The 70,805-nt window shown below is 49.5% G+C and overlaps 2 protein-coding genes and 3 pseudogenes across 2 annotated transcripts in view; all 5 read right to left on the bottom strand.

Moving 5' to 3' along the window:
- LOC147414427 (tektin-3-like) overlaps window positions 1-4,329 on the bottom strand; it is a 7,051-nt pseudogene extending 2,722 nt beyond the window's left edge.
- A 10,253-nt stretch (window positions 4,330-14,582) lies between these two features.
- On the bottom strand, window positions 14,583-21,615 carry LOC147414426 (tektin-3-like). The gene is made up of 7 exons (XM_086473527.1): window positions 21,037-21,615; window positions 20,406-20,489; window positions 18,782-18,852; window positions 18,425-18,568; window positions 16,958-17,180; window positions 15,890-16,044; window positions 14,583-14,799 (listed from the first exon to the last, which is right to left on the bottom strand). Exons 1-7 carry the CDS (start codon window positions 21,613-21,615, stop codon window positions 14,583-14,585), a joined length of 1,473 nt encoding a protein of 490 aa, XP_086329653.1.
- A 10,246-nt stretch (window positions 21,616-31,861) lies between these two features.
- On the bottom strand, window positions 31,862-38,896 carry LOC147414425 (tektin-3-like; annotated as a pseudogene).
- Window positions 38,897-52,269: 13,373 nt separating this feature from the next.
- Window positions 52,270-59,316, bottom strand: LOC147414424 (tektin-3-like; annotated as a pseudogene).
- Window positions 59,317-69,579: 10,263 nt separating this feature from the next.
- Window positions 69,580-70,805, bottom strand: part of LOC147414423 (tektin-3-like) — a 6,937-nt gene continuing 5,711 nt past the window's right edge. Inside the window, exon 7 of the mRNA XM_086473525.1 lies at window positions 69,580-69,796. Within this exon, the coding sequence (XP_086329651.1) occupies window positions 69,580-69,796 (217 nt within the window). The remainder of the gene's footprint in view (window positions 69,797-70,805) is intronic.

Here is a 70,805-nt window from a genome sequence, read left to right as displayed (position 1 = left end):
CTCTTAATTTGACCACATGAAGGTAAAACACCTGGACACCATTTGTTCGATATGCTTATGAAATGATGACATGTTCATGAAGACAACTGTGGTACTTATGAAAGCCCAGACAAAGCAAAGATTCCCCCAGAAAAATGAAGATTTTAGTCAGACCTCATATTTACACGTTCGAGCCATCTAAGTGCCAAGTGATTCCCAGCTTCACGTCGACGCGCAGATTGCAGTCAATTAATTTTGCTCATAACTTATCTCAGTTTCATACTAAACTGAACAAGCATTAGATAATATTCATTTCCCTGTCTGTGCATTCACGATGAAGTTCACGCCTGTGCAGTAGGCCAGAACAAGGTCAACAAAAGACTTAAATACCACATAAGCCCCATTTAAAACATGCTGGTTCTCGGCACATTTTGCCCCCCTCTGAATTTTAGCATCAATCCTTTGCAATTCATTTGCAATATGTCTGAGCTGTGAATAATTATTCAAATATTAGAAAGATTGAATCAATCTATGCCCCTCCATAAACTGCACGCGTCCTTGTGAGCAGCAGATATATTCCCTCAGCCCTTTGCCACTTAGCGCGTATCTCTGCGAGTGCTGGTTTAGGTCACCATTCATCTACTGCAGAGCCGAAGCTGAATTCCTGGCACCCAAAAGCAGCTGAACCGTATCCCAGGACCATGCTCTCTATTTCTTTATCTTCTGTGTCATTTCGGCTCCCTGCCAGGCCCTCTCCATGCAGGGGTGAACCCCCCAGACGTCACGTCAACCAAGAGCGCTCATGCAAGCACTGACACATCTTTGAAAATACGCATAAACTTAATGAGCTGTGCAGAGGTGTTGGGCTGAGTTCATTTTCAGGCTGATCTCTGAACCCTGATATAATGTGTAATTAGGTGGGACTCGCTTTCACCCACTGCGTGTTCAGCATCCAGCTGAAAGCAGAGGGTTGTTCTCCCTTTATGGTTAGCAGGGAGAAACGGCCCCTCCAAGATGGGTGTTTCCAGGCAGGATGGATGTGCCATGCAGAGACACATGCCTTTACAGTGGGCTGGGGACAACCCGTTCCCTGCCAGGGCGAGGCACCGCGCATCCCAGGGACAGCTCGGTGCTCTCGTGCTGCCCAGCGTGCACTCACGTGGCGTCAACCCGCTCCACCCCTCGGAAGTAGCTGATGCCATCGGAGGTGTTCCTCAGGTGGTGGCACTTGTCGTCGATGCGGTAGGCTGTCTGCTTGTTGGCCAGGTCCCTCTCCAGCTCATGCTGGGCTGCCCTGTTGGACCTTCAACACACAAACAAGAGCCATGGGTGGGGATGTATGGGTGGAATGGTTTCCTCCCACCTGGGCAGCTACGTGCTCCTGTGGGCGCCACTGCCCGCTTCCCATGGAGCCTGCCCAGGTTTTACGGCTGTAGGGTGTGGGCAGAGGTGGGGGTCTGCCGGGGTTTCACATCGCAGCTGCAAATGCAGCATGAGAGAAGGAGCTCCTCCTTACGCGAGCTGGGCTTTCGCCTTATCCAGGTACTGCTGCATCCTCTCCTGGCAGGATCTGATGACGTCGGCTTCCTGGGCAAAGGCAAAACATGACCCCATCAGTATCCATGCTCAGTTGTCCTGGTCACACTCATCCCCTCAGGCCTCTCCAACCGTGCACACAGCAAGGACAAAGCAAACTGGCAGGGAGTGGAGAAAGTGCCCCCCAACCCCAGAGCGCTCACTTGTGCAGCTGAGCCTGGGCGCAGCGACCAGGAGGGGATGGGAGGGTGCTGTGGCCACAGCCATGGCCTCCCACTTCACTTTCAGGGTGGGTTGCCAAGTGTTTTCTCATCTTGACATCAATGTCAAGTGATGATTAGTTCCACTATAGGAGACAGGGACAGATCCTGACCTGATATGAACAGGCATAGAGGTTCTCTGGACCAGCAGCGCTACACATCCCCATCCCCAATCAGCATCTGCCCTTTTTGCTCCCCAAATGTTTTCTTCCCCAGGAGAAATCCCATCCATCTGGGACAAGAGGAGACGGACTTGAGTTTGGTGTAACTTTCTAAGCCATTTCTAAGAAACATCCAGCTCCACCGGAGGAAGGCATGTGCTGCTCTCAGCTCACTTGACTTCAGCACAAATCTATCGCGTTTGTGAAGCCCCAGCTACTGGAGGCAGGTGATTAGTGCTCCAAAACCATAATTTTTAAGCCCTCCTGTCTGCAGGAGCCAGCTGAAAAGCATGGCCTAAATATGTCCGAAACACTTAAAATCCAAAATGCCATTATGGAGATAACCAGCTCCAATTATTTTCTTAAAATCTCATGACCCTTAAACTAATCTTTCAATTTTTTTAGGGCCTGACTCATAAGAAAAAATCTTCTAACAGAGCAGTGGCTTCACAGTCCCAGGGGCTGCAGTTTCCTTCCCAGTTTCGCGATGCCTTTGCAGTGATTGTATTTTGTTGTACCCTGCGATAGGATCCCATCTTCTGTGCCAGCTCTCATCGTGTTTGCTTTTTATTCATAATTTAAAGCAGCCTATATAAAGGCAGGCAGGAGTGCGCGGTTTTAGGACTGCTATAAAATGCATTGCCTAAGCACACACAGTCTTACTGCGGCCACGCTGCTCTGAGCAAAGCAAAGCTGGGGGTAGATGTAATATCTTTTATTAGACCAAGTAACATAGTTGGGAAAACCAGACAAGCTGTCGGGCAGACACTGCCTTCTCCATATCTGTGTGTGTGCATGTGTGCGTAATATATATGTATGTGACACAGATATATAGAGATATATCACATGTATGTGACAGATACTTATAGATCCTGTGCCGGCAGGGCTCTGAAAGGCAGGAGAGTCCCACAAGCTCCTTGAAGAGGGACAGAGGACCCTGATAGGCTACACAAACACACAGCTGGTTTTCAGCTATTCCTGCCTCTGGCAGGGCAAGTCTTACCCACACCGTGTGGGCACGCTGCTGCGTGGGGGAACGTCGTCCCCTGGCCCTGCAGGTTTTGGGGGTTTGAAGAGTTTAGCACCTCACAGGCACTAAGGAGCCAGAGAGGGAACAGGGCTGCAAAACCTGTTCAGAGTAGTTTAGGTAAAAATAACACATGATCTGTGTTGACAAACTTACCACAAAGAGCTGTTTCTCCACATCATCATGGACCAGGTCAATGCCCATCCTCTTCTCCCGGTGAAGCAAGCACTCCTGAGTGACCTGTTGGGGACATGCCATCACTGCTGGTTGCAAATCCCTACAGGGATGGTCCCCATGTCAAGTAATGTAAGAAATGAAATTGTAGGTGGGCACAGAGACGACAGCACGGGAAAAAAAGTGCCCAGGGCAGCTGGTTTAGCTGACAACGAGCAGCCGAGCTGCAACATCAGCATTAAATCAACGTGGGGGAGCACACGTGTCCCTGGCGCAGCCACAGCTGAAGGCAGGGACCTGTGTCAGGCTTGAGGCTGACCTCGCCAGAGCCTCGTAGGAGGGCATGGGCTTTTGTCTCCCAAACCAGGATTTTGGATGTACCACTTATAAAAATATTTGGTTAAGCAAATACTGTTCTGGTGTGCTCAGTACGTACTGATAGGGGAGGCAGCAGATGGCAAGGCATTTGTTTATTACTAACTTAACTAATGGTCTCTTAATAAAAACTTTCTAGACGTTACGGAGCTGCAATGAAACTTAATTGGGCGTCTGAATGGCTGCAGATGTTTCAGCAGTAGGCTACAGCTTGCAGCCCACCGGACAGGGTGCTTACCTGGAGAGGGGCCTCTGTCTCAGCCAAGGCTCTCTCCAGTCTTTTCTTCAAGTCTGTGAGTGCGTTCGTTTCCCCGATCATCTCATCCAGCTCATGGCAGAGCTCTGACTTCCAAAATTCTATCTCTTGGACACGATCTCCCAGGTTTTTGGTGCTTTCTACTTGGGTCTTCTTTGTCTGCTGATATTTATCGTGAATCAGACGGGAGGTATCGACTCTCAGACACTCGGCATTGCGCCGGGTAGTCTCCGACTCTTTGTAGTTGGTCAGATTGGACATGTACCAGTCGTCAGAGGTGTACCGGCTGAAGAGGGTTGTTCTGTTGGAAACAAAAGGAAGCATCTTGCTTGGGGGTAACCCCTGGGAGCTTTTGGAAAAGGGAGCCAAAGTTGGGTTGATGGCAGCTGCTTTGTAGTAGGCTCTGGGCATCCGGGGGAGGCTGAAGCTCTGAGGCAAGGGGTAGTAAGGAAAACGGTTCTTATAGCTTGAAGCCATGGTGCTGATGGCAGGCAGAAACTTGGTAGGTGTTGATCTTGGATGGGCATATGTTGCAGTTAAGGGAGATCCAACCAGCTCCATTCTTGAACGCCGCTATTCAGGTATGTGTCCTGCACAAAGGAGACAGAAGAAGACAACCTCACTCAGTAAGCTCCTGCACTTGCGCTACTTCTTACAGCGACACACGCAACTTAAAATACGAAGAGCGATGCACACAGCACCCACACATCGCCTGGACAGGCCTAAAACTCTTGAAAGCAAATCCCTTCTGACAGCATCCCAAGCATTTTTATATATAAGGATTTTACTTTGTTGTCAGTATCTCTCATCAGGTCTTGGAATGTAGAGAGAAACAAATCATGGCTACTAAGGAGAATGACAGATACTGTGCCTTCATTTTGTCTGTCCGTCCAATGAAACTGTAGTTGCTGATTCTCTGATGTTCATTTGTTTCTTTTGGCCAGCGTTTTTGCTGATCTTATAGTATTCCTGCTGTAATTTCCTCTTTAAAAGTTCCATTACCAGCCGTGATAGCTTTGGATGCACAGCTGCTACCAACCCAGCGCGGTTTGTGGGTGAGGGAATCCATCCTCATCATCTCTATTTTCACTTGCAGTAAAAGCTTGAGTGAGGTGTCCGCAGGTGAGCTGAGCTTTGCTTAAATTTGGACTATATCCAAATTTCACCCCCCACCTGCACCCACCCCACCCCACCCCCCCCCATTTCAACCTAAAAAGAACAGCCATCTCTGGACTTGCAAAGGAAGAAAAACATCTCTGGCTCACCTGCTGTAAAACAAATGCACTTGGAAAGGAGATATCCCACAAAGTCTTTTCAGAGCAGCTCGTAAACACCAGCCTTGCAGTAACCCTAAGGGGAAGAGTCACACAGGAAGATTTTGCTACCAATAACTGTGTAAGGCATGTGGGTGCCATTGCTCTTTTCAGATTAAGGTTATCAGTCAATTTTATCAGAAATATAATGCAGAGGGGCCACCGAATGTACCTGACACACCTCATCTAAGGACAAACACTCAGGAGGGTATGCTGTGCTCGGTGTGAAGTTTCTGTATGGTTACAGGTGTCACCCACGGGCAGAATAAGTCCCTATAGCTGTTGTAGCCAGGTGCTGTGTTGCAGGGATGTGTCCTTCCCCTAACACCATCCCATCCCCACTGCTCCCAGCCTGGCTCGGAGCCGCAGTGAAAGATTGGGACGCTGGTGTGCTACAACAAGATCCCTGGGTGGGAGGGGAGTTTGACCTGAAGCATGTGCTAAATCCTATTTGTCACAGCATGAAATCAACTTTATTCCTTTAAAAATGGGATGTTTGCATGAAATAAACTCACTTTTATTCTAGAACAAAGCATCGACAGAAGCGATCACGTGGCTAGAGGTTTAATTGCTCCTCCTGGGCTACCCTAATCACTTTGCATGTGTAGGCGAGCTGAGAGAGACTGCCTTATTTTTAAAATCATTAAACCCTTGGGAAAGAGAGTTTCTTTCATTTTAGTCACCTCTGCAACAAAGAATGCCTCTCTCTACACAAGGGCAGGACGAAGGAGTCACAGTTTCCTACTTTCCTTCCTAAAGGCTTAAAAGGCGATGGATGGGAGGCACACGGAGACAGGCAGGCTCTGCCTGGGAGCTGCTGTTGCTGTACACCGAGGGTAACCCTCCTTCATGCCGGACGCTCGCAGCCCATTGACTCATTAAACTGCACGTTTTCCAACATCTAGCTATGGGGACAGGTGACCTAAGAGACTTCTTGCGTCACCTGTGCCTGTAGCAGTTTGGTGCATTCAGATGAACAATGTCTCAGAATGCAGCTATTAAATTAGAGAACGGCGAATACAGGAGAATAACAGGACCTTCAGTTCGGGCAAATCGGAGAAAAATAGGGATGAGTCAGAGGGCAAAAGTGTACAGCCCGCAGCTGGGAAATCACTGAACTTTGAGGACAGTATTTGCAAGCCTTGAGCAATTTTGGCCATGCTGGCATGGGCTGCCCCAGTACCTGACTTGAGAGCAGCATAGCTGTGGGCACCGAGTCTCGCCCCAGGATCCAGCCTGGCTGAAGAGGCTGTGGGATAGGCAGCGGGAAACTCACACCCTCAAATTTAGCAGAAAAACTTTCACAAACACAACCCTCCGAGCCAGTTTGGCAGAGCTGAGGATGAAACGTCTGTGCTCAGGTCCAACAAAAACCACTGTGTGTGTCGGTTCCCACAAACCAGTCACTTCAGCCCTTTTGTCCCTGCTAGGGACAGGCGACTGCACTTTCCTTAGCTCCGTGCCACTTATTTATACGTGAGAAACAGCATTCCGAGAGTGGGAGACTGCTTCCCTGGCTCCTACCCCTGCAAATAAATTATTCCCTTTCAGCCACTGACAGACACATATTTAAGAACTTGGGAATGGACCAGGGTTACTTTCCCCTGCATTTCCAGCTGAAATAAATGTCCCTGCACCCTCTTGGGATAAGTCATCCCAGGGTGCTACTTTCTGCCACCCCTGAACACAGACACACCACGGGAGCCCCCAACCACCTAGCTGGGGTACACTTAGGCGACATAAGAGATAATGCAGAAGATCAGGAGAAATATCTCTGCTTTTTTAGTCCTCCCCTTGCTCACCCTTAGCTGCTTGGATGCGGGGTGCACTGCGGAGGCTTGAGGGTGCCCCGGGGGCTGCTGCTCACTGCTGTGCTGCCAGGCTCGGTGGCAGCTCTGCCAGGCACTGCAGCGTCCCGGGTGCCGTCAGTGACATAAGAAGCGGGTGACCGGGTGTTGCCCGGGCCGACTCCCTGCAGCTGCCATGGCAACCTGATGCAGCCCTCGGGCAACACAGCGCTCTCGATGGGCAACCCAGGGCCAGCCCTGGGCAAGAAAATACCCTCGTATGGCACCCTAGTTCCTGCCCTGGGCAACCTACCGCTCTCGCTGGGCAGCTTTGTGCAGCCCCTGGGCAAGCAGGTGCAGCTGTTGGGCAAGTGTTGAGCAGCTGGACAATGCTCTCAGTCATGGGGTTTAGTTTTAGGTAGTCCTGCAAGGAGCAGGGAGTTGGACTCGCTGATCCTTATGGGTCCCTTCTAACTTGAGATATTCTATGATCCTCCATCCCTGGCAGTGCTCAAGGCCAGGCTGGATGGAGCCTTGAGCAACCTGGTCTGGTGGGAGGTGTCCCTGCCCATGGCAGGGGGGTTGGAACAAGATGATCTTTGAGGTCCCTTCCAACCCAAACCATTCTGTGATTCTATGATCCTATGAACTCACTGCCCTCAGTGGGCAACCCAGTGCCACTCCTGGGCAACTTAGTGCAGACTCTGTGCAACCTACTGCCTTTGCTGGACAACCTGATCCTGTCCCTGGACAACCCCCGGTGCCATCAACGGGCAACCCAGTACAGCCGTTGGGCATCCTAGTGCCACCCATGGGCAACCGTGTGCCACCCAGTGCTCCTGATGGGCAAAGTAGTGCCCTCATGGGCAACCCAGTGCCTGCACTGGTGTTCCTGGGCCAGCCCGTGGCCCAGCAGAGGCTCCACTGGGGCGGGTGGGTGCACCAGGCGCTGGCACCCCAGGTGAGAAGATGCACAGTGTCCCCAGGAGCTCCACCATGACACAGCCTCATGCAGCATCAGGGCATCACACACCAGTCACGCAGCGACATCAGGGATGTTTCCTGGAGAGGGTCCTTCCCCAGTTATTTCAGGCTTTAGCCTGAGAACAGGCACTGAAACGGGAGGACCCTGGTAGTGCTGATGGCGTCACGCTCTGGGCTGTGCAAACACAGAGCGAGAAGGGTCTTGTCCCCAAGGGCTGCGATCTAGCCTGCCGTTAGAGGCGATCTTCTGATTCGGGTTTGTAGGTCTGTGATCTGGGCTGCTGTGTCTCTGGACAAATTATCTGACCCGTTCCCCAAAAGCAGAGCGGGGAGATGCACAGTGGTGAAAGGCAGGCGGGAGGCGTGGGGGTCACATAACTGCACCCGAGCTCCTCCGTGAAGGTGGGAGAGCAAAACCACCTCGGCTCCAGTTCTGAAAAGGGTGCCAAAAGCAGCTTTTTAAGCACCAGAGAAATATCTGAAACTCAAATCAGGGAAAAGAGTAGCCTGCGGGTAACAAAGCCTATTTTGGCTGAGAGTTGTGGATTAGAAACTGTGGAGGAAACCCAGGGAGAAGAGCACATCACTCCCGTGCTCCTCAGACACTTCTTTTCTTGGAAAGGTGCATCAACTTAACAGAGCAGGGCCTTGGAAAAACATCTGCTGAGCACGTGCTCTCATGGCAGCTCTCGGGACAGGGGGCCGTGCTGCTCCAGGGAGCTCACGTGAGAGCACTGCAGGGAAAGCAGGAGGTGCCGGATGGCGACTGTCCGGGCCAGGAGAGGAGAAAGTGAGGATGGCCACAGCAGAGCCCTTGGGGTTTTGCTGGAGAGACGTCACTGCCGCCCGACCCGGCACAGGCCAGGGAATTGCACAGTGCTCCCCATCAAGGGGCTCGAAAGCTGCCCAGCTGCCCCAGCTCAGCCTCCATACGAGTGTGGCTGGCAGTGGTCATCACCGCCTAAATAAAAGCAGGCGCCACGATAAATTTGAAAAATATTTTGTGTACAAACAAGATTTGCCACAGGCTGTGCTGAGAATACTGTAAGATTGACAGGTTGTGTAAACACTGGGTAAAAAAATGTGGATTTCTCACTTTGAATCTATTCCGTGGGATAACTTAAAACTCTTACAATGCTTCAGCTTGAATTTCTAGAATAAAATAATGATAATTCAGGAGGGAAAGTGGGGTTTATATCACTTTAGCTCAGATGCTAGTCTGACAAGGCAGTGGTGGACTTTGATGACTTTGCTGAGAAGGGTCTAAGCCTCATTTACCTGTGTCTGCGGCATCACCTGAACCAGCCCATCACGGGCTCTGCCACCATCGGTCCAGCATACACTACACCATCCCCTTCCCCGGGCCGGGTGAATGAAACCACTCTTCAAAAAAGCATTTTCAAACTACACAAAAAGACAAGATTTTCTTGGGGATGAACTTGTTTAACCCCAAGACTTTGCTCTGTCATCACAATTTTAGGGATTTCCGTCCTCTTCCCTACCCTGTTGATTCAGACCACTAGCAACGGAGGATTTGAAATGCAAAGGGGAAGGGGCAGAAACCTGCATTGCCATCAGCGAGCCCGCAGCTCACGTGGGGCTGGGGACAGAACAACGGGGAAAAAAATCCTCGTTTCAGACAACTGTGCGACTAGGGAAGTAAGGAGAGCAATATATGGTTTGACTCACATTTTATGGAGAACCTATAATGCTCCTCCAAACAAACAAACAAACAAATAAAAATATATAAAAATACACACACCCAGAGAGAAAATAACTACTAAATAAGTATTTCCAGCTGAAGGGCTGGGGGAATGCTCTCCACTTTGAGAGCTGGCCCCCAGCTGGCAGCGAGAGCAGGGCTCAGAGGGCTGCCAGGCTCTTGCCCTTTCCCCAGCACACGGAGGGATGTGCACCGAGCGCGGCTGGGTCTCAGCCAGGCGGCCGGGGAGGAGGCAGACGCATGCCCCAGGAAGGGGTGCCGCTGCAGGTTACTGAGCCTCACGGCTACCACGCAGCAGGGCTGTGAGAGGAATGGGCCTTTTCTCCAGCGTAAAACGCCGTTTGGATCAAAATGCACTGAAAGAGTGGTCTTGGACCTTTTCTGATAAAACTGGTGGAATGGCTATCTGAAAAGCCATTTCAAGCAGAAGAAAAACAGAAGGGGAGACATTTAACTTCAGCAAACTTCTAAAACAAGAGGTCTAATACATCTTGGAGACATTGACTTACTTTTCCTGCCATTTCTTTTCCACCAAACCAAGAAAAATTTCTAAAATATTTTAGTCCTGTCTGCGTTCATGCCCAAAACCCGACTTCATCCAACTTTTTACTTTCGACTCTAAGCCAGTTGTCGTCACTGATAGAGTCAGACTGAAAGCACTGGAGAAAAGCCCACTGGCTTCAACGAAACCAACATTCACCCACTGACTCCAAAACCAAAAAAATCCCAACCAAGCTTCCTGGCGGGGACATGACTGTGTCAGAACATATTCAGATACTTTCAGAAATTGTGATTCGCGCTCATCTCCTGCATGCTGACAGCATATAAGAGGAGCCAACCCGCTGTGATCTCCTGTGTTGAACCTACAGAGGACACAGATCTAAAACAGCTTTGAGCTACATTTTTGTCCGAGCTATTGAGTTTTACACTTTTGGCTTCAGCGGTCCAAGGCCTGAGCCCTTTTTTAATCTCCTCCAGGGTGCCAAAAGCGGCTGCCGATGCCCCGAGGGTGATGATACTCCATCCCCTGCAGCTCCCCACTGAGGGACACAGTGGATGCTGCAAGTCTGCACGGGCTCGAAGAACAACTGGAACAAGACCCTGTGAAACAAATCCATCGGGGGATATTAAATTCAAAGACAGCCCTGTCAGCTCAGGAAGTCCTTGAGATACTAATTGCTGGAAGCTGGGAAAGTAGACTGGGAAAGTATCACAGGGTGCTTGCCTTGCTCTGGTGCTTTTATCTAAGCGTCTCCTGTTGGCTCTGTCAGAGGCTGAATCTGGAGCTTTCTGGACTTTGATCTGAGCCAGCACAGCCATTTCTATGGTCCTATACTGCCAAAATTTTCCTCAGAATTTTGCCAGTTTTCTCTCTCTCCTTTTTTTTTTTTTTTTTTTAATAATCGCAATGAGTTTGTTTTGGTTTTTTTTCTGACTGCTGATGCCATTTTGGGAAGTCTGTTTCCCTCGAGCATAATAATCTGCATTAGTTATGCAATACACTGTTAACATGGTTTTTGGCAAGCATTCATTTCACCCAAATTCCTATCAGAATTCTGCAGGACATTCAATGATTTTTCCCTTCTTGGACAACAGAGCACCCAAGCCTCTTTTCTAAATAGCCTCTTGATGGACTGGCCTCAACTGTTCAACTGGGTCCTGCACCAACATGAAGCTTCCCTTGCATGAAGCAACGCTGTCCTGATTTTATTAATTTATTTTCTTTCCTCCAGTCAGTAAACAATTAGTTTACAAGCCCAGCTTTGCAGGGTCTGTTGGAATGATGCAGAAGGGTGGGAATATAGCTGTGGGAGGCAAAGGAATTTCCACAAACTAACTTTCCTAGCAACTTGGCTGATAAAGCCAGCAATAAAGCAGCAATAAAGAGCGATAAAAGCGGGCACGTCGTTCTTCGGACTGAAGGCATTTAAAGAAAGGAAACATCACATCAGTGCAGAAAGGCAGCTGAGGCAGCCGGGGATGCTATATAGAAGTGATCTATGAAAGCAAATCATTTAATGATACGAAAGCAAAAGCATCTCATGCATCAGAAGAAGGAAGGCAGGACAGTGGTTTAATGCACCTGGTGTACGTCAAAGATAAAGGCTGCTCGGCTACAACCCCAAAACCAACCCTGCAGTGACTGAACCGAGCAGCTTTACTCACCAGCAGCTCAGTCATGGGAGGAAAATCCATCCCTGTGCAGGAGACCCTGCCACAAGCCATGTGTCTGTTAGAATTTCACCCCAAACCCTCTCCCTAGAGACCCATTTTACAGGAGTTTTGTGGCAGGGCTGGCTCCTGCCATGGGATGGGCATAGGACACACTGTGAGAGGGGGAAAAAACAGACTCAAACTGAAGCACACATAGGGTTAGATGACTAAATTGCTTGAGGGAGATTTTAGAGTGTCAGCTACCAGAAGTAACATCAATATTGTCAACTTACGGAAAACTGGCATGGAGAGAATCAAAGCCCAAAGGGACCTGGGAATTCTCTAATGTCTGGGAAATCTGCTGCAGGAAAGGGGAAAGTATTTGTGAAAGAAATTAGAGAAGCTGCAACTGAAATTCCTCTGGTCATGGCTCAAATGGAGGAAAGAAATGCGTTGCCAATTGCGGAGACGGGAGTTGGAGAATCCACAAAAGACTCAATATGAGTTATATCAGAAAACTCCTTTTATTGTGCAGATGCACTTTCTTAAATAGGATAATTTTCCAAAGTCATCATGACTTGCAGTTTTTCATAAACTCCAATTGTGCTATACATACATCAGTCATCTGCTTCTACCTATCACTTTACTATTAATACTAATGCGTTTCGCCTCATACGGATGTTAGCTTCTAATTCTTCTATTCTGACCCTCAAGGTCGAAGCGTCCTTGAGGCCTACTATGTTAGCTTAGACAAACTGTTCAACAGAGTTTTCCTTGTGCAGGCCCTCTAGCATTCCATGCCTGTTTTCAGCGAGCTACGCTCCCACAGCCTATCTTGTGTAAAGAAGCATCAAGAGGGTAGGACGGGAAGATAAAATTTAGAGCTGGATAATTGCAACACCACATAAACACTGTCAATTAGGAGAAAGCCTTAAAGGAGTTGGGCTAGGGGGAAAGATGGGGGACTCTGAAAGCAAAATTGGAGAAAATAGGAGAGTTTGGGTGCTGATATTGGTGTGCCCTCATAGTACAACAGAGCTCAGGTATCTTTTTATGTGACTCAAAAATGAAGGTGGAAATGAAATGAATGTGAAGCTGTCGCTGATGCCAGGATTTCGCTCAAGTCACTTAAAAGCATGAGTCTTTCAGAAAGGGACTGGGGTGCCTCCGTTTCCCAGCGCTCAGCTCGAGACAATTCACGGGACCCAATTCTCAAAACAGAAAACAGGCAGCTCTGCCTGAAAACCAGCCATCTGGAGCGGGGCTTCAAAACAGCCGAGCAGCCAAAATCACCAGGGTTTATGAAAGCTTTCAGTAAAGGAACACAGGGAGAGTAACAGCTCAAAGCAGCACAAAGGCTAGCGAGGGTGCCAACAAAAACTGGAAGTCCCTATGAGTTCAGCATGCCATCGGCTTATTTTGGGGAGGGAGATAAGTGCAGAAAGGGAAGGTGCGATGAGCTGGACAGTTTTTCTTGCTTGCGGTTATATCGTCTCTTTAGAAAGGGTGGCTGCTGTCTCCGACAGGCTCTGGCTCCAAGATACACACAAAGTAGAGGAAACCTATCTTTAGTCTCTGTGAGACAAAAGTGCTAGTAAAAAAGAAAGAAAAAAAAAAAAATAGACAATTGCTTCCTGTTTAGGGCTGCAGCTCTGAAGAGAGATCCTGCCAAGATGCTGGGGCCAGGGCAGGACCTTGGCACAGGTTACAGCTCTCGGGGGCTGCCCCTGGGAGAGCAGGGAGGGCAGGCAGGTCTGTCTGGACCTGTGCTGTGAGCTGGAGTCATCTGGGGGTACGAGACGAGAGAAGATGCTCTCAGCTCCTGAGAGTCCCCACGCTGGGCCAGGAGGTCCATGCCCTGGATTCCTGAGGGAAGAGAAGGGACTTGAACTTCTGCTCCTTTAGGATTCTTGGTGCCTACAGGCTTTAGGCTGAGCTCAGCTCTGCTTAGGTTAAAAGAGTCGAGAGTGTCTGACACGTGAGTCTGACGGGACAATTTGCAAAGTGACTGTCACACTGAACTTCAGATTGATTAAAGACTTATCCTCTGAAAATTCAAACACTTGGTAAAATTTACAGCCAGAGAGCAGGTACTATGGCAGTCGAGGTGGCTGACTTAAGGACTGATTTGTTCCTTTATCTTCAAAGTGCTTTGGTGCTTCCACCAACAGACTACTTGCAAGAGGTTAAATTAGGAACCAATCCATACTCACCAAGATTAAAACCGCAGCATTTTCTTCAATTAGCTAGCCAAAAGCACTTCTTTGTTTTAAGACCCCAGCACTGACATTTTAGATGACATTTAAAATTTTTCAAAAGCAAGAAAATGATCACTAGACATCAGCTTAAAATGCAAGTTTTTCTGTTTAGGAACAGAACATACTGTAATGCTTTACTGGATAGTTTGTGTTTCTTCTCCTGAACCATTAAAAATACATTAAAGATGTCAACAGCTAATTACTCTGACAACTAGCTTTACTTCCCCTTGTGCTTTTTCCGCATCAGACAGGCTCAAAGCGAGGAGGACATGACAGTTTTTCTCCTAAAATCACAGACTGAAAGGGTAGGAATGAATCGCTGTGGGTGGATTTACTCTCAGTCACATACAGGATATTTTCAGCTACTTTCTGGCACACTGTGGAAAAGCAACGGAAAGTGAAAAACCAAAGGAATAAAAAATCCTGGTAGACCATGTAACACACAAAGTGATCGTTTAATTTCTACTCAGGGCTTTCATGAGGAAGTGAAAGTCTAATCATGTATTTTCAAAGCATCTTAGCAAAACTGGGAATGCGTCCTAGCAAAACTGGGAATACTCCTGCAACAGATAGCGTGGGTTCAGCTGAGCCCAGCCTAAAAGTAACCCAGCAGCCGTGCAGTGTTGGGAAAGGTCTTGCGCATCCCCATGCACTTCTCCTGGTCAATGAACAGCGAGTTGGCTTTGGTGGCCAGGTCATGCTCCAAGATCGACTTGGCATGCACCAGCATTTGCAGTATGTTCTCGGCGTCTCTCAGCCGCTGCTGAAGGCTCTGGATCGTCTCATTGATTTCATGGACCTCATTGACGAGGCTGGAAAACAGCAAGAAATGCCCATTAACAGTCCCGTCACGGGGGTGGTTTCTAGCACGGCGTTGGTGATGGGCCCCTTGGGGACAGGATTTCCCCCTTCAGTGTGCTCGGAGTAACTCAACCCCTCATTTCTGGCAGATGCACGGGAAAGGCGAGGGCAGAGCTCCTCCAGACCTCCGTGGGCAGGCATGGTTAAGTTTGCTCTAAGGCTTCGGCGATGTGCAGCCTCATCTCCTGGAGCAGCTTGTGCCACCGAGAAGAGGGATGAGCAGCTGTGGTTTCCTGTTCCTGTTTGGTTTTGCGGGTTTGTTGGTTCACCCACCCGGATCTCCCTGTGCAGCGTTCCTCCCCACACCCACGGATGCACACACAGCAAAATGGGGGAGCTGGGAGAGGCTAAAAGTGAATGTGAAACAAGTGGAGGATGGAAAAACCCAATGGCATGCAAGGGCTGGGTTTATATGGCTTCTAAAAAGCTTCACGTGGAGTCATTCCCAGAGGGCTCCTAGGAGGAGGGGTGAGGTTTGGGGTGCCTCACCCCTCACATGGGGTGCTGTTGGGCACTCAGGGCAGCCTGCTCCTCCACGGCCCCTTGGGGTGCAGTCCCAAAGGGCTCACTATGTCCTTGAAAGGATTTCCAGTGTCCTCAGGGGAGGTGAGGACAGCCCTTACTGCTTCTCCACATGGTGCATCCTTTCTTGCAGTGACCCAAAAGGAAGCAGCTAAGTGCTCTCAACACAAGCCTGTCAGAGATTAAAGGGCTTATACTGCAAAACTAAGCCATCCAACAGCTGGGAAGCAGGCAGGAGAGTAGGTGAGGTTTACCCAAGTGGGAAAAATCCATCCCTTCACGGGGTGGTATCAGGCTGTACCCGGCCATGGCGTACAGCCTCCTTCGTGGGTGCAGAGCTCTTCTACCACCCCGAGGCCGGGATACCTAATCATTGCTCTTGATTATACCAGTGCACTTATGGAATGACTCTTTGGGGAAAAAAAAAAAAAAAAGATTAATTTTGTCATCCAGTGATGCTCCTGAGCGCTACGACCAGTCACTCCTCAAGGACCCTCCCAGCCCTGGGTCCTGCCTTACCGGAGCTGGGCAGTGTCCCGGCACAGCTCCACATTGGGTCTCCGCGTGCGCTCATCCAGCCGGGTCTGAGCCACTTTTAACACTAGCCCATTGTCCCTAATGGCTTTTCGGATGGCTTCTATGTTCATCTCGATCTGGAAGATTTCCTGCAGTGTCTGGCATGAAAAAACCGCATTCATAAATTAAATGATATATTCTCAAGTGACCACATCATTTCCCTTTTCTCCTGTCCATCTGCAGAAAAAAACAAGTTGAATAAGCAGACCCTGGGCTCAGACCCCTGTCGCTCTGACACATGCCAAGGCACAGATCCAGCAGATTTCTTTTCAAGGAAAAGCCTCTCTTTGCTGTTACTGTCACATCGGAGGAGATTTTGGAGCAGTGATGGATCTATTGAATTACCAGCTACCCAAAATTACTGCTTGCAGGAATTGATCATCCATCAATAGCAACTCATAGAGGGAAAGTTTCTAATGGATCCTCAATTAAAGACGTGACATCAGCCTGCAGAGCTGCAAGCCCAGTCTCTGCTCAGTTAATCGATACCGTGTCAAGCTCTTTTCAGGAAGCTTTCCATGAGACCCAGCAGTCCGAGCCAGGTGCCCATCACTGATCTCCACTTCCCCTGCTTGGCAGAGCCATGCGGGAAACACACGGCTGACCATGCAGCAAACCTGGAGCACTGAGCCTGAAAGCATGTCCTTGGAGGAGAAGGGAGCCTGCAAACCCCCCGGCAGGCACCCCAGTAGAGGCCCAGCAAAGACTTTCTGCAGGGCAGCCAGCACTTCTGAAGTAACTACCAGGAGATGCAAACAGCATTTCCACCTTCTGCTTGAAATCCCTTTGCTGCTGGGCACTAGGGAAATAAAGGGTCCCTTGAGAGGAAGTTACAGTGCCAACTTGTCCTGCTCCAAGGAGAATGTCCCCAGTACTTGGAATTTCAAACAGATAATGATACTATAACCAGCTCCTTGTAGCAACCGTTCCTCTTCTTGGGCCAGGTCTGTGTGGAGAGTGGTGTCACTGGGAAGTGACGGTGTCACACCGAAAGGGAGGGGTTCAGGCTACCTTGGCCAGGTGGGTCTGAATCTTGCTCTTGGTGTCAGCTGTCTCAGCGATGCGGTTGGCAAAGGCGACGTTCACCCTGTTGAACTGGCGCCACATCTCGTTGGCCGTCACCACCAGCAGGTTCTCGAGGTTGTCCCGCAGCTTGGCGGAGGCCGCCCGTTCGCTCTGGGAGAGGAGAATGTTGTCGTCCGAGAACTTGGCCCACGACTCTGGCACCGAGATCCTGGGGAGGAGGAAGGAGAGGCCTCCAGTAAGCCCATGCTGCTGAAGCTGGCCATGGCCAGGCATGCCATGGGAGCAGTGTGGATTAAATGCAGGTTAAAGCTACGCTCTTAATTTGACCACATGAAGGTAAAACACCTGGACACCATTTGTTCGATATGCTTATGAAATGATGACATGTTCATGAAGACAACTGTGGTACTTATGAAAGCCCAGACAAAGCAAAGATTCCCCCAGAAAAATGAAGATTTTAGTCAGACCTCATATTTACACGTTCGAGCCATCTAAGTGCCAAGTGATTCCCAGCTTCACGTCGACGCGCAGATTGCAGTCAATTAATTTTGCTCATAACTTATCTCAGTTTCATACTAAACTGAACAAGCATTAGATAATATTCATTTCCCTGTCTGTGCATTCACGATGAAGTTCACGCCTGTGCAGTAGGCCAGAACAAGGTCAACAAAAGACTTAAATACCACATAAGCCCCATTTAAAACATGCTGGTTCTCGGCACATTTTGCCCCCCTCTGAATTTTAGCATCAATCCTTTGCAATTCATTTGCAATATGTCTGAGCTGTGAATAATTATTCAAATATTAGAAAGATTGAATCAATCTATGCCCCTCCATAAACTGCACGCGTCCTTGTGAGCAGCAGATATATTCCCTCAGCCCTTTGCCACTTAGCGCATATCTCTGCGAGTGCTGGTTTAGGTCACCATTCATCTACTGCAGAGCCGAAGCTGAATTCCTGGCACCCAAAAGCAGCTGAACCGTATCCCAGGACCATGCTCTCTATTTCTTTATCTTCTGTGTCATTTCGGCTCCCTGCCAGGCCCTCTCCATGCAGGGGTGAACCCCCCAGACGTCACGTCAACCAAGAGCGCTCATGCAAGCACTGACACATCTTTGAAAATACGCATAAACTTAATGAGCTGTGCAGAGGTGTTGGGCTGAGTTCATTTTCAGGCTGATCTCTGAACCCTGATATAATGTGTAATTAGGTGGGACTCACTTTCACCCACTGCGTGTTCAGCATCCAGCTGAAAGCAGAGGGTTGTTCTCCCTTTATGGTGAGCAGGGAGAAACGGCCCCTCCAAGATGGGTGTTTCCAGGCAGGATGGATGTGCCATGCAGAGACACATGCCTTTACAGTGGGCTGGGGACAACCCGTTCCCTGCCAGGGCGAGGCACCGCGCATCCCAGGGACAGCTCGGTGCTCTCGTGCTGCCCAGCGTGCACTCACGTGGCGTCAACCCGCTCCACCCCTCGGAAGTAGCTGATGCCATCGGAGGTGTTCCTCAGGTGGTGGCACTTGTCGTCGATGCGGTAGGCTGTCTGCTTGTTGGCCAGGTCCCTCTCCAGCTCATGCTGGGCTGCCCTGTTGGACCTTCAACACACAAACAAGAGCCATGGGTGGGGATGTATGGGTGGAATGGTTTCCTCCCACCTGGGCAGCTACGTGCTCCTGTGGGCGCCACTGCCCGCTTCCCATGGAGCCTGCCCAGGTTTTACGGCTGTAGGGTGTGGGCAGAGGTGGGGGTCTGCCGGGGTTTCACATCGCAGCTGCAAATGCAGCATGAGAGAAGGAGCTCCTCCTTACGCGAGCTGGGCTTTCGCCTTATCCAGGTACTGCTGCATCCTCTCCTGGCAGGATCTGATGACGTCGGCTTCCTGGGCAAAGGCAAAACATGACCCCATCAGTATCCATGCTCAGTTGTCCTGGTCACACTCATCCCCTCAGGCCTCTCCAACCGTGCACACAGCAAGGACAAAGCAAACTGGCAGGGAGTGGAGAAAGTGCCCCCCAACCCCAGAGCGCTCACTTGTGCAGCTGAGCCTGGGCGCAGCGACCAGGAGGGGATGGGAGGGTGCTGTGGCCACAGCCATGGCCTCCCACTTCACTTTCAGGGTGGGTTGCCAAGTGTTTTCTCATCTTGACATCAATGTCAAGTGATGATTAGTTCCACTATAGGAGACAGGGACAGATCCTGACCTGATATGAACAGGCATAGAGGTTCTCTGGACCAGCAGCGCTACACATCCCCATCCCCAATCAGCATCTGCCCTTTTTGCTCCCCAAATGTTTTCTTCCCCAGGAGAAATCCCATCCATCTGGGACAAGAGGAGACGGACTTGAGTTTGGTGTAACTTTCTAAGCCATTTCTAAGAAACATCCAGCTCCACCGGAGGAAGGCATGTGCTGCTCTCAGCTCACTTGACTTCAGCACAAATCTATCGCGTTTGTGAAGCCCCAGCTACTGGAGGCAGGTGATTAGTGCTCCAAAACCATAATTTTTAAGCCCTCCTGTCTGCAGGAGCCAGCTGAAAAGCATGGCCTAAATATGTCCGAAACACTTAAAATCCAAAATGCCATTATGGAGATAACCAGCTCCAATTATTTTCTTAAAATCTCATGACCCTTAAACTAATCTTTCAATTTTTTTAGGGCCTGACTCATAAGAAAAAATCTTCTAACAGAGCAGTGGCTTCACAGTCCCAGGGGCTGCAGTTTCCTTCCCAGTTTCGCGATGCCTTTGCAGTGATTGTATTTTGTTGTACCCTGCGATAGGATCCCATCTTCTGTGCCAGCTCTCATCGTGTTTGCTTTTTATTCATAATTTAAAGCAGCCTATATAAAGGCAGGCAGGAGTGCGCGGTTTTAGGACTGCTATAAAATGCATTGCCTAAGCACACACAGTCTTACTGCGGCCACGCTGCTCTGAGCAAAGCAAAGCTGGGGGTAGATGTAATATCTTTTATTAGACCAAGTAACATAGTTGGGAAAACCAGACAAGCTGTCGGGCAGACACTGCCTTCTCCATATCTGTGTGTGTGCATGTGTGCGTAATATATATGTATGTGACACAGATATATAGAGATATATCACATGTATGTGACAGATACTTATAGATCCTGTGCCGGCAGGGCTCTGAAAGGCAGGAGAGTCCCACAAGCTCCTTGAAGAGGGACAGAGGACCCTGATAGGCTACACAAACACACAGCTGGTTTTCAGCTATTCCTGCCTCTGGCAGGGCAAGTCTTACCCACACCGTGTGGGCACGCTGCTGCGTGGGGGAACGTCGTCCCCTGGCCCTGCAGGTTTTGGGGGTTTGAAGAGTTTAGCACCTCACAGGCACTAAGGAGCCAGAGAGGGAACAGGGCTGCAAAACCTGTTCAGAGTAGTTTAGGTAAAAATAACACATGATCTGTGTTGACAAACTTACCACAAAGAGCTGTTTCTCCACATCATCATGGACCAGGTCAATGCCCATCCTCTTCTCCCGGTGAAGCAAGCACTCCTGAGTGACCTGTTGGGGACATGCCATCACTGCTGGTTGCAAATCCCTACAGGGATGGTCCCCATGTCAAGTAATGTAAGAAATGAAATTGTAGGTGGGCACAGAGACGACAGCACGGGAAAAAAAGTGCCCAGGGCAGCTGGTTTAGCTGACAACGAGCAGCCGAGCTGCAACATCAGCATTAAATCAACGTGGGGGAGCACACGTGTCCCTGGCGCAGCCACAGCTGAAGGCAGGGACCTGTGTCAGGCTTGAGGCTGACCTCGCCAGAGCCTCGTAGGAGGGCATGGGCTTTTGTCTCCCAAACCAGGATTTTGGATGTACCACTTATAAAAATATTTGGTTAAGCAAATACTGTTCTGGTGTGCTCAGTACGTACTGATAGGGGAGGCAGCAGATGGCAAGGCATTTGTTTATTACTAACTTAACTAATGGTCTCTTAATAAAAACTTTCTAGACGTTACGGAGCTGCAATGAAACTTAATTGGGCGTCTGAATGGCTGCAGATGTTTCAGCAGTAGGCTACAGCTTGCAGCCCACCGGACAGGGTGCTTACCTGGAGAGGGGCCTCTGTCTCAGCCAAGGCTCTCTCCAGTCTTTTCTTCAAGTCTGTGAGTGCGTTCGTTTCCCCGATCATCTCATCCAGCTCATGGCAGAGCTCTGACTTCCAAAATTCTATCTCTTGGACACGATCTCCCAGGTTTTTGGTGCTTTCTACTTGGGTCTTCTTTGTCTGCTGATATTTATCGTGAATCAGACGGGAGGTATCGACTCTCAGACACTCGGCATTGCGCCGGGTAGTCTCCGACTCTTTGTAGTTGGTCAGATTGGACATGTACCAGTCGTCAGAGGTGTACCGGCTGAAGAGGGTTGTTCTGTTGGAAACAAAAGGAAGCATCTTGCTTGGGGGTAACCCCTGGGAGCTTTTGGAAAAGGGAGCCAAAGTTGGGTTGATGGCAGCTGCTTTGTAGTAGGCTCTGGGCATCCGGGGGAGGCTGAAGCTCTGAGGCAAGGGGTAGTAAGGAAAACGGTTCTTATAGCTTGAAGCCATGGTGCTGATGGCAGGCAGAAACTTGGTAGGTGTTGATCTTGGATGGGCATATGTTGCAGTTAAGGGAGATCCAACCAGCTCCATTCTTGAACGCCGCTATTCAGGTATGTGTCCTGCACAAAGGAGACAGAAGAAGACAACCTCACTCAGTAAGCTCCTGCACTTGCGCTACTTCTTACAGCGACACACGCAACTTAAAATACGAAGAGCGATGCACACAGCACCCACACATCGCCTGGACAGGCCTAAAACTCTTGAAAGCAAATCCCTTCTGACAGCATCCCAAGCATTTTTATATATAAGGATTTTACTTTGTTGTCAGTATCTCTCATCAGGTCTTGGAATGTAGAGAGAAACAAATCATGGCTACTAAGGAGAATGACAGATACTGTGCCTTCATTTTGTCTGTCCGTCCAATGAAACTGTAGTTGCTGATTCTCTGATGTTCATTTGTTTCTTTTGGCCAGCGTTTTTGCTGATCTTATAGTATTCCTGCTGTAATTTCCTCTTTAAAAGTTCCATTACCAGCCGTGATAGCTTTGGATGCACAGCTGCTACCAACCCAGCGCGGTTTGTGGGTGAGGGAATCCATCCTCATCATCTCTATTTTCACTTGCAGTAAAAGCTTGAGTGAGGTGTCCGCAGGTGAGCTGAGCTTTGCTTAAATTTGGACTATATCCAAATTTCACCCCACCCCTGCACCCACCCCCCCCCACCCCCCCCCATTTCAACCTAAAAAGAACAGCCATCTCTGGACTTGCAAAGGAAGAAAAACATCTCTGGCTCACCTGCTGTAAAACAAATGCACTTGGAAAGGAGATATCCCACAAAGTCTTTTCAGAGCAGCTCGTAAACACCAGCCTTGCAGTAACCCTAAGGGGAAGAGTCACACAGGAAGATTTTGCTACCAATAACTGTGTAAGGCATGTGGGTGCCATTGCTCTTTTCAGATTAAGGTTATCAGTCAATTTTATCAGAAATATAATGCAGAGGGGCCACCGAATGTACCTGACACACCTCATCTAAGGACAAACACTCAGGAGGGTATGCTGTGCTCGGTGTGAAGTTTCTGTATGGTTACAGGTGTCACCCACGGGCAGAATAAGTCCCTATAGCTGTTGTAGCCAGGTGCTGTGTTGCAGGGATGTGTCCTTCCCCTAACACCATCCCATCCCCACTGCTCCCAGCCTGGCTCGGAGCCGCAGTGAAAGATTGGGACGCTGGTGTGCTACAACAAGATCCCTGGGTGGGAGGGGAGTTTGACCTGAAGCATGTGCTAAATCCTATTTGTCACAGCATGAAATCAACTTTATTCCTTTAAAAATGGGATGTTTGCATGAAATAAACTCACTTTTATTCTAGAACAAAGCATCGACAGAAGCGATCACGTGGCTAGAGGTTTAATTGCTCCTCCTGGGCTACCCTAATCACTTTGCATGTGTAGGCGAGCTGAGAGAGACTGCCTTATTTTTAAAATCATTAAACCCTTGGGAAAGAGAGTTTCTTTCATTTTAGTCACCTCTGCAACAAAGAATGCCTCTCTCTACACAAGGGCAGGACGAAGGAGTCACAGTTTCCTACTTTCCTTCCTAAAGGCTTAAAAGGCGATGGATGGGAGGCACACGGAGACAGGCAGGCTCTGCCTGGGAGCTGCTGTTGCTGTACACCGAGGGTAACCCTCCTTCATGCCGGACGCTCGCAGCCCATTGACCCATTGACTCATTAAACTGCACGTTTTCCAACATCTAGCTATGGGGACAGGTGACCTAAGAGACTTCTTGCGTCACCTGTGCCTGTAGCAGTTTGGTGCATTCAGATGAACAATGTCTCAGAATGCAGCTATTAAATTAGAGAACGGCGAATACAGGAGAATAACAGGACCTTCAGTTCGGGCAAATCGGAGAAAAATAGGGATGAGTCAGAGGGCAAAAGTGTACAGCCCGCAGCTGGGAAATCACTGAACTTTGAGGACAGTATTTGCAAGCCTTGAGCAATTTTGGCCATGCTGGCATGGGCTGCCCCAGTACCTGACTTGAGAGCAGCATAGCTGTGGGCACCGAGTCTCGCCCCAGGATCCAGCCTGGCTGAAGAGGCTGTGGGATAGGCAGCGGGAAACTCACACCCTCAAATTTAGCAGAAAAACTTTCACAAACACAACCCTCCGAGCCAGTTTGGCAGAGCTGAGGATGAAACGTCTGTGCTCAGGTCCAACAAAAACCACTGTGTGTGTCGGTTCCCACAAACCAGTCACTTCAGCCCTTTTGTCCCTGCTAGGGACAGGCGACTGCACTTTCCTTAGCTCCGTGCCACTTATTTATACGTGAGAAACAGCATTCCGAGAGTGGGAGACTGCTTCCCTGGCTCCTACCCCTGCAAATAAATTATTCCCTTTCAGCCACTGACAGACACATATTTAAGAACTTGGGAATGGACCAGGGTTACTTTCCCCTGCATTTCCAGCTGAAATAAATGTCCCTGCACCCTCTTGGGATAAGTCATCCCAGGGTGCTACTTTCTGCCACCCCTGAACACAGACACACCACGGGAGCCCCCAACCACCTAGCTGGGGTACACTTAGGCGACATAAGAGATAATGCAGAAGATCAGGAGAAATATCTCTGCTTTTTTAGTCCTCCCCTTGCTCACCCTTAGCTGCTTGGATGCGGGGTGCACTGCGGAGGCTTGAGGGTGCCCCGGGGGCTGCTGCTCACTGCTGTGCTGCCAGGCTCGGTGGCAGCTCTGCCAGGCACTGCAGCGTCCCCGGTGCCGTCAGTGACATAAGAAGCGGGTGACCGGGTGTTGCCCGGGCCGACTCCCTGCAGCTGCCATGGCAACCTGATGCAGCCCTCGGGCAACACAGCGCTCTCGATGGGCAACCCAGGGCCAGCCCTGGGCAAGAAAATACCCTCGTATGGCACCCTAGTTCCTGCCCTGGGCAACCTACCGCTCTCGCTGGGCAGCTTTGTGCAGCCCCTGGGCAAGCAGGTGCAGCTGTTGGGCAAGTGTTGAGCAGCTGGACAATGCTCTCAGTCATGGGGTTTAGTTTTAGGTAGTCCTGCAAGGAGCAGGGAGTTGGACTCGCTGATCCTTATGGGTCCCTTCTAACTTGAGATATTCTATGATCCTCCATCCCTGGCAGTGCTCAAGGCCAGGCTGGATGGAGCCTTGAGCAACCTGGTCTGGTGGGAGGTGTCCCTGCCCATGGCAGGGGGGTTGGAACAAGATGATCTTTGAGGTCCCTTCCAACCCAAACCATTCTGTGATTCTATGATCCTATGAACTCACTGCCCTCAGTGGGCAACCCAGTGCCACTCCTGGGCAACTTAGTGCAGACTCTGTGCAACCTACTGCCTTTGCTGGACAACCTGATCCTGTCCCTGGACAACCCCCGGTGCCATCAACGGGCAACCCAGTACAGCCGTTGGGCATCCTAGTGCCACCCATGGGCAACCGTGTGCCACCCAGTGCTCCTGATGGGCAAAGTAGTGCCCTCATGGGCAACCCAGTGCCTGCACTGGTGTTCCTGGGCCAGCCCGTGGCCCAGCAGAGGCTCCACTGGGGCGGGTGGGTGCACCAGGCGCTGGCACCCCAGGTGAGAAGATGCACAGTGTCCCCAGGAGCTCCACCATGACACAGCCTCATGCAGCATCAGGGCATCACACACCAGTCACGCAGCGACATCAGGGATGTTTCCTGGAGAGGGTCCTTCCCCAGTTATTTCAGGCTTTAGCCTGAGAACAGGCACTGAAACGGGAGGACCCTGGTAGTGCTGATGGCGCCACGCTCTGGGCTGTGCAAACACAGAGCGAGAAGGGTCTTGTCCCCAAGGGCTGCGATCTAGCCTGCCGTTAGAGGCGATCTTCTGATTCGGGTTTGTAGGTCTGTGATCTGGGCTGCTGTGTCTCTGGACAAATTACCTGACCCGTTCCCCAAAAGCAGAGCGGGGAGATGCACAGTGGTGAAAGGCAGGCGGGAGGCGTGGGGGTCACATAACTGCACCCGAGCTCCTCCGTGAAGGTGGGAGAGCAAAACCACCTCGGCTCCAGTTCTGAAAAGGGTGCCAAAAGCAGCTTTTTAAGCACCAGAGAAATATCTGAAACTCAAATCAGGGAAAAGAGTAGCCTGCGGGTAACAAAGCCTATTTTGGCTGAGAGTTGTGGATTAGAAACTGTGGAGGAAACCCAGGGAGAAGAGCACATCACTCCCGTGCTCCTCAGACACTTCTTTTCTTGGAAAGGTGCATCAACTTAACAGAGCAGGGCCTTGGAAAAACATCTGCTGAGCACGTGCTCTCATGGCAGCTCTCGGGACAGGGGGCCGTGCTGCTCCAGGGAGCTCACGTGAGAGCACTGCAGGGAAAGCAGGAGGTGCCGGATGGCGACTGTCCGGGCCAGGAGAGGAGAAAGTGAGGATGGCCACAGCAGAGCCCTTGGGGTTTTGCTGGAGAGACGTCACTGCCGCCCGACCCGGCACAGGCCAGGGAATTGCACAGTGCTCCCCATCAAGGGGCTCGAAAGCTGCCCAGCTGCCCCAGCTCAGCCTCCATACGAGTGTGGCTGGCAGTGGTCATCACCGCCTAAATAAAAGCAGGCGCCACGATAAATTTGAAAAATATTTTGTGTACAAACAAGATTTGCCACAGGCTGTGCTGAGAATACTGTAAGATTGACAGGTTGTGTAAACACTGGGTAAAAAAATGTGGATTTCTCACTTTGAATCTATTCCGTGGGATAACTTAAAACTCTTACAATGCTTCAGCTTGAATTTCTAGAATAAAATAATGATAATTCAGGAGGGAAAGTGGGGTTTATATCACTTTAGCTCAGATGCTAGTCTGACAAGGCAGTGGTGGACTTTGATGACTTTGCTGAGAAGGGTCTAAGCCTCATTTACCTGTGTCTGCGGCATCACCTGAACCAGCCCATCACGGGCTCTGCCACCATCGGTCCAGCATACACTACACCATCCCCTTCCCCGGGCCGGGTGAATGAAACCACTCTTCAAAAAAGCATTTTCAAACTACACAAAAAGACAAGATTTTCTTGGGGATGAACTTGTTTAACCCCAAGACTTTGCTCTGTCATCACAATTTTAGGGATTTCCGTCCTCTTCCCTACCCTGTTGATTCAGACCACTAGCAACGGAGGATTTGAAATGCAAAGGGGAAGGGGCAGAAACCTGCATTGCCATCAGCGAGCCCGCAGCTCACGTGGGGCTGGGGACAGAACAACGGGGAAAAAAATCCTCGTTTCAGACAACTGTGCGACTAGGGAAGTAAGGAGAGCAATATATGGTTTGACTCACATTTTATGGAGAACCTATAATGCTCCTCCAAACAAACAAACAAACAAATAAAAATATATAAAAATACACACACCCAGAGAGAAAATAACTACTAAATAAGTATTTCCAGCTGAAGGGCTGGGGGAATGCTCTCCACTTTGAGAGCTGGCCCCCAGCTGGCAGCGAGAGCAGGGCTCAGAGGGCTGCCAGGCTCTTGCCCTTTCCCCAGCACACGGAGGGATGTGCACCGAGCGCGGCTGGGTCTCAGCCAGGCGGCCGGGGAGGAGGCAGACGCATGCCCCAGGAAGGGGTGCCGCTGCAGGTTACTGAGCCTCACGGCTACCACGCAGCAGGGCTGTGAGAGGAATGGGCCTTTTCTCCAGCGTAAAACGCCGTTTGGATCAAAATGCACTGAAAGAGTGGTCTTGGACCTTTTCTGATAAAACTGGTGGAATGGCTATCTGAAAAGCCATTTCAAGCAGAAGAAAAACAGAAGGGGAGACATTTAACTTCAGCAAACTTCTAAAACAAGAGGTCTAATACATCTTGGAGACATTGACTTACTTTTCCTGCCATTTCTTTTCCACCAAACCAAGAAAAATTTCTAAAATATTTTAGTCCTGTCTGCGTTCATGCCCAAAACCCGACTTCATCCAACTTTTTACTTTCGACTCTAAGCCAGTTGTCGTCACTGATAGAGTCAGACTGAAAGCACTGGAGAAAAGCCCACTGGCTTCAACGAAACCAACATTCACCCACTGACTCCAAAACCAAAAAAATCCCAACCAAGCTTCCTGGCGGGGACATGACTGTGTCAGAACATATTCAGATACTTTCAGAAATTGTGATTCGCGCTCATCTCCTGCATGCTGACAGCATATAAGAGGAGCCAACCCGCTGTGATCTCCTGTGTTGAACCTACAGAGGACACAGATCTAAAACAGCTTTGAGCTACATTTTTGTCCGAGCTATTGAGTTTTACACTTTTGGCTTCAGCGGTCCAAGGCCTGAGCCCTTTTTTAATCTCCTCCAGGGTGCCAAAAGCGGCTGCCGATGCCCCGAGGGTGATGATACTCCATCCCCTGCAGCTCCCCACTGAGGGACACAGTGGATGCTGCAAGTCTGCACGGGCTCGAAGAACAACTGGAACAAGACCCTGTGAAACAAATCCATCGGGGGATATTAAATTCAAAGACAGCCCTGTCAGCTCAGGAAGTCCTTGAGATACTAATTGCTGGAAGCTGGGAAAGTAGACTGGGAAAGTATCACAGGGTGCTTGCCTTGCTCTGGTGCTTTTATCTAAGCGTCTCCTGTTGGCTCTGTCAGAGGCTGAATCTGGAGCTTTCTGGACTTTGATCTGAGCCAGCACAGCCATTTCTATGGTCCTATACTGCCAAAATTTTCCTCAGAATTTTGCCAGTTTTCTCTCTCTCCTTTTTTTTTTTTTTTTTTTAATAATCGCAATGAGTTTGTTTTGGTTTTTTTTCTGACTGCTGATGCCATTTTGGGAAGTCTGTTTCCCTCGAGCATAATAATCTGCATTAGTTATGCAATACACTGTTAACATGGTTTTTGGCAAGCATTCATTTCACCCAAATTCCTATCAGAATTCTGCAGGACATTCAATGATTTTTCCCTTCTTGGACAACAGAGCACCCAAGCCTCTTTTCTAAATAGCCTCTTGATGGACTGGCCTCAACTGTTCAACTGGGTCCTGCACCAACATGAAGCTTCCCTTGCATGAAGCAACGCTGTCCTGATTTTATTAATTTATTTTCTTTCCTCCAGTCAGTAAACAATTAGTTTACAAGCCCAGCTTTGCAGGGTCTGTTGGAATGATGCAGAAGGGTGGGAATATAGCTGTGGGAGGCAAAGGAATTTCCACAAACTAACTTTCCTAGCAACTTGGCTGATAAAGCCAGCAATAAAGCAGCAATAAAGAGCGATAAAAGCGGGCACGTCGTTCTTCGGACTGAAGGCATTTAAAGAAAGGAAACATCACATCAGTGCAGAAAGGCAGCTGAGGCAGCCGGGGATGCTATATAGAAGTGATCTATGAAAGCAAATCATTTAATGATACGAAAGCAAAAGCATCTCATGCATCAGAAGAAGGAAGGCAGGACAGTGGTTTAATGCACCTGGTGTACGTCAAAGATAAAGGCTGCTCGGCTACAACCCCAAAACCAACCCTGCAGTGACTGAACCGAGCAGCTTTACTCACCAGCAGCTCAGTCATGGGAGGAAAATCCATCCCTGTGCAGGAGACCCTGCCACAAGCCATGTGTCTGTTAGAATTTCACCCCAAACCCTCTCCCTAGAGACCCATTTTACAGGAGTTTTGTGGCAGGGCTGGCTCCTGCCATGGGATGGGCATAGGACACACTGTGAGAGGGGGAAAAAACAGACTCAAACTGAAGCACACATAGGGTTAGATGACTAAATTGCTTGAGGGAGATTTTAGAGTGTCAGCTACCAGAAGTAACATCAATATTGTCAACTTACGGAAAACTGGCATGGAGAGAATCAAAGCCCAAAGGGACCTGGGAATTCTCTAATGTCTGGGAAATCTGCTGCAGGAAAGGGGAAAGTATTTGTGAAAGAAATTAGAGAAGCTGCAACTGAAATTCCTCTGGTCATGGCTCAAATGGAGGAAAGAAATGCGTTGCCAATTGCGGAGACGGGAGTTGGAGAATCCACAAAAGACTCAATATGAGTTATATCAGAAAACTCCTTTTATTGTGCAGATGCACTTTCTTAAATAGGATAATTTTCCAAAGTCATCATGACTTGCAGTTTTTCATAAACTCCAATTGTGCTATACATACATCAGTCATCTGCTTCTACCTATCACTTTACTATTAATACTAATGCGTTTCGCCTCATACGGATGTTAGCTTCTAATTCTTCTATTCTGACCCTCAAGGTCGAAGCGTCCTTGAGGCCTACTATGTTAGCTTAGACAAACTGTTCAACAGAGTTTTCCTTGTGCAGGCCCTCTAGCATTCCATGCCTGTTTTCAGCGAGCTACGCTCCCACAGCCTATCTTGTGTAAAGAAGCATCAAGAGGGTAGGACGGGAAGATAAAATTTAGAGCTGGATAATTGCAACACCACATAAACACTGTCAATTAGGAGAAAGCCTTAAAGGAGTTGGGCTAGGGGGAAAGATGGGGGACTCTGAAAGCAAAATTGGAGAAAATAGGAGAGTTTGGGTGCTGATATTGGTGTGCCCTCATAGTACAACAGAGCTCAGGTATCTTTTTATGTGACTCAAAAATGAAGGTGGAAATGAAATGAATGTGAAGCTGTCGCTGATGCCAGGATTTCGCTCAAGTCACTTAAAAGCATGAGTCTTTCAGAAAGGGACTGGGGTGCCTCCGTTTCCCAGCGCTCAGCTCGAGACAATTCACGGGACCCAATTCTCAAAACAGAAAACAGGCAGCTCTGCCTGAAAACCAGCCATCTGGAGCGGGGCTTCAAAACAGCCGAGCAGCCAAAATCACCAGGGTTTATGAAAGCTTTCAGTAAAGGAACACAGGGAGAGTAACAGCTCAAAGCAGCACAAAGGCTAGCGAGGGTGCCAACAAAAACTGGAAGTCCCTATGAGTTCAGCATGCCATCGGCTTATTTTGGGGAGGGAGATAAGTGCAGAAAGGGAAGGTGCGATGAGCTGGACAGTTTTTCTTGCTTGCGGTTATATCGTCTCTTTAGAAAGGGTGGCTGCTGTCTCCGACAGGCTCTGGCTCCAAGATACACACAAAGTAGAGGAAACCTATCTTTAGTCTCTGTGAGACAAAAGTGCTAGTAAAAAAGAAAGAAAAAAAAAAAAATAGACAATTGCTTCCTGTTTAGGGCTGCAGCTCTGAAGAGAGATCCTGCCAAGATGCTGGGGCCAGGGCAGGACCTTGGCACAGGTTACAGCTCTCGGGGGCTGCCCCTGGGAGAGCAGGGAGGGCAGGCAGGTCTGTCTGGACCTGTGCTGTGACCTGGAGTCATCAGGGGGTACGAGACGAGAGAAGATGCTCTCAGCTCCTGAGAGTCCCCACGCTGGGCCAGGAGGTCCATGCCCTGGATTCCCGAGGGAAGAGAAGGGACTTGAACTTCTGCTCCTTTAGGATTCTTGGTGCCTACAGGCTTTAGGCTGAGCTCAGCTCTGCTTAGGTTAAAAGAGTCGAGAGTGTCTGACACGTGAGTCTGACGGGACAATTTGCAAAGTGACTGTCACACTGAACTTCAGATTGATTAAAGACTTATCCTCTGAAAATTCAAACACTTGGTAAAATTTACAGCCAGAGAGCAGGTACTATGGCAGTCGAGGTGGCTGACTTAAGGACTGATTTGTTCCTTTATCTTCAAAGTGCTTTGGTGCTTCCACCAACAAACTACTTGCAAGAGGTTAAATTAGGAACCAATCCATACTCACCAAGATTAAAACCGCAGCATTTTCTTCAATTAGCTAGCCAAAAGCACTTCTTTGTTTTAAGACCCCAGCACTGACATTTTAGATGACATTTAAAATTTTTCAAAAGCAAGAAAATGATCACTAGACATCAGCTTAAAATGCAAGTTTTTCTGTTTAGGAACAGAACATACTGTAATGCTTTACTAGATAGTTTGTGTTTCTTCTCCTGAACCATTAAAAATACATTAAAGATGTCAACAGCTAATTACTCTGACAACTAGCTTTACTTCCCCTTGTGCTTTTTCCGCATCAGACAGGCTCAAAGCGAGGAGGACATGAGAGTTTTTCTCCTAAAATCACAGACTGAAAGGGTAGGAATGAATCGCTGTGGGTGGATTTACTCTCAGTCACATACAGGATATTTTCAGCTACTTTCTGGCACACCGTGGAAAAGCAACGGAAAGTGAAAAACCAAAGGAATAAAAAATCCTGGTAGACCATGTAACACACAAAGTGATCGTTTAATTTCTACTCAGGGCTTTCATGAGGAAGTGAAAGTCTAATCATGTATTTTCAAAGCATCTTAGCAAAACTGGGAATGCGTCCTAGCAAAACTGGGAATACTCCTGCAACAGATAGCGTGGGTTCAGCTGAGCCCAGCCTAAAAGTAACCCAGCAGCCGTGCAGTGTTGGGAAAGGTCTTGCGCATCCCCATGCACTTCTCCTGGTCAATGAACAGCGAGTTGGCTTTGGTGGCCAGGTCATGCTCCAAGATCGACTTGGCATGCACCAGCATTTGCAGTATGTTCTCGGCGTCTCTCAGCCGCTGCTGAAGGCTCTGGATCGTCTCATTGATTTCATGGACCTCATTGACGAGGCTGGAAAACAGCAAGAAATGCCCATTAACAGTCCCGTCACGGGGGTGGTTTCTAGCACGGCGTTGGTGATGGGCCCCTTGGGGACAGGATTTCCCCCTTCAGTGTGCTCGGAGTAACTCAACCCCTCATTTCTGGCAGATGCACGGGAAAGGCGAGGGCAGAGCTCCTCCAGACCTCCGTGGGCAGGCATGGTTAAGTTTGCTCTAAGGCTTCGGCGATGTGCAGCCTCATCTCCTGGAGCAGCTTGTGCCACCGAGAAGAGGGATGAGCAGCTGTGGTTTCCTGTTCCTGTTTGGTTTTGCGGGTTTGTTGGTTCACCCACCCGGATCTCCCTGTGCAGCGTTCCTCCCCACACCCACGGATGCACACACAGCAAAATGGGGGAGCTGGGAGAGGCTAAAAGTGAATGTGAAACAATTGGAGGATGGAAAAACCCAATGGCATGCAAGGGCTGGGTTTATATGGCTTCTAAAAAGCTTCACGTGGAGTCATTCCCAGAGGGCTCCTAGGAGGAGGGGTGAGGTTTGGGGTGCCTCACCCCTCACATGGGGTGCTGTTGGGCACTCAGGGCAGCCTGCTCCTCCACGGCCCCTTGGGGTGCAGTCCCAAAGGGCTCACTATGTCCTTGAAAGGATTTCCAGTGTCCTCAGGGGAGGTGAGGACAGCCCTTACTGCTTCTCCACATGGTGCATCCTTTCTTGCAGTGACCCAAAAGGAAGCAGCTAAGTGCTCTCAACACAAGCCTGTCAGAGATTAAAGGGCTTATACTGCAAAACTAAGCCATCCAACAGCTGGGAAGCAGGCAGGAGAGTAGGTGAGGTTTACCCAAGTGGGAAAAATCCATCCCTTCACGGGGTGGTATCAGGCTGTACCCGGCCATGGCGTACAGCCTCCTTCGTGGGTGCAGAGCTCTTCTACCACCCCGAGGCCGGGATACCTAATCATTGCTCTTGATTATACCAGTGCACTTATGGAATGACTCTTTGGGGAAAAAAAAAAAAAAAAGATTAATTTTGTCATCCAGTGATGCTCCTGAGCGCTACGACCAGTCACTCCTCAAGGACCCTCCCAGCCCTGGGTCCTGCCTTACCGGAGCTGGGCAGTGTCCCGGCACAGCTCCACATTGGGTCTCCGCGTGCGCTCATCCAGCCGGGTCTGAGCCACTTTTAACACTAGCCCATTGTCCCTAATGGCTTTTCGGATGGCTTCTATGTTCATCTCGATCTGGAAGATTTCCTGCAGTGTCTGGCATGAAAAAACCGCATTCATAAATTAAATGATATATTCTCAAGTGACCACATCATTTCCCTTTTCTCCTGTCCATCTGCAGAAAAAAACAAGTTGAATAAGCAGACCCTGGGCTCAGACCCCTGTCGCTCTGACACATGCCAAGGCACAGATCCAGCAGATTTCTTTTCAAGGAAAAGCCTCTCTTTGCTGTTGCTGTCACATCGGAGGAGATTTTGGAGCAGTGATGGATCTATTGAATTACCAGCTACCCAAAATTACTGCTTGCAGGAATTGATCATCCATCAATAGCAACTCATAGAGGGAAAGTTTTTAATGGATCCTCATTTAAAGACGTGACATCAGCCTGCAGAGCTGCAAGCCCAGTCTCTGCTCAGTTAATCGATACCGTGTCAAGCTCTTTTCAGGAAGCTTTCCATGAGACCCAGCAGTCCGAGCCAGGTGCCCATCACTGATCTCCACTTCCCCTGCTTGGCAGAGCCATGCGGGAAACACACGGCTGACCATGCAGCAAACCTGGAGCACTGAGCCTGAAAGCATGTCCTTGGAGGAGAAGGGAGCCTGCAAACCCCCCGGCAGGCACCCCAGTAGAGGCCCAGCAAAGACTTTCTGCAGGGCAGCCAGCACTTCTGAAGTAACTACCAGGAGATGCAAACAGCATTTCCACCTTCTGCTTGAAATCCCTTTGCTGCTGGGCACTAGGGAAATAAAGGGTCCCTTGAGAGGAAGTTACAGTGCCAACTTGTCCTGCTCCAAGGAGAATGTCCCCAGTACTTGGAATTTCAAACAGATAATGATACTATAACCAGCTCCTTGTAGCAACCGTTCCTCTTCTTGGGCCAGGTCTGTGTGGAGAGTGGTGTCACTGGGAAGTGACGGTGTCACACCGAAAGGGAGGGGTTCAGGCTACCTTGGCCAGGTGGGTCTGAATCTTGCTCTTGGCGTCAGCTGTCTCAGCGATGCGGTTGGCAAAGGCGACGTTCACCCTGTTGAACTGGCGCCACATCTCGTTGGCCGTCACCACCAGCAGGTTCTCGAGGTTGTCCCGCAGCTTGGCGGAGGCCGCCCGTTCGCTCTGGGAGAGGAGAATGTTGTCGTCCGAGAACTTGGCCCACGACTCTGGCACCGAGATCCTGGGGAGGAGGAAGGAGAGGCCTCCAGTAAGCCCATGCTGCTGAAGCTGGCCATGGCCAGGCATGCCATGGGAGCAGTGTGGATTAAATGCAGGTTAAAGCTACGCTCTTAATTTGACCACATGAAGGTAAAACACCTGGACTATGCTTATGAAATGATGACATGTTCATGAAGACAACTGTGGTACTTATGAAAGCCCAGACAAAGCAAAGATTCCCCCAGAAAAATGAAGATTTTAGTCAGACCTCATATTTACACGTTCGAGCCATCTAAGTGCCAAGTGATTCCCAGCTTCACGTCGACGCGCAGATTGCAGTCAATTAATTTTGCTCATAACTTATCTCAGTTTCATACTAAACTGAACAAGCATTAGATAATATTCATTTCCCTGTCTGTGCATTCACGATGAAGTTCACGCCTGTGCAGTAGGCCAGAACAAGGTCAACAAAAGACTTAAATACCACATAAGCCCCATTTAAAACATGCTGGTTCTCGGCACATTTTGCCCCCTTCTGAATTTTAGCATCAATCCTTTGCAATTCATTTGCAATATGTCTGAGCTGTGAATAATTATTCAAATATTAGAAAGATTGAATCAATCTATGCCCCTCCATAAACTGCACGCGTCCTTGTGAGCAGCAGATATATTCCCTCAGCCCTTTGCCACTTAGCGCATATCTCTGCGAGTGCTGGTTTAGGTCACCATTCATCTACTGCAGAGCCGAAGCTGAATTCCTGGCACCCAAAAGCAGCTGAACCGTATCCCAGGACCATGCTCTCTATTTCTTTATCTTCTGTGTCATTTCGGCTCCCTGCCAGGCCCTCTCCATGCAGGGGTGAACCCCCCAGACGTCACGTCAACCAAGAGCGCTCATGCAAGCACTGACACATCTTTGAAAATACGCATAAACTTAATGAGCTGTGCAGAGGTGTTGGGCTGAGTTCATTTTCAGGCTGATCTCTGAACCCTGATATAATGTGTAATTAGGTGGGACTCACTTTCACCCACTGCGTGTTCAGCATCCAGCTGAAAGCAGAGGGTTGTTCTCCCTTTATGGTGAGCAGGGAGAAACGGCCCCTCCAAGATGGGTGTTTCCAGGCAGGATGGATGTGCCATGCAGAGACACATGCCTTTACAGTGGGCTGGGGACAACCCGTTCCCTGCCAGGGCGAGGCACCGCGCATCCCAGGGACAGCTCGGTGCTCTCGTGCTGCCCAGCGTGCACTCACGTGGCGTCAACCCGCTCCACCCCTCGGAAGTAGCTGATGCCATCGGAGGTGTTCCTCAGGTGGTGGCACTTGTCGTCGATGCGGTAGGCTGTCTGCTTGTTGGCCAGGTCCCTCTCCAGCTCATGCTGGGCTGCCCTGTTGGACCTTCAACACACAAACAAGAGCCATGGGTGGGGATGTATGGGTGGAATGGTTTCCTCCCACCTGGGCAGCTACGTGCTCCTGTGGGCGCCACTGCCCGCTTCCCATGGAGCCTGCCCAGGTTTTACGGCTGTAGGGTGTGGGCAGAGGTGGGGGTCTGCCGGGGTTTCACATCGCAGCTGCAAATGCAGCATGAGAGAAGGAGCTCCTCCTTACGCGAGCTGGGCTTTCGCCTTATCCAGGTACTGCTGCATCCTCTCCTGGCAGGATCTGATGACGTCGGCTTCCTGGGCAAAGGCAAAACATGACCCCATCAGTATCCATGCTCAGTTGTCCTGGTCACACTCATCCCCTCAGGCTTCTCCAACCGTGCACACAGCAAGGACAAAGCAAACTGGCAGGGAGTGGAGAAAGTGCCCCCCAACCCCAGAGCGCTCACTTGTGCAGCTGAGCCTGGGCGCAGCGACCAGGAGGGGATGGGAGGGTGCTGTGGCCACAGCCATGGCCTCCCACTTCACTTTCAGGGTGGGTTGCCAAGTGTTTTCTCATCTTGACATCAATGTCAAGTGATGATTAGTTCCACTATAGGAGACAGGGACAGATCCTGACCTGATATGAACAGGCATAGAGGTTCTCTGGACCAGCAGCGCTACACATCCCCATCCCCAATCAGCATCTGCCCTTTTTGCTCCCCAAATGTTTTCTTCTCCAGGAGAAATCCCATCCATCTGGGACAAGAGGAGATGGACTTGAGTTTGGTGTAACTTTCTAAGCCATTTCTAAGAAACATCCAGCTCCACCGGAGGAAGGCATGTGCTGCTCTCAGCTCACTTGACTTCAGCACAAATCTATCGCGTTTGTGAAGCCCCAGCTACTGGAGGCAGGTGATTAGTGCTCCAAAACCATAATTTTTAAGCCCTCCTGTCTGCAGGAGCCAGCTGAAAAGCATGGCCTAAATATGTCCGAAACACTTAAAATCCAAAATGCCATTATGGAGATAACCAGCTCCAATTATTTTCTTAAAATCTCATGACCCTTAAACTAATCTTTCAATTTTTTTAGGGCCTGACTCATAAGAAAAAATCTTCTAACAGAGCAGTGGCTTCACAGTCCCAGGGGCTGCAGTTTCCTTCCCAGTTTCGCGATGCCTTTGCAGTGATTGTATTTTGTTGTACCCTGCGATAGGATCCCATCTTCTGTGCCAGCTCTCATCGTGTTTGCTTTTTATTCATAATTTAAAGCAGCCTATATAAAGGCAGGCAGGAGTGCGCGGTTTTAGGACTGCTATAAAATGCATTGCCTAAGCACACACAGTCTTACTGCGGCCACGCTGCTCTGAGCAAAGCAAAGCTGGGGGTAGATGTAATATCTTTTATTAGACCAAGTAACATAGTTGGGAAAACCAGACAAGCTGTCGGGCAGACACTGCCTTCTCCATATCTGTGTGTGTGCATGTGTGCGTAATATATATGTATGTGACACAGATATATAGAGATATATCACATGTATGTGACAGATACTTATAGATCCTGTGCCGGCAGGGCTCTGAAAGGCAGGAGAGTCCCACAAGCTCCTTGAAGAGGGACAGAGGACCCTGATAGGCTACACAAACACACAGCTGGTTTTCAGCTATTCCTGCCTCTGGCAGGGCAAGTCTTACCCACACCGTGTGGGCACGCTGCTGCGTGGGGGAACGTCGTCCCCTGGCCCTGCAGGTTTTGGGGGTTTGAAGAGTTTAGCACCTCACAGGCACTAAGGAGCCAGAGAGGGAACAGGGCTGCAAAACCTGTTCAGAGTAGTTTAGGTAAAAATAACACATGATCTGTGTTGACAAACTTACCACAAAGAGCTGTTTCTCCACATCATCATGGACCAGGTCAATGCCCATCCTCTTCTCCCGGTGAAGCAAGCACTCCTGAGTGACCTGTTGGGGACATGCCATCACTGCTGGTTGCAAATCCCTACAGGGATGGTCCCCATGTCAAGTAATGTAAGAAATGAAATTGTAGGTGGGCACAGAGACGACAGCACGGGAAAAAAAGTGCCCAGGGCAGCTGGTTTAGCTGACAACGAGCAGCCGAGCTGCAACATCAGCATTAAATCAACGTGGGGGAGCACACGTGTCCCTGGCGCAGCCACAGCTGAAGGCAGGGACCTGTGTCAGGCTTGAGGCTGACCTCGCCAGAGCCTCGTAGGAGGACATGGGCTTTTGTCTCCCAAACCAGGATTTTGGATGTACCACTTATAAAAATATTTGGTTAAGCAAATACTGTTCTGATGTGCTCAGTACGTACTGATAGGGGAGGCAGCAGATGGCAAGGCATTTGTTTATTACTAACTTAACTAATGGTCTCTTAATAAAAACTTTCTAGACGTTACGGAGCTGCAATGAAACTTAATTGGGCGTCTGAATGGCTGCAGATGTTTCAGCAGTAGGCTACAGCTTGCAGCCCACCGGACAGGGTGCTTACCTGGAGAGGGGCCTCTGTCTCAGCCAAGGCTCTCTCCAGTCTTTTCTTCAAGTCTGTGAGTGCGTTCGTTTCCCCGATCATCTCATCCAGCTCATGGCAGAGCTCTGACTTCCAAAATTCTATCTCTTGGACACGATCTCCCAGGTTTTTGGTGCTTTCTACTTGGGTCTTCTTTGTCTGCTGATATTTATCGTGAATCAGACGGGAGGTATCGACTCTCAGACACTCGGCATTGCGCCGGGTAGTCTCCGACTCTTTGTAGTTGGTCAGATTGGACATGTACCAGTCGTCAGAGGTGTACCGGCTGAAGAGGGTTGTTCTGTTGGAAACAAAAGGAAGCATCTTGCTTGGGGGTAACCCCTGGGAGCTTTTGGAAAAGGGAGCCAAAGTTGGGTTGATGGCAGCTGCTTTGTAGTAGGCTCTGGGCATCCGGGGGAGGCTGAAGCTCTGAGGCAAGGGGTAGTAAGGAAAACGGTTCTTATAGCTTGAAGCCATGGTGCTGATGGCAGGCAGAAACTTGGTAGGTGTTGATCTTGGATGGGCATATGTTGCAGTTAAGGGAGATCCAACCAGCTCCATTCTTGAACGCCGCTATTCAGGTATGTGTCCTGCACAAAGGAGACAGAAGAAGACAACCTCACTCAGTAAGCTCCTGCACTTGCGCTACTTCTTACAGCGACACACGCAACTTAAAATACGAAGAGCGATGCACACAGCACCCACACATCGCCTGGACAGGCCTAAAACTCTTGAAAGCAAATCCCTTCTGACAGCATCCCAAGCATTTTTATATATAAGGATTTTACTTTGTTGTCAGTATCTCTCATCAGGTCTTGGAATGTAGAGAGAAACAAATCATGGCTACTAAGGAGAATGACAGATACTGTGCCTTCATTTTGTCTGTCCGTCCAATGAAACTGTAGTTGCTGATTCTCTGATGTTCATTTGTTTCTTTTGGCCAGCGTTTTTGCTGATCTTATAGTATTCCTGCTGTAATTTCCTCTTTAAAAGTTCCATTACCAGCCGTGATAGCTTTGGATGCACAGCTGCTACCAACCCAGCGTGGTTTGTGGGTGAGGGAATCCATCCTCATCATCTCTATTTTCACTTGCAGTAAAAGCTTGAGTGAGGTGTCCGCAGGTGAGCTGAGCTTTGCTTAAATTTGGACTATATCCAAATTTCACCCCCCACCTGCACCCACCCCCCCCCACCCCCCCCCATTTCAACCTAAAAAGAACAGCCATCTCTGGACTTGCAAAGGAAGAAAAACATCTCTGGCTCACCTGCTGTAAAACAAATGCACTTGGAAAGGAGATATCCCACAAAGTCTTTTCAGAGCAGCTCGTAAACACCAGCCTTGCAGTAACCCTAAGGGGAAGAGTCACACAGGAAGATTTTGCTACCAATAACTGTGTAAGGCATGTGGGTGCCATTGCTCTTTTCAGATTAAGGTTATCAGTCAATTTTATCAGAAATATAATGCAGAGGGGCCACCGAATGTACCTGACACACCTCATCTAAGGACAAACACTCAGGAGGGTATGCTGTGCTCGGTGTGAAGTTTCTGTATGGTTACAGGTGTCACCCACGGGCAGAATAAGTCCCTATAGCTGTTGTAGCCAGGTGCTGTGTTGCAGGGATGTGTCCTTCCCCTAACACCATCCCATCCCCACTGCTCCCAGCCTGGCTCGGAGCCGCAGTGAAAGATTGGGACGCTGGTGTGCTACAACAAGATCCCTGGGTGGGAGGGGAGTTTGACCTGAAGCATGTGCTAAATCCTATTTGTCACAGCATGAAATCAACTTTATTCCTTTAAAAATGGGATGTTTGCATGAAATAAACTCACTTTTATTCTAGAACAAAGCATCGACAGAAGCGATCACGTGGCTAGAGGTTTAATTGCTCCTCCTGGGCTACCCTAATCACTTTGCATGTGTAGGCGAGCTGAGAGAGACTGCCTTATTTTTAAAATCATTAAACCCTTGGGAAAGAGAGTTTCTTTCATTTTAGTCACCTCTGCAACAAAGAATGCCTCTCTCTACACAAGGGCAGGACGAAGGAGTCACAGTTTCCTACTTTCCTTCCTAAAGGCTTAAAAGGCGATGGATGGGAGGCACACGGAGACAGGCAGGCTCTGCCTGGGAGCTGCTGTTGCTGTACACCGAGGGTAACCCTCCTTCATGCCGGACGCTCGCAGCCCATTGACTCATTAAACTGCACGTTTTCCAACATCTAGCTATGGGGACAGGTGACCTAAGAGACTTCTTGCGTCACCTGTGCCTGTAGCAGTTTGGTGCATTCAGATGAACAATGTCTCAGAATGCAGCTATTAAATTAGAGAACGGCGAATACAGGAGAATAACAGGACCTTCAGTTCGGGCAAATCGGAGAAAAATAGGGATGAGTCAGAGGGCAAAAGTGTACAGCCCGCAGCTGGGAAATCACTGAACTTTGAGGACAGTATTTGCAAGCCTTGAGCAATTTTGGCCATGCTGGCATGGGCTGCCCCAGTACCTGACTTGAGAGCAGCATAGCTGTGGGCACCGAGTCTCGCCCCAGGATCCAGCCTGGCTGAAGAGGCTGTGGGATAGGCAGCGGGAAACTCACACCCTCAAATTTAGCAGAAAAACTTTCACAAACACAACCCTCCGAGCCAGTTTGGCAGAGCTGAGGATGAAACGTCTGTGCTCAGGTCCAACAAAAACCACTGTGTGTGTCGGTTCCCACAAACCAGTCACTTCAGCCCTTTTGTCCCTGCTAGGGACAGGCGACTGCACTTTCCTTAACTCCGTGCCACTTATTTATACGTGAGAAACAGCATTCCGAGAGTGGGAGACTGCTTCCCTGGCTCCTACCCCTGCAAATAAATTATTCCCTTTCAGCCACTGACAGACACATATTTAAGAACTTGGGAATGGACCAGGGTTACTTTCCCCTGCATTTCCAGCTGAAATAAATGTCCCTGCACCCTCTTGGGATAAGTCATCCCAGGGTGCTACTTTCTGCCACCCCTGAACACAGACACACCACGGGAGCCCCCAACCACCTAGCTGGGGTACACTTAGGCGACATAAGAGATAATGCAGAAGATCAGGAGAAATATCTCTGCTTTTTTAGTCCTCCCCTTGCTCACCCTTAGCTGCTTGGATGCGGGGTGCACTGCGGAGGCTTGAGGGTGCCCCGGGGGCTGCTGCTCACTGCTGTGCTGCCAGGCTCGGTGGCAGCTCTGCCAGGCACTGCAGTGTCCCCGGTGCTGTCAGTGACATAAGAAGCGGGTGACCGGGTGTTGCCCGGGCCGACTCCCTGCAGCTGCCATGGCAACCTGATGCAGCCCTCGGGCAACACAGCGCTCTCGATGGGCAACCCAGGGCCAGCCCTGGGCAAGAAAATACCCTCGTATGGCACCCTAGTTCCTGCCCTGGGCAACCTACCGCTCTCGCTGGGCAGCTTTGTGCAGCCCCTGGGCAAGCAGGTGCAGCTGTTGGGCAAGTGTTGAGCAGCTGGACAATGCTCTCAGTCATGGGGTTTAGTTTTAGGTAGTCCTGCAAGGAGCAGGGAGTTGGACTCGCTGATCCTTATGGGTCCCTTCTAACTTGAGATATTCTATGATCCTCCATCCCTGGCAGTGCTCAAGGCCAGGCTGGATGGAGCCTTGAGCAACCTGGTCTGGTGGGAGGTGTCCCTGCCCATGGCAGGGGGGTTGGAACAAGATGATCTTTGAGGTCCCTTCCAACCCAAACCATTCTGTGATTCTATGATCCTATGAACTCACTGCCCTCAGTGGGCAACCCAGTGCCACTCCTGGGCAACTTAGTGCAGACTCTGTGCAACCTACTGCCTTTGCTGGACAACCTGATCCTGTCCCTGGACAACCCCCGGTGCCATCAACGGGCAACCCAGTACAGCCGTTGGGCATCCTAGTGCCACCCATGGGCAACCGTGTGCCACCCAGTGCTCCTGATGGGCAAAGTAGTGCCCTCATGGGCAACCCAGTGCCTGCACTGGTGTTCCTGGGCCAGCCCGTGGCCCAGCAGAGGCTCCACTGGGGCGGGTGGGTGCACCAGGCGCTGGCACCCCAGGTGAGAAGATGCACAGTGTCCCCAGGAGCTCCACCATGACACAGCCTCATGCAGCATCAGGGCATCACACACCAGTCACGCAGCGACATCAGGGATGTTTCCTGGAGAGGGTCCTTCCCCAGTTATTTCAGGCTTTAGCCTGAGAACAGGCACTGAAACGGGAGGACCCTGGTAGTGCTGATGGCGTCACGCTCTGGGCTGTGCAAACACAGAGCGAGAAGGGTCTTGTCCCCAAGGGCTGCGATCTAGCCTGCCGTTAGAGGCGATCTTCTGATTCGGGTTTGTAGGTCTGTGATCTGGGCTGCTGTGTCTCTGGACAAATTACCTGACCCGTTCCCCAAAAGCAGAGCGGGGAGATGCACAGTGGTGAAAGGCAGGCGGGAGGCGTGGGGGTCACATAACTGCACCCGAGCTCCTCCGTGAAGGTGGGAGAGCAAAACCACCTCGGCTCCAGTTCTGAAAAGGGTGCCAAAAGCAGCTTTTTAAGCACCAGAGAAATATCTGAAACTCAAATCAGGGAAAAGAGTAGCCTGCGGGTAACAAAGCCTATTTTGGCTGAGAGTTGTGGATTAGAAACTGTGGAGGAAACCCAGGGAGAAGAGCACATCACTCCCGTGCTCCTCAGACACTTCTTTTCTTGGAAAGGTGCATCAACTTAACAGAGCAGGGCCTTGGAAAAACATCTGCTGAGCACGTGGTCTCATGGCAGCTCTCGGGACAGGGGGCCGTGCTGCTCCAGGGAGCTCACGTGAGAGCACTGCAGGGAAAGCAGGAGGTGCCGGATGGCGACTGTCCGGGCCAGGAGAGGAGAAAGTGAGGATGGCCACAGCAGAGCCCTTGGGGTTTTGCTGGAGAGACGTCACTGCCGCCCGACCCGGCACAGGCCAGGGAATTGCACAGTGCTCCCCATCAAGGGGCTCGAAAGCTGCCCAGCTGCCCCAGCTCAGCCTCCATACGAGTGTGGCTGGCAGTGGTCATCACCGCCTAAATAAAAGCAGGCGCCACGATAAATTTGAAAAATATTTTGTGTACAAACAAGATTTGCCACAGGCTGTGCTGAGAATACTGTAAGATTGACAGGTTGTGTAAACACTGGGTAAAAAAATGTGGATTTCTCATTTTGAATCTATTCCGTGGGATAACTTAAAACTCTTACAATGCTTCAGCTTGAATTTCTAGAATAAAATAATGATAATTCAGGAGGGAAAGTGGGGTTTATATCACTTTAGCTCAGATGCTAGTCTGACAAGGCAGTGGTGGACTTTGATGACTTTGCTGAGAAGGGTCTAAGCCTCATTTACCTGTGTCTGCGGCATCACCTGAACCAGCCCATCACGGGCTCTGCCACCATCGGTCCAGCATACACTACACCATCCCCTTCCCCGGGCCGGGTGAATGAAACCACTCTTCAAAAAAGCATTTTCAAACTACACAAAAAGACAAGATTTTCTTGGGGATGAACTTGTTTAACCCCAAGACTTTGCTCTGTCATCACAATTTTAGGGATTTCCGTCCTCTTCCCTACCCTGTTGATTCAGACCACTAGCAACGGAGGATTTGAAATGCAAAGGGGAAGGGGCAGAAACCTGCGTTACCATCAGCGAGCCCGCAGCTCACGTGGGGCTGGGGACAGAACAACGGGGAAAAAAATCCTCGTTTCAGACAACTGTGCGACTAGGGAAGTAAGGAGAGCAATATATGGTTTGACTCACATTTTATGGAGAACCTATAATGCTCCTCCAAACAAACAAACAAACAAATAAAAATATATAAAAATACACACACCCAGAGAGAAAATAACTACTAAATAAGTATTTCCAGCTGAAGGGCTGGGGGAATGCTCTCCACTTTGAGAGCTGGCCCCCAGCTGGCAGCGAGAGCAGAGCTCAGAGGGCTGCCAGGCTCTTGCCCTTTCCCCAGCACACGGAGGGATGTGCACCGAGCGCGGCTGGGTCTCAGCCAGGCGGCCGGGGAGGAGGCAGACGCATGCCCCAGGAAGGGGTGCTGCTGCGGGTTACTGAGCCTCACGGCTACCACGCAGCAGGGCTGTGAGAGGAATGGGCCTTTTCTCCAGCGTAAAACGCCGTTTGGATCAAAATGCACTGAAAGAGTGGTCTTGTACCTTTTCTGATAAAACTGGTGGAATGGCTATCTGAAAAGCCATTTCAAGCAGAAGAAAAACAGAAGGGGAGACATTTAACTTCAGCAAACTTCTAAAACAAGAGGTCTAATACATCTTGGAGACATTGACTTACTTTTCCTGCCATTTCTTTTCCACCAAACCAAGAAAAATTTCTAAAATATTTTAGTCCTGTCTGCGTTCATGCCCAAAACCCGACTTCATCCAACTTTTTACTTTCGACTCTAAGCCAGTTGTCGTCACTGATAGAGTCAGACTGAAAGCACTGGAGAAAAGCCCACTGGCTTCAACGAAACCAACATTCACCCACTGACTCCAAAACCAAAAAAATCCCAACCAAGCTTCCTGGCGGGGACATGACTGTGTCAGAACATATTCAGATACTTTCAGAAATTGTGATTCGCGCTCATCTCCTGCATGCTGACAGCATATAAGAGGAGCCAACCCGCTGTGATCTCCTGTGTTGAACCTACAGAGGACACAGATCTAAAACAGCTTTGAGCCACATTTTTGTCCAAGCTATTGAGTTTTACACTTTTGGCTTCAGCGGTCCAAGGCCTGAGCCCTTTTTTAATCTCCTCCAGGGTGCCAAAAGCGGCTGCCGATGCCCCGAGGGTGATGATACTCCATCCCCTGCAGCTCCCCACTGAGGGACACAGTGGATGCTGCAAGTCTGCACGGGCTCGAAGAACAACTGGAACAAGACCCTGTGAAACAAATCCATCGGGGGATATTAAATTCAAAGACAGCCCTGTCAGCTCAGGAAGTCCTTGAGATACTAATTGCTGGAAGCTGGGAAAGTAGACTGGGAAAGTATCACAGGGTGCTTGCCTTGCTCTGGTGCTTTTATCTAAGCGTCTCCTGTTGGCTCTGTCAGAGGCTGAATCTGGAGCTTTCTGGACTTTGATCTGAGCCAGCACAGCCATTTCTATGGTCCTATACTGCCAAAATTTTCCTCAGAATTTTGCCAGTTTTCTCTCTCTCCTTTTTTTTTTTTTTTTTTTTTTTTAATAATCGCAATGAGTTTGTTTTGGTTTTTTTTCTGACTGCTGATGCCGTTTTGGGAAGTCTGTTTCCCTCGAGCATAATAATCTGCATTAGTTATGCAATACACTGTTAACATGGTTTTTGGCAAGCATTCATTTCACCCAAATTCCTATCAGAATTCTGCAGGACATTCAATGATTTTTCCCTTCTTGGACAACAGAGCACCCAAGCCTCTTTTCTAAATAGCCTCTTGATGGACTGGCCTCAACTGTTCAACTGGGTCCTGGACCAACATGAAGCTTCCCTTGCATGAAGCAACGCTGTCCTGATTTTATTAATTTATTTTCTTTCCTCCAGTCAGTAAACAATTAGTTTACAAGCCCAGCTTTGCAGGGTCTGTTGGAATGATGCAGGAGGGTGGGAATATAGCTGTGGGAGGCAAAGGAATTTCCACAAACTAACTTTCCTAGCAACTTGGCTGATAAAGCCAGCAATAAAGCAGCAATAAAGAGCGATAAAAGCGGGCACGTCGTTCTTCGGACTGAAGGCATTTAAAGAAAGGAAACATCACATCAGTGCAGAAAGGCAGCTGAGGCAGCCGGGGATGCTATATAGAAGTGATCTATGAAAGCAAATCATTTAATGATACGAAAGCAAAAGCATCTCATGCATCAGAAGCAGGAAGGTAGGACAGAGGTTTAATGCACCTGGTGTACGTCAAAGATAAAGGCTGACCACGCAGACACCTGCTGAGGAGCTCCTGAAGGAAGGGGAGGGTTTTCTCTCTCAGTTACTGGCTTCTCCATGTCACCCAACGCAGGAGGACAACTGTCTAATTTGACTTTGTCCAAGAAAGTCTCAGGGGATTTTTTCTGAAACGTAAAATCCACCACCTGAAACAGCTTTTCAGTCTGCCCTGACAATCTGCTTATTTCTGTCATCACGAGACAAGAACGATGCAGACACAGAATCGGCAAGAGGGCCTTGTTCTAAACTCAGCCCACAGATACACTGGCAAAGCTGTGCCTCTGCCGATTCAAAAGCCACCTTTACCCACATGCAGCACAACAGAGGAACCTCTCCAGCTCTGTCACAGCTTTTGTAGACTTTGTGCCTGACCAGTTAGCTTCTCTCTGTTCAGTTCTGGTCGGGTTTGTGTTGGCAGCAACAAAACCGCCCCAGGAGAATTTGAAGTTACAAATACCGGCCATGCCTTCTGTGCATAAGATTGTGTGTGTTATTAGTGTCTCACCTCTGCAGAACTAACAAACAGCTCTGTAGCTCCTCTTTCTGCTGGTGGCAATGTCTCTTTTTGGTCCTGCGGAGGAACGGACCCTGCTTCTTCATTGTCGCTCCCATTCTCCGCCTCTACTGCCTAGCACACACACAGGCAAAAAGCAGAATAGCAGCGTTACAGCAGGTTGTGCATTTTATTTAATGCTCATGCTACGGTGCTGTAACAACTGCTTTTTGTCATGGGAGTTTAATTCTGAAATTTAATCTCGTTCACAAAAAAAGTCACCCAGGCAGCATGAAGACGGTAAAGATCCTGACAAAAATTCTACACACCACTTTTAATTTCAGATGTGTTTCTGACTCACATCTATTTTTTAAAAAAATGCCCTTAGGGATTGTAGTCCTCCAGCTGGTGCTACAGGTAGCCAAACTATTATCTTCTTTTTAAAGAGACACTGTTTTATCCCGTGCCATCATTTGCCAAATTCAAATATCGTGAGTACGAACAGACAGAAAAAACTTATCACCACCAACCTTGAACACAGCCCCCGTACGTGTGTCTGTGAGATGGGGGCAAGCTCCCGTTTTACATGCCTACAGCCATCTGGGAGCTGAGTGAGAAGCACATGCTTCAGGACGCTGCTGACACACAGAACTACAACGACATTTAACTTTGTTTTTTTAATAGGCAGGGCAAGACTTCAACAACCGCTCCCTTGTTTTACTTCTCGCTATTGAAACTGCTTTCACGAAGCCATCACTCTGCAAGGAGAGCGTAGGAACACCATGCTGCCCCGCGAACGTTCTGAAGGAAATCACCTCCATAGCAAGATACGACGGAACTCGGCCGATATCCCGCGTAGCGGAGCCGGATTCCACCCCAGAGCCCTCTGCTGCGGCACCGGCGGCCTCCTCCATATTGCTGGGCTGGGGATGGCCTGTGCCTGCAACCAGAGCGGAGGGAAGAGTGAGAACCAGCCCAGCTCCCCGGGGCCCGCCAGCTGCAGGCCGCCGCAGGGCTGGGCACGGGCACCCGCGGGGCCGGGGAGGCCGGGCGGCCGAGGGCCGGGCGGTTCAAGGCCCGGCCGCGGCCCAGCCCCACAGTCACCCGCTGCTGTCTGCGCCATGTTCCCGTTGCCAGGCGACACATCAACACCCGGTCACGTGAGCGCTCCGGGCCGCAACACCTCAGGCCGTGGGGAGGCGGGGGGGGGGGGGAACGCGGGCCACACCACCTCAGCTCGTGGAGATGGGGAGGACTGTGGGGGGGGCGCTCGGCCCACACTACCTCAGCCCGCCGGGCCCGGGGGAGGCCCACGGTGTCCCGGCCGCCCTGGCTGCGCCAGCCCTGGTGCAGGGCAGCGGGTATCGGCGCCGAGGGCTGGAGTCCGGGCGGGGGGAGCTGCGGGGACGAGGCCCCCGGGATGCTGCCCAGCACCCCGGGGATGCATCCATTTTCTTTTATCCCGCTCTTTGTCTTCCCTTCCCACCGGAGCCCCGAGGCGGTTGGTGTGCTGCCGGCTGGGGGCTGGCGGAATGCAAGATAGTTCATTTTAACTTTATTTCCTGCTGTTCTGGGCTGGCTCCCTAAAGCTTGGGGTGTGCTTAGGATTGCCTTACTTTTGGGGAGGGGGTCCTCTCTCAAATTGCCCCAGTATCTACCTCTTCCTTTGCTGTTATCAGCAGAGACCTGAAGGTGGATGGTCGGGACCCCCAGCAATTGCTTATGTATGGCCTTCAGGTGCTCCAGGGCAGGGATTACATGGGATATTTTGCTCGCTGTGTTGCTGACGCTCTGTAAAATAACTCTGCTTCTTCCTCTCTGAGGTCTGCCCCGCTTTTCAGTTCTCAGGCTGGGAGCTTGTCGTGCAAAGGTATTATGTTCTTAATTGCCACTCTGCATAGGAAGTAATAAAAATGAAAGATCTTTCATGAGAAAAGAGTAGAAATGTTGAGACCAGGACAGCTCAGGGCTTGCTGCTTCTTCTGTAGAAGCCTCCTTTAAGTTTGTAGGCTTAGAGGAGCTCAGTCTCATTCTGATGATAACTTGGCTGAAAGCAGCAAAGTCTCTGAAAGCTGCTTCTCTGACCCTGCGTTGGATTTGTTGAATATCTGGGTTTATTCTGTACGTCTCGCAGTGTGGTTGGCGTAGAACTGGAGAGCTGGAATGGGGCAGAGCATTGCTTTCTCTGTCCAGCAGGCAAGAAAAGGGCGGGCGGGGGGGGCAGAGTCCTGCCTGTGGCAGGGTGAAAAGCAGACTAATTCAGTGTCAGAGTGGCTGAGGTGTGTGCTCTGGTGTCTGTCCTGTTAAGAAAAGACTTTGCAATTCAGCTGTGAAAGCAGGTTCCTGGGATTTTTTGGCTGCTGCTATTTAGGGATCTGGTACCGTGAGCGCTATCGGACCACAGCTGCAGGATGTTGGAAATAAAAAGCCATAAAAGTGTTACCTACTGCACGAGCACTGCAATTAACTGATGTGAAAGGTTGTTCACGTCATCCTTGGGACGGAGGGACATATGGCACAAAGAATTTCTAAAGCAGGTGTTGTGGTTGGACTCTTGGTGCTGGAGGCGTGGTAAGCTTTTTGTTTGCTTTTTTATGCCTCAGCAGGTGTGGCTGGGAGCAGCAGGCAGGCTCCGACGGTAGCATTTCGTTTCCCTTTTTATCTCTGAGTCACAAACTTGCAGTATTGAGTCTGCTGTCCCTTTTTTACCTTCTCAGCTGAGATGCATGTGAGTGAAATCTGTTCCACTGAAGTGCCTGGAATTGGAGTTGTGCGAGTGCTGGGATTTCAGCCTTCACTGGTGACTGCTGTTACTTTTCCTTTACTCTGTACTCGCTGTGCCACTGCTGCACCAGCAGGTCAGGAATGAAAGGCTTTTTGGTGACCTACATAATTCTCCCCATGAAGTGGGATGACTTCAGAATGGCTCCCTATGGTAAACCTTTTTTCCTTGATTTGGCTGGGTCATCTTAAATAGCTCCAGTTAATAGCTAGTAGTTTGGAAAGCTTTTTTTTTTTTTTTTTTTCCCCCACCTAATGTAGAGATATGGCGATACAAAGGGAAGGTCGTTACAAGGGCTGTCATGTACACATAGAGGAGTATAGATCAAGTGTGCGACTGGCTGAGAGTTGCGGAGACGGGAGTTGGAGAATCCACAAAAGACTCAATATGAGTTATATCAGGAAACTCCTTTTTGTGTGCAGATGCACTTTCTTAAATAGGATAATTTTCCAAAGTCATCATGACTTGCAGTTTTTCATAAACTCCAATTGTGCTATACATACATCAGTCATCTGCTTCTACCTATCACTTTACTATTAATACTAATGCGTTCCGCCTCATATGGATGTTAGCTTCTAATTCTTCTATTCTGACCCTCAAGGTCGAAGCGTCCTTGAGGCCTACTATGTTAGCTTAGACAAACTGTTCAACAGAGTTTTCCTTGTGCAGGCCCTCTAGCATTCCATGCCTGTTTTCAGCGAGCTACGCTCCCACAGCCTATCTTGTGTAAAGAAGCATCAAGAGGGTAGGACGGGAAGATAAAATTTAGAGCTGGATAATTGCAACACCACATAAACACTGTCAATTAGGAGAAAGCCTTAAAGGAGTTGGGCTAGGGGGAAAGATGGGGGACTCTGAAAGCAAAATTGGAGAAAATAGGAGAGTTTGGGTGCTGATATTGGTGTGCCCTCATAGTACAACAGAGCTCAGGTATCTTTTTATGTGACTCAAAAATGAAGGTGGAAATGAAATGAATGTGAAGCTGTCGCTGATGCCAGGATTTCGCTCAAGTCACTTAAAAGCATGAGTCTTTCAGAAAGGGACTGGGGTGCCTCCGTTTCCCAGCGCTCAGCTCGAGACAATTCACGGGACCCAATTCTCAAAACAGAAAACAGGCAGCTCTGCCTGAAAACCAGCCATCTGGAGCGGGGCTTCAAAACAGCCGAGCAGCCAAAATCACCAGGGTTTATGAAAGCTTTCAGTAAAGGAACACAGGGAGAGTAACAGCTCAAAGCAGCACAAAGGCTAGCGAGGGTGCCAACAAAAACTGGAAGTCCCTATGAGTTCAGCATGCCATCGGCTTATTTTGGGGAGGGAGATAAGTGCAGAAAGGGAAGGTGCGATGAGCTGGACAGTTTTTCTTGCTTGCGGTTATATCGTCTCTTTAGAAAGGGTGGCTGCTGTCTCCGACAGACTCTGGCTCCAAGATACACACAAAGTAGAGGAAACCTATCTTTAGTCTCTGTGAGACAAAAGTGCTAGTAAAAAAGAAAGAAAAAAAAAAAATAGACAATTGCTTCCTGTTTAGGGCTGCAGCTCTGAAGAGAGATCCTGCCAAGATGCTGGGGCCAGGGCAGGACCTTGGCACAGGTTACAGCTCTCGGGGGCTGCCCCTGGGAGAGCAGGGAGGGCAGGCAGGTCTGTCTGGACCTGTGCTGTGAGCTGGAGTCATCTGGGGGTACGAGATGAGAGAAGATGCTCTCAGCTCCTGAGAGTCCCCACGCTGGGCCAGGAGGTCCATGCCCTGGATTCCCGAGGGAAGAGAAGGGACTTGAACTTCTGCTCCTTTAGGATTCTTGGTGCCTACAGGCTTTAGGCTGAGCTCAGCTCTGCTTAGGTTAAAAGAGTCGAGAGTGTCTGACACGTGAGTCTGACGGGACAATTTGCAAAGTGACTGTCACACTGAACTTCAGATTGATTAAAGACTTATCCTCTGAAAATTCAAACACTTGGTAAAATTTACAGCCAGAGAGCAGGTACTATGGCAGTCGAGGTGGCTGACTTAAGGACTGATTTGTTCCTTTATCTTCAAAGTGCTTTGGTGCTTCCACCAACAAACTACTTGCAAGAGGTTAAATTAGGAACCAATCCATACTCACCAAGATTAAAACCGCAGCATTTTCTTCAATTAGCTAGCCAAAAGCACTTCTTTGTTTTAAGACCCCAGCACTGACATTTTAGATGACATTTAAAATTTTTCAAAAGCAAGAAAATGATCACTAGACATCAGCTTAAAATGCAAGTTTTTCTGTTTAGGAACAGAACATACTGTAATGCTTTACTAGATAGTTTGTGTTTCTTCTCCTGAACCATTAAAAATACATTAAAGATGTCAACAGCTAATTACTCTGACAACTAGCTTTACTTCCCCTTGTGCTTTTTCCGCATCAGACAGGCTCAAAGCGAGGAGGACATGAGAGTTTTTCCCCTAAAATCACAGACTGAAAGGGTAGGAATGTATCGCTGTGGGTGGATTTACTCTCAGTCACATACAGGATATTTTCAGCTACTTTCTGGCACACCGTGGAAAAGCAACGGAAAGTGAAAAACCAAAGGAATAAAAAATCCTGGTAGACCATGTAACACACAAAGTGATCGTTTAATTTCTACTCAGGGCTTTCATGAGGAAGTGAAAGTCTAATCATGTATTTTCAAAGCATCTTAGCAAAACTGGGAATGCGTCCTAGCAAAACTGGGAATACTCCTGCAACAGATAGCGTGGGTTCAGCTGAGCCCAGCCTAAAAGTAACCCAGCAGCCGTGCAGTGTTGGGAAAGGTCTTGCGCATCCCCATGCACTTCTCCTGGTCAATGAACAGCGAGTTGGCTTTGGTGGCCAGGTCATGCTCCAAGATCGACTTGGCATGCACCAGCATTTGCAGTATGTTCTCGGCGTCTCTCAGCCGCTGCTGAAGGCTCTGGATCGTCTCATTGATTTCATGGACCTCATTGACGAGGCTGGAAAACAGCAAGAAATGCCCATTAACAGTCCCGTCACAGGGGTGGTTTCTAGCACGGCGTTGGTGATGGGCCCCTTGGGGACAGGATTTCCCCCTTCAGTGTGCTCGGAGTAACTCAACCCCTCATTTCTGGCAGATGCACGGGAAAGGCGAGGGCAGAGCTCCTCCAGACCTCCGTGGGCAGGCATGGTTAAGTTTGCTCTAAGGCTTCGGCGATGTGCAGCCTCATCTCCTGGAGCAGCTTGTGCCACCGAGAAGAGGGAAGAGCAGCTGTGGTTTCCTGTTCCTGTTTGGTTTTGCGGGTTTGTTGGTTCACCCACCCGGATTTCCCTGTGCAGCGTTCCTCCCCACACCCACGGATGCACACACAGCAAAATGGGGGAGCTGGGAGAGGCTAAAAGTGAATGTGAAACAAGTGGAGGATGGAAAAACCCAATGGCATGCAAGGGCTGGGTTTATATGGCTTCTAAAAAGCTTCACGTGGAGTCATTCCCAGAGGGCTCCTAGGAGGAGGGGTGAGGTTTGGGGTGCCTCACCCCTCACATGGGGTGCTGTTGGGCACTCAGGGCAACCTGCTCCTCCACGGCCCCTTGGGGTGCAGTCCCAAAGGGCTCACTATGTCCTTGAAAGGATTTCCAGTGTCCTCAGGGGAGGTGAGGACAGCCCTTACTGCTTCTCCACATGGTGCATCCTTTCTTGCAGTGACCCAAAAGGAAGCAGCTAAGTGCTCTCAACACAAGCCTGTCAGATATTAAAGGGCTTATACTGCAAAACTAAGCCATCCAACAGCTGGGAAGCAGGCAGGAGAGTAGGTGAGGTTTACCCAAGTGGGAAAAATCCATCCCTTCATGGGGTGGTATCAGGCTGTACCCGGCCATGGCGTACAGCCTCCTTCGTGGGTGCAGAGCTCTTCTACCACCCCGAGGCCGGGATACCTAATCATTGCTCTTGATTATACCAGTGCACTTATGGAATGACTCTTTGGGGAAAAAAAAAAAAAAAAGATTAATTTTGTCATCCAGTGATGCTCCTGAGCGCTACGACCAGTCACTCCTCAAGGACCCTCCCAGCCCTGGGTCCTGCCTTACCGGAGCTGGGCAGTGTCCCGGCACAGCTCCACATTGGGTCTCCGCGTGCGCTCATCCAGCCGGGTCTGAGCCACTTTTAACACTAGACCATTGTCCCTAATGGCTTTTCGGATGGCTTCTATGTTCATCTCGATCTGGAAGATTTCCTGCAGTGTCTGGCATGAAAAAACGCATTCATAAATTAAATGATATATTCTCAAGTGACCACATCATTTCCCTTTTCTCCTGTCCATCTGCAGAAAAAAACAAGTTGAATAAGCAGACCCTGGGCTCAGACCCCTGTCGCTCTGACACATGCCAAGGCACAGATCCAGCAGATTTCTTTTCAAGGAAAAGCCTCTCTTTGCTGTTGCTGTCACATCGGAGGAGATTTTGGAGCAGTGATGGATCTATTGAATTACCAGCTACCCAAAATTACTGCTTGCAGGAATTGATCATCCATCAATAGCAACTCATAGAGGGAAAGTTTCTAATGGATCCTCAATTAAAGACGTGACATCAGCCTGCAGAGCTGCAAGCCCAGTCTCTGCTCAGTTAATCGATACCGTGTCAAGCTCTTTTCAGGAAGCTTTCCATGAGACCCAGCAGTCCGAGCCAGGTGCCCATCACTGATCTCCACTTCCCCTGCTTGGCAGAGCCATGCGGGAAACACACGGCTGACCATGCAGCAAACCTGGAGCACTGAGCCTGAAAGCATGTCCTTGGAGGAGAAGGGAGCCTGCAAACCCCCCGGCAGGCACCCCAGTAGAGGCCCAGCAAAGACTTTCTGCAGGGCAGCCAGCACTTCTGAAGTAACTACCAGGAGATGCAAACAGCATTTCCACCTTCTGCTTGAAATCCCTTTGCTGCTGGGCACTAGGGAAATAAAGGATCCCTTGAGAGGAAGTTACAGTGCCAACTTGTCCTGCTCCAAGGAGAATGTCCCCAGTACTTGGAATTTCAAACAGATAATGATACTATAACCAGCTCCTTGTAGCAACCGTTCCTCTTCTTGGGCCAGGTCTGTGTGGAGAGTGGTGTCACTGGGAAGTGACGGTGTCACACCGAAAGGGAGGGGTTCAGGCTACCTTGGCCAGGTGGGTCTGAATCTTGCTCTTGGCGTCAGCTGTCTCAGCGATGCGGTTGGCAAAGGCGACGTTCACCCTGTTGAACTGGCGCCACATCTCGTTGGCCGTCACCACCAGCAGGTTCTCGAGGTTGTCCCGCAGCTTGGCGGAGGCCGCCCGTTCGCTCTGGGAGAGGAGAATGTTGTCGTCCGAGAACTTGGCCCACGACTCTGGCACCGAGATCCTGGGGAGGAGGAAGGAGAGGCCTCCAGTAAGCCCATGCTGCTGAAGCTGGCCATGGCCAGGCATGCCATGGGAGCAGTGTGGATTAAATGCAGGTTAAAGCTACGCTCTTAATTTGACCACATGAAGGTAAAACACCTGGACACCATTTGTTCGATATGCTTATGAAATGATGACATGTTCATGAAGACAACTGTGGTACTTATGAAAGCCCAGACAAAGCAAAGATTCCCCCAGAAAAATGAAGATTTTAGTCAGACCTCATATTTACACGTTCGAGCCATCTAAGTGCCAAGTGATTCCCAGCTTCACGTCGACGCGCAGATTGCAGTCAATTAATTTTGCTCATAACTTATCTCAGTTTCATACTAAACTGAACAAGCATTAGATAATATTCATTTCCCTGTCTGTGCATTCACGATGAAGTTCACGCCTGTGCAGTAGGCCAGAACAAGGTCAACAAAAGACTTAAATACCACATAAGCCCCATTTAAAACATGCTGGTTCTCGGCACATTTTGCCCCCCTCTGAATTTTAGCATCAATCCTTTGCAATTCATTTGCAATATGTCTGAGCTGTGAATAATTATTCAAATATTAGAAAGATTGAATCAATCTATGCCCCTCCATAAACTGCACGCGTCCTTGTGAGCAGCAGATATATTCCCTCAGCCCTTTGCCACTTAGCGCGTATCTCTGCGAGTGCTGGTTTAGGTCACCATTCATCTACTGCAGAGCCGAAGCTGAATTCCTGGCACCCAAAAGCAGCTGAACCGTATCCCAGGACCATGCTCTCTATTTCTTTATCTTCTGTGTCATTTCGGCTCCCTGCCAGGCCCTCTCCATGCAGGGGTGAACCCCCCAGACGTCACGTCAACCAAGAGCGCTCATGCAAGCACTGACACATCTTTGAAAATACGCATAAACTTAATGAGCTGTGCAGAGGTGTTGGGCTGAGTTCATTTTCAGGCTGATCTCTGAACCCTGATATAATGTGTAATTAGGTGGGACTCGCTTTCACCCACTGCGTGTTCAGCATCCAGCTGAAAGCAGAGGGTTGTTCTCCCTTTATGGTGAGCAGGGAGAAACGGCCCCTCCAAGATGGGTGTTTCCAGGCAGGATGGATGTGCCATGCAGAGACACATGCCTTTACAGTGGTCTGGGGACAACCCGTTCCCTGCCAGGGCGAGGCACCGCGCATCCCAGGGACAGCTCGGTGCTCTCGTGCTGCCCAGCGTGCACTCACGTGGCGTCAACCCGCTCCACCCCTCGGAAGTAGCTGATGCCATCGGAGGTGTTCCTCAGGTGGTGGCACTTGTCGTCGATGCGGTAGGCTGTCTGCTTGTTGGCCAGGTCCCTCTCCAGCTCATGCTGGGCTGCCCTGTTGGACCTTCAACACACAAACAAGAGCCATGGGTGGGGATGTATGGGTGGAATGGTTTCCTCCCACCTGGGCAGCTACGTGCTCCTGTGGGCGCCACTGCCCGCTTCCCATGGAGCCTGCCCAGGTTTTACGGCTGTAGGGTGTGGGCAGAGGTGGGGGTCTGCCGGGGTTTCACATCGCAGCTGCAAATGCAGCATGAGAGAAGGAGCTCCTCCTTACGCGAGCTGGGCTTTCGCCTTATCCAGGTACTGCTGCATCCTCTCCTGGCAGGATCTGATGACGTCGGCTTCCTGGGCAAAGGCAAAACATGACCCCATCAGTATCCATGCTCAGTTGTCCTGGTCACACTCATCCCCTCAGGCCTCTCCAACCGTGCACACAGCAAGGACAAAGCAAACTGGCAGGGAGTGGAGAAAGTGCCCCCCAACCCCAGAGCGCTCACTTGTGCAGCTGAGCCTGGGCGCAGCGACCAGGAGGGGATGGGAGGGTGCTGTGGCCACAGCCATGGCCTCCCACTTCACTTTCAGGGTGGGTTGCCAAGTGTTTTCTCATCTTGACATCAATGTCAAGTGATGATTAGTTCCACTATAGGAGACAGGGACAGATCCTGACCTGATATGAACAGGCATAGAGGTTCTCTGGACCAGCAGCGCTACACATCCCCATCCCCAATCAGCATCTGCCCTTTTTGCTCCCCAAATGTTTTCTTCCCCAGGAGAAATCCCATCCATCTGGGACAAGAGGAGACGGACTTGAGTTTGGTGTAACTTTCTAAGCCATTTCTAAGAAACATCCAGCTCCACCGGAGGAAGGCATGTGCTGCTCTCAGCTCACTTGACTTCAGCACAAATCTATCGCGTTTGTGAAGCCCCAGCTACTGGAGGCAGGTGATTAGTGCTCCAAAACCATAATTTTTAAGCCCTCCTGTCTGCAGGAGCCAGCTGAAAAGCATGGCCTAAATATGTCCGAAACACTTAAAATCCAAAATGCCATTATGGAGATAACCAGCTCCAATTATTTTCTTAAAATCTCATGACCCTTAAACTAATCTTTCAATTTTTTTAGGGCCTGACTCATAAGAAAAAATCTTCTAACAGAGCAGTGGCTTCACAGTCCCAGGGGCTGCAGTTTCCTTCCCAGTTTCGCGATGCCTTTGCAGTGATTGTATTTTGTTGTACCCTGCGATAGGATCCCATCTTCTGTGCCAGCTCTCATCGTGTTTGCTTTTTATTCATAATTTAAAGCAGCCTATATAAAGGCAGGCAGGAGTGCGCGGTTTTAGGACTGCTATAAAATGCATTGCCTAAGCACACACAGTCTTACTGCGGCCACGCTGCTCTGAGCAAAGCAAAGCTGGGGGTAGATGTAATATCTTTTATTAGACCAAGTAACATAGTTGGGAAAACCAGACAAGCTGTCGGGCAGACACTGCCTTCTCCATATCTGTGTGTGTGCATGTGTGCGTAATATATATGTATGTGACACAGATATATAGAGATATATCACATGTATGTGACAGATACTTATAGATCCTGTGCCGGCAGGGCTCTGAAAGGCAGGAGAGTCCCACAAGCTCCTTGAAGAGGGACAGAGGACCCTGATAGGCTACACAAACACACAGCTGGTTTTCAGCTATTCCTGCCTCTGGCAGGGCAAGTCTTACCCACACCGTGTGGGCACGCTGCTGCGTGGGGGAACGTCGTCCCCTGGCCCTGCAGGTTTTGGGGGTTTGAAGAGTTTAGCACCTCACAGGCACTAAGGAGCCAGAGAGGGAACAGGGCTGCAAAACCTGTTCAGAGTAGTTTAGGTAAAAATAACACATGATCTGTGTTGACAAACTTACCACAAAGAGCTGTTTCTCCACATCATCATGGACCAGGTCAATGCCCATCCTCTTCTCCCGGTGAAGCAAGCACTCCTGAGTGACCTGTTGGGGACATGCCATCACTGCTGGTTGCAAATCCCTACAGGGATGGTCCCCATGTCAAGTAATGTAAGAAATGAAATTGTAGGTGGGCACAGAGACGACAGCACGGGAAAAAAAGTGCCCAGGGCAGCTGGTTTAGCTGACAACGAGCAGCCGAGCTGCAACATCAGCATTAAATCAACGTGGGGGAGCACACGTGTCCCTGGCGCAGCCACAGCTGAAGGCAGGGACCTGTGTCAGGCTTGAGGCTGACCTCGCCAGAGCCTCGTAGGAGGACATGGGCTTTTGTCTCCCAAACCAGGATTTTGGATGTACCACTTATAAAAATATTTGGTTAAGCAAATACTGTTCTGGTGTGCTCAGTACGTACTGATAGGGGAGGCAGCAGATGGCAAGGCATTTGTTTATTACTAACTTAACTAATGGTCTCTTAATAAAAACTTTCTAGACGTTACGGAGCTGCAATGAAACTTAATTGGGCGTCTGAATGGCTGCAGATGTTTCAGCAGTAGGCTACAGCTTGCAGCCCACCGGACAGGGTGCTTACCTGGAGAGGGGCCTCTGTCTCAGCCAAGGCTCTCTCCAGTCTTTTCTTCAAGTCTGTGAGTGCGTTCGTTTCCCCGATCATCTCATCCAGCTCATGGCAGAGCTCTGACTTCCAAAATTCTATCTCTTGGACACGATCTCCCAGGTTTTTGGTGCTTTCTACTTGGGTCTTCTTTGTCTGCTGATATTTATCGTGAATCAGACGGGAGGTATCGACTCTCAGACACTCGGCATTGCGCCGGGTAGTCTCCGACTCTTTGTAGTTGGTCAGATTGGACATGTACCAGTCGTCAGAGGTGTACCGGCTGAAGAGGGTTGTTCTGTTGGAAACAAAAGGAAGCATCTTGCTTGGGGGTAACCCCTGGGAGCTTTTGGAAAAGGGAGCCAAAGTTGGGTTGATGGCAGCTGCTTTGTAGTAGGCTCTGGGCATCCGGGGGAGGCTGAAGCTCTGAGGCAAGGGGTAGTAAGGAAAACGGTTCTTATAGCTTGAAGCCATGGTGCTGATGGCAGGCAGAAACTTGGTAGGTGTTGATCTTGGATGGGCATATGTTGCAGTTAAGGGAGATCCAACCAGCTCCATTCTTGAACGCCGCTATTCAGGTATGTGTCCTGCACAAAGGAGACAGAAGAAGACAACCTCACTCAGTAAGCTCCTGCACTTGCGCTACTTCTTACAGCGACACACGCAACTTAAAATACGAAGAGCGATGCACACAGCACCCACACATCGCCTGGACAGGCCTAAAACTCTTGAAAGCAAATCCCTTCTGACAGCATCCCAAGCATTTTTATATATAAGGATTTTACTTTGTTGTCAGTATCTCTCATCAGGTCTTGGAATGTAGAGAGAAACAAATCATGGCTACTAAGGAGAATGACAGATACTGTGCCTTCATTTTGTCTGTCCGTCCAATGAAACTGTAGTTGCTGATTCTCTGATGTTCATTTGTTTCTTTTGGCCAGCGTTTTTGCTGATCTTATAGTATTCCTGCTGTAATTTCCTCTTTAAAAGTTCCATTACCAGCCGTGATAGCTTTGGATGCACAGCTGCTACCAACCCAGCGCAGTTTGTGGGTGAGGGAATCCATCCTCATCATCTCTATTTTCACTTGCAGTAAAAGCTTGAGTGAGGTGTCCGCAGGTGAGCTGAGCTTTGCTTAAATTTGGACTATATCCAAATTTCACCCCACCCCTGCACCCACCCCACCCCACCCCCCCCCATTTCAACCTAAAAAGAACAGCCATCTCTGGACTTGCAAAGGAAGAAAAACATCTCTGGCTCACCTGCTGTAAAACAAATGCACTTGGAAAGGAGATATCCCACAAAGTCTTTTCAGAGCAGCTCGTAAACACCAGCCTTGCAGTAACCCTAAGGGGAAGAGTCACACAGGAAGATTTTGCTACCAATAACTGTGTAAGGCATGTGGGTGCCATTGCTCTTTTCAGATTAAGGTTATCAGTCAATTTTATCAGAAATATAATGCAGAGGGGCCACCGAATGTACCTGACACACCTCATCTAAGGACAAACACTCAGGAGGGTATGCTGTGCTCGGTGTGAAGTTTCTGTATGGTTACAGGTGTCACCCACGGGCAGAATAAGTCCCTATAGCTGTTGTAGCCAGGTGCTGTGTTGCAGGGATGTGTCCTTCCCCTAACACCATCCCATCCCCACTGCTCCCAGCCTGGCTCGGAGCCGCAGTGAAAGATTGGGACGCTGGTGTGCTACAACAAGATCCCTGGGTGGGAGGGGAGTTTGACCTGAAGCATGTGCTAAATCCTATTTGTCACAGCATGAAATCAACTTTATTCCTTTAAAAATGGGATGTTTGCATGAAATAAACTCACTTTTATTCTAGAACAAAGCATCGACAGAAGCGATCACGTGGCTAGAGGTTTAATTGCTCCTCCTGGGCTACCCTAATCACTTTGCATGTGTAGGCGAGCTGAGAGAGACTGCCTTATTTTTAAAATCATTAAACCCTTGGGAAAGAGAGTTTCTTTCATTTTAGTCACCTCTGCAACAAAGAATGCCTCTCTCTACACAAGGGCAGGACGAAGGAGTCACAGTTTCCTACTTTCCTTCCTAAAGGCTTAAAAGGCGATGGATGGGAGGCACACGGAGACAGGCAGGCTCTGCCTGGGAGCTGCTGTTGCTGTACACCGAGGGTAACCCTCCTTCATGCCGGACGCTCGCAGCCCATTGACTCATTAAACTGCACGTTTTCCAACATCTAGCTATGGGGACAGGTGACCTAAGAGACTTCTTGCGTCACCTGTGCCTGTAGCAGTTTGGTGCATTCAGATGAACAATGTCTCAGAATGCAGCTATTAAATTAGAGAACGGCGAATACAGGAGAATAACAGGACCTTCAGTTCGGGCAAATCGGAGAAAAATAGGGATGAGTCAGAGGGCAAAAGTGTACAGCCCGCAGCTGGGAAATCACTGAACTTTGAGGACAGTATTTGCAAGCCTTGAGCAATTTTGGCCATGCTGGCATGGGCTGCCCCAGTACCTGACTTGAGAGCAGCATAGCTGTGGGCACCGAGTCTCGCCCCAGGATCCAGCCTGGCTGAAGAGGCTGTGGGATAGGCAGCGGGAAACTCACACCCTCAAATTTAGCAGAAAAACTTTCACAAACACAACCCTCCGAGCCAGTTTGGCAGAGCTGAGGATGAAACGTCTGTGCTCAGGTCCAACAAAAACCACTGTGTGTGTCGGTTCCCACAAACCAGTCACTTCAGCCCTTTTGTCCCTGCTAGGGACAGGCGACTGCACTTTCCTTAACTCCGTGCCACTTATTTATACGTGAGAAACAGCATTCCGAGAGTGGGAGACTGCTTCCCTGGCTCCTACCCCTGCAAATAAATTATTCCCTTTCAGCCACTGACAGACACATATTTAAGAACTTGGGAATGGACCAGGGTTACTTTTCCCTGCATTTCCAGCTGAAATAAATGTCCCTGCACCCTCTTGGGATAAGTCATCCCAGGGTGCTACTTTCTGCCACCCCTGAACACAGACACACCACGGGAGCCCCCAACCACCTAGCTGGGGTACACTTAGGCGACATAAGAGATAATGCAGAAGATCAGGAGAAATATCTCTGCTTTTTTAGTCCTCCCCTTGCTCACCCTTAGCTGCTTGGATGCGGGGTGCACTGCGGAGGCTTGAGGGTGCCCCGGGGGCTGCTGCTCACTGCTGTGCTGCCAGGCTCGGTGGCAGCTCTGCCAGGCACTGCAGCGTCCCCGGTGCCGTCAGTGACATAAGAAGCGGGTGACCGGGTGTTGCCCGGGCCGACTCCCTGCAGCTGCCATGGCAACCTGATGCAGCCCTCGGGCAACACAGCGCTCTCGATGGGCAACCCAGGGCCAGCCCTGGGCAAGAAAATACCCTCGTATGGCACCCTAGTTCCTGCCCTGGGCAACCTACCGCTCTCGCTGGGCAGCTTTGTGCAGCCCCTGGGCAAGCAGGTGCAGCTGTTGGGCAAGTGTTGAGCAGCTGGACAATGCTCTCAGTCATGGGGTTTAGTTTTAGGTAGTCCTGCAAGGAGCAGGGAGTTGGACTCGCTGATCCTTATGGGTCCCTTCTAACTTGAGATATTCTATGATCCTCCATCCCTGGCAGTGCTCAAGGCCAGGCTGGATGGAGCCTTGAGCAACCTGGTCTGGTGGGAGGTGTCCCTGCCCATGGCAGGGGGGTTGGAACAAGATGATCTTTGAGGTCCCTTCCAACCCAAACCATTCTGTGATTCTATGATCCTATGAACTCACTGCCCTCAGTGGGCAACCCAGTGCCACTCCTGGGCAACTTAGTGCAGACTCTGTGCAACCTACTGCCTTTGCTGGACAACCTGATCCTGTCCCTGGACAACCCCCGGTGCCATCAACGGGCAACCCAGTACAGCCGTTGGGCATCCTAGTGCCACCCATGGGCAACCGTGTGCCACCCAGTGCTCCTGATGGGCAAAGTAGTGCCCTCATGGGCAACCCAGTGCCTGCACTGGTGTTCCTGGGCCAGCCCGTGGCCCAGCAGAGGCTCCACTGGGGCGGGTGGGTGCACCAGGCGCTGGCACCCCAGGTGAGAAGATGCACAGTGTCCCCAGGAGCTCCACCATGACACAGCCTCATGCAGCATCAGGGCATCACACACCAGTCACGCAGTGACATCAGGGATGTTTCCTGGAGAGGGTCCTTCCCCAGTTATTTCAGGCTTTAGCCTGAGAACAGGCACTGAAACGGGAGGACCCTGGTAGTGCTGATGGCACCACGCTCTGGGCTGTGCAAACACAGAGCGAGAAGGGTCTTGTCCCCAAGGGCTGCGATCTAGCCTGCCGTTAGAGGCGATCTTCTGATTCGGGTTTGTAGGTCTGTGATCTGGGCTGCTGTGTCTCTGGACAAATTATCTGACCCGTTCCCCAAAAGCAGAGCGGGGAGATGCACAGTGGTGAAAGGCAGGCGGGAGGCGTGGGGGTCACATAACTGCACCCGAGCTCCTCCGTGAAGGTGGGAGAGCAAAACCACCTCGGCTCCAGTTCTGAAAAGGGTGCCAAAAGCAGCTTTTTAAGCACCAGAGAAATATCTGAAACTCAAATCAGGGAAAAGAGTAGCCTGCGGGTAACAAAGCCTATTTTGGCTGAGAGTTGTGGATTAGAAACTGTGGAGGAAACCCAGGGAGAAGAGCACATCACTCCCGTGCTCCTCAGACACTTCTTTTCTTGGAAAGGTGCATCAACTTAACAGAGCAGGGCCTTGGAAAAACATCTGCTGAGCACGTGCTCTCATGGCAGCTCTCGGGACAGGGGGCCGTGCTGCTCCAGGGAGCTCACGTGAGAGCACTGCAGGGAAAGCAGGAGGTGCCGGATGGCGACTGTCCGGGCCAGGAGAGGAGAAAGTGAGGATGGCCACAGCAGAGCCCTTGGGGTTTTGCTGGAGAGACGTCACTGCCGCCCGACCCGGCACAGGCCAGGGAATTGCACAGTGCTCCCCATCAAGGGGCTCGAAAGCTGCCCAGCTGCCCCAGCTCAGCCTCCATACGAGTGTGGCTGGCAGTGGTCATCACCGCCTAAATAAAAGCAGGCGCCACGATAAATTTGAAAAATGTTTTGTGTACAAACAAGATTTGCCACAGGCTGTGCTGAGAATACTGTAAGATTGACAGGTTGTGTAAACACTGGGTAAAAAAATGTGGATTTCTCACTTTGAATCTATTCCGTGGGATAACTTAAAACTCTTACAATGCTTCAGCTTGAATTTCTAGAATAAAATAATGATAATTCAGGAGGGAAAGTGGGGTTTATATCGCTTTAGCTCAGATGCTAGTCTGACAAGGCAGTGGTGGACTTTGATGACTTTGCTGAGAAGGGTCTAAGCCTCATTTACCTGTGTCTGCGGCATCACCTGAACCAGCCCATCACGGGCTCTGCCACCATCGGTCCAGCATACACTACACCATCCCCTTCCCCGGGCCGGGTGAATGAAACCACTCTTCAAAAAAGCATTTTCAAACTACACAAAAAGACAAGATTTTCTTGGGGATGAACTTGTTTAACCCCAAGACTTTGCTCTGTCATCACAATTTTAGGGATTTCCGTCCTCTTCCCTACCCTGTTGATTCAGACCACTAGCAACGGAGGATTTGAAATGCAAAGGGGAAGGGGCAGAAACCTGCATTGCCATCAGCGAGCCCGCAGCTCACGTGGGGCTGGGGACAGAACAACGGGGAAAAAAATCCTCGTTTCAGACAACTGTGCGACTAGGGAAGTAAGGAGAGCAATATATGGTTTGACTCACATTTTATGGAGAACCTATAATGCTCCTCCAAACAAACAAACAAACAAATAAAAATATATAAAAATACACACACCCAGAGAGAAAATAACTACTAAATAAGTATTTCCAGCTGAAGGGCTGGGGGAATGCTCTCCACTTTGAGAGCTGGCCCCCAGCTGGCAGCGAGAGCAGGGCTCAGAGGGCTGCCAGGCTCTTGCCCTTTCCCCAGCACACGGAGGGATGTGCACCGAGCGCGGCTGGGTCTCAGCCAGGCGGCCGGGGAGGAGGCAGACGCATGCCCCAGGAAGGGGTGCTGCTGCGGGTTACTGAGCCTCACGGCTACCACGCAGCAGGGCTGTGAGAGGAATGGGCCTTTTCTCCAGCGTAAAACGCCGTTTGGATCAAAATGCACTGAAAGAGTGGTCTTGTACCTTTTCTGATAAAACTGGTGGAATGGCTATCTGAAAAGCCATTTCAAGCAGAAGAAAAACAGAAGGGGAGACATTTAACTTCAGCAAACTTCTAAAACAAGAGGTCTAATACATCTTGGAGACATTGACTTACTTTTCCTGCCATTTCTTTTCCACCAAACCAAGAAAAATTTCTAAAATATTTTAGTCCTGTCTGCGTTCATGCCCAAAACCCGACTTCATCCAACTTTTTACTTTCGACTCTAAGCCAGTTGTCGTCACTGATAGAGTCAGACTGAAAGCACTGGAGAAAAGCCCACTGGCTTCAACGAAACCAACATTCACCCACTGACTCCAAAACCAAAAAAATCCCAACCAAGCTTCCTGGCGGGGACATGACTGTGTCAGAACATATTCAGATACTTTCAGAAATTGTGATTCGCGCTCATCTCCTGCATGCTGACAGCATATAAGAGGAGCCAACCCGCTGTGATCTCCTGTGTTGAACCTACAGAGGACACAGATCTAAAACAGCTTTGAGCCACATTTTTGTCCGAGCTATTGAGTTTTACACTTTTGGCTTCAGCGGTCCAAGGCCTGAGCCCTTTTTTAATCTCCTCCAGGGTGCCAAAAGCGGCTGCCGATGCCCCGAGGGTGATGATACTCCATCCCCTGCAGCTCCCCACTGAGGGACACAGTGGATGCTGCAAGTCTGCACGGGCTCGAAGAACAACTGGAACAAGACCCTGTGAAACAAATCCATCGGGGGATATTAAATTCAAAGACAGCCCTGTCAGCTCAGGAAGTCCTTGAGATACTAATTGCTGGAAGCTGGGAAAGTAGACTGGGAAAGTATCACAGGGTGCTTGCCTTGCTCTGGTGCTTTTATCTAAGCGTCTCCTGTTGGCTCTGTCAGAGGCTGAATCTGGAGCTTTCTGGACTTTGATCTGAGCCAGCACAGCCATTTCTATGGTCCTATACTGCCAAAATTTTCCTCAGAATTTTGCCAGTTTTCTCTCTCTCCTTTTTTTTTTTTTTTTTTTTTTAATAATAGCAATGAGTTTGAATGAGTTTGGGTTTTTTTTTTTCTGACTGCTGATGCCGTTTTGGGAAGTCTGTTTCCCTCGAGCATAATAATCTGCATTAGTTATGCAATACACTGTTAACATGGTTTTTGGCAAGCATTCATTTCACCCAAATTCCTATCAGAATTCTGCAGGACATTCAATGATTTTTCCCTTCTTGGACAACAGCGCACCCAAGCCTCTTTTCTAAATAGTCTCTTGATGGACTGGCCTCAACTGTTCAACTGGGTCCTGGACCAACATGAAGCTTCCCTTGCATGAAGCAACGCTGTCCTGATTTTATTAATTTATTTTCTTTCCTCCAGTCAGTAAACAATTAGTTTACAAGCCCAGCTTTGCAGGGTCTGTTGGAATGATGCAGGAGGGTGGGAATATAGCTGTGGGAGGCAAAGGAATTTCCACAAACTAACTTTCCTAGCAACTTGGCTGATAAAGCCAGCAATAAAGCAGCAATAAAGAGCGATAAAAGCGGGCACATCGTTCTTCGAACTGAAGGCATTTAAAGAAAGGAAACATCACATCAGTGCAGAAAGGCAGCTGAGGCAGCCGGGGATGCTATATAGAAGTGATCTATGAAAGCAAATCATTTAATGATACGAAAGCAAAAGCATCTCATGCATCAGAAGCAGGAAGGCAGGACAGTGGTTTAATGCACCTGGTGTACGTCAAAGATAAAGGCTGCTTGGCTACAACCCCAAAACCAACCCTGCAGTGACTGAACCGAGCAGCTTTACTCACCAGCAGCTCAGTCATGGGAGGAAAATCCATCCCTGTGCAGGAGACCCTGCCACAAGCCATGTGTCTGTTAGAATTTCACCCCAAACCCTCTCCCTAGAGACCCATTTTACAGGAGTTTTGTGGCAGGGCTGGCTCCTGCCATGGGATGGGCATAGGACACACTGTGAGAGGGGGAAAAAACAGACTCAAACTGAAGCACACATAGGGTTAGATGACTAAATTGCTTGAGGGAGATTTTAGAGTGTCAGCTACCAGAAGTAACATCAATATTGTCAACTTACGGAAAACTGGCATGGAGAGAATCAAAGCCCAAAGGGACCTGGGAATTCTCTAATGTCTGGGAAATCTGCTGCAGGAAAGGGGAAAGTATTTGTGAAAGAAATTAGAGAAGCTGCAACTGAAATTCCTCTGGTCATGGCTCAAATGGAGGAAAGAAATGCGTTGCCAATTGCGGAGACGGGAGTTGGAGAATCCACAAAAGACTCAATATGAGTTATATCAGAAAACTCCTTTTATTGTGCAGATGCACTTTCTTAAATAGGATAATTTTCCAAAGTCATCATGACTTGCAGTTTTTCATAAACTCCAATTGTGCTATACATACATCAGTCATCTGCTTCTACCTATCACTTTACTATTAATACTAATGCGTTTCGCCTCATACGGATGTTAGCTTCTAATTCTTCTATTCTGACCCTCAAGGTCGAAGCGTCCTTGAGGCCTACTATGTTAGCTTAGACAAACTGTTCAACAGAGTTTTCCTTGTGCAGGCCCTCTAGCATTCCATGCCTGTTTTCAGCGAGCTACGCTCCCACAGCCTATCTTGTGTAAAGAAGCATCAAGAGGGTAGGACGGGAAGATAAAATTTAGAGCTGGATAATTGCAACACCACATAAACACTGTCAATTAGGAGAAAGCCTTAAAGGAGTTGGGCTAGGGGGAAAGATGGGGGACTCTGAAAGCAAAATTGGAGAAAATAGGAGAGTTTGGGTGCTGATATTGGTGTGCCCTCATAGTACAACAGAGCTCAGGTATCTTTTTATGTGACTCAAAAATGAAGGTGGAAATGAAATGAATGTGAAGCTGTCGCTGATGCCAGGATTTCGCTCAAGTCACTTAAAAGCATGAGTCTTTCAGAAAGGGACTGGGGTGCCTCCGTTTCCCAGCGCTCAGCTCGAGACAATTCACGGGACCCAATTCTCAAAACAGAAAACGGGCAGCTCTGCCTGAAAACCAGCCATCTGGAGCGGGGCTTCAAAACAGCCGAGCAGCCAAAATCACCAGGGTTTATGAAAGCTTTCAGTAAAGGAACACAGGGAGAGTAACAGCTCAAAGCAGCACAAAGGCTAGCGAGGGTGCCAACAAAAACTGGAAGTCCCTATGAGTTCAGCATGCCATCGGCTTATTTTGGGGAGGGAGATAAGTGCAGAAAGGGAAGGTGCGATGAGCTGGACAGTTTTTCTTGCTTGCGGTTATATCGTCTCTTTAGAAAGGGTGGCTGCTGTCTCCGACAGACTCTGGCTCCAAGATACACACAAAGTAGAGGAAACCTATCTTTAGTCTCCGTGAGACAAAAGTGCTAGTAAAAAAGAAAGAAAAAAAAAAATAGACAATTGCTTCCTGTTTAGGGCTGCAGCTCTGAAGAGAGATCCTGCCAAGATGCTGGGGCCAGGGCAGGACCTTGGCACAGGTTACAGCTCTCGGGGGCTGCCCCTGGGAGAGCAGGGAGGGCAGGCAGGTCTGTCTGGACCTGTGCTGTGAGCTGGAGTCATCTGGGGGTACGAGACGAGAGAAGATGCTCTCAGCTCCTGAGAGTCCCCACGCTGGGCCAGGAGGTCCATGCCCTGGATTCCCGAGGGAAGAGAAGGGACTTGAACTTCTGCTCCTTTAGGATTCTTGGTGCCTACAGGCTTTAGGCTGAGCTCAGCTCTGCTTAGGTTAAAAGAGTCGAGAGTGTCTGACACGTGAGTCTGACGGGACAATTTGCAAAGTGACTGTCACACTGAACTTCAGATTGATTAAAGACTTATCCTCTGAAAATTCAAACACTTGGTAAAATTTACAGCCAGAGAGCAGGTACTATGGCAGTCGAGGTGGCTGACTTAAGGACTGATTTGTTCCTTTATCTTCAAAGTGCTTTGGTGCTTCCACCAACAAACTACTTGCAAGAGGTTAAATTAGGAACCAATCCATACTCACCAAGATTAAAACCGCAGCATTTTCTTCAATTAGCTAGCCAAAAGCACTTCTTTGTTTTAAGACCCCAGCACTGACATTTTAGATGACATTTAAAATTTTTCAAAAGCAAGAAAATGATCACTAGACATCAGCTTAAAATGCAAGTTTTTCTGTTTAGGAACAGAACATACTGTAATGCTTTACTAGATAGTTTGTGTTTCTTCTCCTGAACCATTAAAAATACATTAAAGATGTCAACAGCTAATTACTCTGACAACTAGCTTTACTTCCCCTTGTGCTTTTTCCGCATCAGACAGGCTCAAAGCGAGGAGGACATGAGAGTTTTTCTCCTAAAATCACAGACTGAAAGGGTAGGAATGTATCGCTGTGGGTGGATTTACTCTTAGTCACACACAGGATATTTTCAGCTACTTTCTGGCACACCGTGGAAAAGCAACGGAAAGTGAAAAACCAAAGGAATAAAAAATCCTGGTAGACCATGTAACACACAAAGTGATCGTTTAATTTCTACTCAGGGCTTTCATGAGGAAGTGAAAGTCTAATCATGTATTTTCAAAGCATCTTAGCAAAACTGGGAATGCGTCCTAGCAAAACTGGGAATACTCCTGCAACAGATAGCGTGGGTTCAGCTGAGCCCAGCCTAAAAGCAACCCAGCAGCCGTGCAGTGTTGGGAAAGGTCTTGCGCATCCCCATGCACTTCTCCTGGTCAATGAACAGCGAGTTGGCTTTGGTGGCCAGGTCATGCTCCAAGATCGACTTGGCATGCACCAGCATTTGCAGTATGTTCTCGGCGTCTCTCAGCCGCTGCTGAAGGCTCTGGATCGTCTCATTGATTTCATGGACCTCATTGACGAGGCTGGAAAACAGCAAGAAATGCCCATTAACAGTCCCGTCACGGGGGTGGTTTCTAGCACGGCGTTGGTGATGGTCCCCTTGGGGACAGGATTTCCCCCTTCAGTGTGCTCGGAGTAACTCAACCCCTCATTTCTGGCAGATGCACGGGAAAGGCGAGGGCAGAGCTCCTCCAGACCTCCGTGGGCAGGCATGGTTAAGTTTGCTCTAAGGCTTCGGCGATGTGCAGCCTCATCTCCTGGAGCAGCTTGTGCCACCGAGAAGAGGGATGAGCAGCTGTGGTTTCCTGTTCCTGTTTGGTTTTGCGGGTTTGTTGGTTCACCCACCCGGATCTCCCTGTGCAGCGTTCCTCCCCACACCCACGGATGCACACACAGCAAAATGGGGGAGCTGGGAGAGGCTAAAAGTGAATGTGAAACAAGTGGAGGATGGAAAAACCCAATGGCATGCAAGGGCTGGGTTTATATGGCTTCTAAAAAGCTTCACGTGGAGTCATTCCCAGAGGGCTCCTAGGAGGAGGGGTGAGGTTTGGGGTGCCTCACCCCTCACATGGGGTGCTGTTGGGCACTCAGGGCAGCCTGCTCCTCCACGGCCCCTTGGGGTGCAGTCCCAAAGGGCTCACTATGTCCTTGAAAGGATTTCCAGTGTCCTCAGGGGAGGTGAGGACAGCCCTTACTGCTTCTCCACATGGTGCATCCTTTCTTGCAGTGACCCAAAAGGAAGCAGCTAAGTGCTCTCAACACAAGCCTGTCAGAGATTAAAGGGCTTATACTGCAAAACTAAGCCATCCAACAGCTGGGAAGCAGGCAGGAGAGTAGGTGAGGTTTACCCAAGTGGGAAAAATCCATCCCTTCACGGGGTGGTATCAGGCTGTACCCGGCCATGGCGTACAGCCTCCTTCGTGGGTGCAGAGCTCTTCTACCACCCCGAGGCCAGGATACCTAATCATTGCTCTTGATTATACCAGTGCACTTATGGAATGACTCTTTGGGGAAAAAAAAAAAAAAAAGATT

The sequence above is a fragment of the Leptosomus discolor genome, chromosome 15 (assembly GCF_034619465.1).
Source record: "Leptosomus discolor isolate bLepDis1 chromosome 15, bLepDis1.hap2, whole genome shotgun sequence".
In the NCBI taxonomy this organism is placed as follows: domain Eukaryota; kingdom Metazoa; phylum Chordata; class Aves; order Leptosomiformes; family Leptosomidae; genus Leptosomus; species Leptosomus discolor.
This window is presented reverse-complemented; position numbering and strand designations above follow the sequence as displayed.

Coding starts and splice junctions, on each gene's coding strand:
- LOC147414426 (XM_086473527.1), bottom strand. CDS start 21,615: ATGGAGCTGGTTGGATCTCCCTTAACTGCAACATATGCCCATCCAAGA. Junction 20,490..21,036: donor AGACAGAGGCCCCTCTCCAG/GTAAGCACCCTG, acceptor TGTCCCCAACAG/GTCACTCAGGAGTGCTTGCT. Junction 18,569..18,781: donor AAGGCGAAAGCCCAGCTCGC/GTAAGGAGGAGC, acceptor TGTGTGTTGAAG/GTCCAACAGGGCAGCCCAGC.